This window comes from Gymnoscopelus braueri (genome assembly GCF_963280865.1).
Source record: "Gymnoscopelus braueri genome assembly, chromosome: 24".
NCBI classification, from domain to species: domain Eukaryota; kingdom Metazoa; phylum Chordata; class Actinopteri; order Myctophiformes; family Myctophidae; genus Gymnoscopelus; species Gymnoscopelus braueri.
In genome coordinates this window covers 17402785-17474873 of record NC_137626.1, presented here as the reverse complement: position 1 = coordinate 17474873, position 72089 = coordinate 17402785, and the positions used below count along the sequence as shown (strand labels likewise).

Genomic DNA, 72089 nt, shown 5'->3' with positions numbered 1-72089 from the left:
TGTTTCTGAGAAGACAAAAAAAAAACACCTCAAACATCTCGACAGCCTATGGTCACCAATGTATGGAAATGCTTAGTTCTTTTTTTCTCCCTTCTTCCCTGAGACAACATCAAAGAATATCAAAGGATTGCGCCTCCTGCACTTGCACTACAAAGTATGCTAGTCTCTTGATAAGGCCTGCACTGGTTCAGGGTAGCCATCATGGCTACCATTAGCTTCCTGGTTCTATCAAAGTGTCCTTGAGGATAGACGGTAGCCTTCGGGTACCAACGGTTCCCTAGCCGTGTGGCCCATCGGTCAGGAGCCGATCTCCTGTTTCCCTTATTCACCTGTTTCCTAGGCTGTGTGTTTTCCACTTCCTGTCGATTTGATCCAATGAAATCCAATGAAACTGGTCAGATGACCAATGATATCCAATGAAATCGACAGGAAGTGGAAAACACACAGCCTAGGAAACGGGTGAATAGCAGTGGTTCTCAACCAGCCCTTGAGGGGGTTCCAGGTCATCCCCAGCTAAATGATGGAGAGTTGGTGACCAAATGGATCCTTATAGGTCTTTAACTCTTGAGAGCGTAAAATGAAACCAAATGGACCCTTACGGGTCCATTTGGTTTCATTTTACGCTCTCAAGAGTTAAATTATTGTTAAACATTACTTAATTAAAGAATTGTTATTTTGCCGGTTATCTCTCCTATGGTACCAACATCAATACAGCATGGAATTGTGGGCAAAATCTTATCCAACGATAACAAAATATTGTAATTCTGGGGTCTGAGAGGCTAAATCTCATCAAACGGTGGTCCGTGGCTCAAATGCTGAATAAATAATGGACCTTGATATGAAAAGGGTTGAAACCCACTGCTTGATGTACAAGTACACCCCCCTGGACATGAGGCTAGCGTGTCACAGGGACTTAACCTAAAACCCCCAATCCAACCTTTGATGCTGAGAGCCAAGAGGCATTGCTGGGTATACCATTTTTTATATGTCTTTGGCTTGACTGGGCTGGGGATTGAACTTCAAAGTGTGCTAGTGGCTCAGGGTAGCTGTATGGCAAGCCGTCGAGTCCCTGGTTCGATCCCCAGTCGCGTCAAAGTGTCCTTGAGCAAAGACGTTTGACCCCCTAAATACTCCCGACATGCAGGTTGGTGCCTTGCAATGGGCGCCTTCGCCGGCGATGTGTGTGAATGCATGCAAGTGAGCAGAGGTGGAAAAAGTACTCAAATGTTTTACTTAAGTATCAATACTGCAATGTAGAAGTACTCTGTTACAAGTAAAAGTCCGGAATTCAAAATTTACTTGAGTAAAAGTACAAAGGTATTGGTATCCAAATGCACTTAAAGTACCAAAAGTAAAAGTACTATAATGTTTGAAAATAGCAGATCTACAAGCTCACAACGCGTCGCGATAAGACGCGTTGTGAGCTTGTTGATCGGCTATTTTCAAATCGGCTATTTTCAAATAGCCTATGTATAAGATAGGGCTAAATTGGTTAAGGTATGTTTTATAATGTAATGATTTATATCTGCAAAGTAACTAGTTACTAAAGTTTTCAAATAATTGTAGTGGAGTAAAAGTACAATATTTGCCTCTGAGATGTAGTGGAGTAGAAGTAAAAGTACTGAAAATTGGAAATACTCAAGTAAAGTAAAAAATCACACCCTGTGTGAAGTGGGCGGTGTCTTGCTAGCTAATCACAATACTGAATGGAGTCAACCAATCATGTACAAAAGATAAATACATTTATTGAAACACTCTTTATGATGGACGAAACCATAACTTGAAAAAAACAAATATTTTTTTTTTTTCAAGTTATGGTTACTTATATAGGGCTATGCACATGTGTCATGTGACACTGGCCAATCACAGTCCTGAATAGACTGTGATTGGCCAATCACAGCGCAGGATAATTCTACAAAGTTCCTGGGCCCAGATCACAGCGCAGGAAAATGTACATTTTTCCAAATCTCACTTATAGGGGCGGTTTCACCGCCCAAAAATACCTCAGAATTGTACTTGAGTACAGTACTTGAGTAAATGTACTTAGTTACTTTACACCACTGCAAGTGAGTCATACATTGTAAAGCACTTGACGTGGTTGAAAGACCAGAAAAGTGCTGTACTGTATATTGTAAACGCAAGACCATTCACCGCCGCTTATTCACCCTTTAATCCATGGATGACTTCACGGGCCATAGGTCCCCAGCAGAAAAGGAAGTGTTATAACTGTCGAATGCAGTCAGTCTGCACAAAATTCTGCAAGAACCAATGGAGAAGAGAATTTCCTAGACATGAGCATAAAAGCACTTTTGATAAACATTCAGTGGAATTATTACCATTCAGCAAAAATAGCCGCTCTACAAGCTCGCAACACGTGAGCTTGTAGGTCTACTATTTTCCGCGATATTCCCTTTTTTGCTAAATATTTGCCTAACACGACATGCCCAGAATAGGAATGCTATATACGTTCAAGTGGTTCATTTGAGCGGTTACCTTCAGTGATTTCCCTTTTGAAATAACTTCTTTTACAGGTTTTAAGACTTTTTTAATAAGCACTTTCTTTTATCTTTTTGTTTTTGAAGTGTGGAAGAAGGATTTACAGTGGTTCATCCAAGTCCTCTATAATATTTGGGAGAGAAAAAAAATAAGTGTTTTTCAGCATAAAGTTGAATAAACTTTTAAGAAGGCTTCCGGGCTTTTTATAGCTTAACATGTTTTTCGAGTAAATTGCTATTATTTCCGGACCCCCACACAGGCGTGGGTACGTGCATGCTGAGTTGGTAACTGGAAGCCAGTGGAAGGTGCATGAAGTAATCAGCACCCAACCTACAGTAGAGGTAGAATGATTAAGGACATGCCACATTTGGTTGGTAGAAAACCACTCCTCTTAATGAACAAAGGCAGTTTAAATTGGTTTTTGGCATCCAAAGCCGTCTGTGGTTCCAGCTGAAACATGGTTGCTTTTTGTCCAAGGGCCCAGCTGTTACTTGAGAAGTGGGAACATGGAACCGCTGCTAATTGCTGGGAAATGAACATGTGGAGTCTCAGGAACGGCAATCCACGTTCTGTGTGGTCTTTCATTAGTTTTCTTTCCCTGCGTTAAAGCTGCATTACGGAACTTATTTGAATGAAAAAAATAAAGAATTTTTTTTTTACAGATATTCCAGAAACAAATGCAAATTGCTATGACCCACCCATACCCAAAGTCATACTAAAAAGACCCATCAACTTACAGCAAGTGTGTGTGTGTGTGTGTGTGTGTGTGTGTGTGTGTGTGTGTGTGTGTGTGTGTGTGTGTGTGTGTGTGTGTGTGTGTGTGTGTGTGTGTGTGTGTGTGTGTGTGTGTGTGTGTGTGTGTGCGTGCGTGCGTGCGTGCGTGCGTGCGTGTGTGCGTGCGTGCAAAATTTAGACCCAGGTGTCGGGTAGCGGACACACTAGTCGACAACTAGTACCGCCACAAGCTCATAAGCGCAATATCTCCCCAGGCAGGGATTCCGGCAGAGTTGAATAAGTTTGGTCTCTCACGCTGAAAACCCAGGTTCAACCCTGGTAGGACATGATTTAAAGCCGTATTGCGTATTTAAATAAGTTATTTAGAAATAAGGACCCCCCAGATACTGGGTGAGATAAAACATTGACATGCCTCCATCATTAAGCAGAATTGCGAGGAAGAAAAGGCGAATCTGGCTCTCTGAATTGATTCATACACGCTGATATTCTCATTCTGAGTTTTTGAATATACTGTAATTATCTTGACTACTTAAATAGAGGGCAAACGGTTCCTCTAGTGACTTGGAAATCCATTATTGCTCTGCTAATTGGCTTGACAGGCCTTGCCCCTCCCTCCCTCCCCTCCTTCGCCGAGAGATTAAAATCCAGTGGTGATCTTAATTTGAAATGGAACAACGCGCAGTGAAAAAATGGCGTTCAGAGCCCAAATACAGGCAAAACGTCTTCTGTTTAATATGTGCAGCGTAATGCAAGTTGCTTAACTGAATTTGGAAATCCCCGACACAGCGGTGGTATTTGACATAGTTTATTTATGTGGCTCAGAAAACAAACATTATGGACTCAGCAGTTCTAAAATATTGATGGCGGGCCGTTGTGTGCGTTTGCGTGTGTGTTTTTACCACGTAATCCTCTCTCGTGTCTCTTTCAGTCATCATCATGAGCAAAGCGCCCCTTCCGTTTATAAAGGATTCATTTCATGTGTGTGCTGTGCTAGGGTCGTGCGAGTAAGCATCTTCAATGAAACACAGTTCTAATGTTAAATGTAGCCCACAGAGGCACTTTTTAAAATGAATACTAAAATAATAATAGAAAAATGATGTCCACACAAAGAGCATCATTTGTGCCACGAGTTCAATTTGCAAAGAAAAGTCCATAGGAGATTTAATTTGCTCGTATATAAAATATATTTACTTTTTCTGTCTATCAATTGATACACATGAATGGGCATTGTTCTTTTTTTCCCGAAGGCCTGTAGTGTAATGACTTCCATGAAGGGAAGGTTTGCATTGGAAGCCTTTCCACATGTGAGTGCTAAACATGCATGCGCACACACGCACGCACACTCACACACACACACACACAGTCACACACGTGCGGACGCAAATAAAATAAAAATAAATTGTCCCCACTTAGTGATGCGGCTTCACCCGTTAATAGCTTACTCATGTTACTCAAATGTCCCTCGCTCCCTCGTCTCTTGTTTTCCACGCCAGTGCCAAGGACAGAGTTTAACCTCTTCCACGCTGCATGCCGCCAATGCTCAAGACTGCCATCAGATTCTCTCTTAATCCCCTACATTTGGCATCAGGACAGACCCATGCAATTGCTGGATTATCGTCAAAATAAACGTATACCTGCCTGTGTTCCTGATGGAAATGGGTGTATTGCCCAGTTTAACTTCTGACAGTAATACCCCAATGCATCTGGACAGGTTTGTAATATCCCAATGCAGATTAACGATGCGTCTGGAATCTGGATAGGGTTTAGATGGGGTGGCACATATTGTTCAATTATTTATGGTTAACCTGTAGAAAGAAAAACAGGGATATACTGTAGACAAATCAGATTCCTGCTCGTCTGGGGGGTATTTACAGCAAGGATGAAAGGTGACGTGTAGCCTTATCCAGACCGCTATCTGAATGTAATATATATGGGGGTTTAATGCAGGGTCGACCATCCAATGCTTCGGGAGTGTGTTTGCAATGCATAACGGGGTGCATGTTCGCCTTGTTGCTGCACTTCAAACCATATCAGAGATTTGGTTTGTTTTGTTTTGTTTTCCTGCCACGGCTCATCACTAATGGTCAATTAGGTATTGTTGTTTGCCCTTGTTTATTGTCTATCATTCAAAGGCCTTACCAGTGGAATACATAACTAGCACATTTTCAGACAACAAACTGCAGTGGAGTTGGTGCTATAGCTGTGTTTATACGATCAGAGTGGAGGCTTAGATAATGCCGTTTTTTTTGTTGCTTTTTTTTATAATTCAGCATATGTTCCAGACAGGCCACTTTACAGCTATTGTAATGCAATGCACAGTTGGGATAATTAACATAACATATTTAAACCCTGATTGATTCACATGGTAAACAGAGCAATTTAAAAACAGGAACATTTGAGACGATCAGGTGTGCATATGACTTGGTTTCCTGTAACAACAGGAACATAAAGGGATCATTGAGGGCCCGATCACACACAATCCTGTAATAGATCAGTGACTGATTGATTAACTGATTGATCAATTGATCTATTGACTGCTTGAATGTGTTTAAATTGAAACCAAGTTAAACTAGTAGGCATGCTGCACTGGCCTATATTCATAACCTTGACCTTCATTCACACACACGCACGCACGCACGCACACGCACACACACACACACACACACACACACACACACACACACACACACACACACACACACACACACACACACACCCCTACACACACCTACACACACCTACACACACCTACACACACACACACACACACACACACACACACACACACAGAGAGACTACGGCCTATATGGTTGAACTTGGTTGCGGTTCACTGGTTCGGCCCCTCTGCACCGGGACCAGATAAGTCAATCCCATTTGCTCCTCCTACATATTGCACTTATCGCCTCGTCAGCAGCTCTGTTCATTTAAGCCCCTCAGTACGTTTGCATGTTACCGATTCGACGTTTTCAAATTACCTCGCTTGCCGGGGCTGGGGGCCAAGAGCACTGAGAGCGGAAAACAAAAGCAGAGGCCTCCCCGCGCAAACCCCCTCGTCTTGCCTGGGCCATCAATCACGGCTGTCAGAACAGCCGTGCGCCCATTGGTTGGCGGGTGAGATCACAACGGTGCCGTACATCAGCGTAGCTGTGATGAATGCGCAGGCTTTATGCTTGCATGTGTTTGATCAAAGCTCAAACACGAGTGAAGCAAAGCAAAGGATCGACCACAGTATGAACTTCCATGAATACCTACAGTCAGTGGTGTAAAGTAGCTAAGTACATTTACTCAAGTACTGTACTTATGTACAATTTTGAGGTACTCTTACTTTACTGGAGTATTTCCAATTGTCTATACTTTTACTTCTACTCCACTACATCTCAGAGGCAAATATTGTACTTTTACTCCACTGCAATTATTTGACAACTTTAGTTACTAGTTACTTTGCAGATATAAATTATTACTATTATAAAACATACATTAACCACTTTAGCCTTATTTTATACGTAGGCTATTTGAAAATAGCCGATCTACAAGCTCACAACGCTTGTAGATGTGCTATTTTCAAACATTTTAGTATGTCTACTTTTGGTACTTTAAGTACATTTTGATACCAATACTTTTGTACTTTTTACTCAAGTACATTTTGAATTCCGGACTTTTACTTGTAACAGAGTACTACAGTACATTGCAGTATTGATACATTTACTTAAGTAAAACATTTGAGTACTTTTTCCACCACTGGTATTTTTTTTTGCTCAACCATTTACAGAAATGGTGCAATTTCAAGACATTTATGCTAAACAGTTTTGATGATGTTAAATTCAAATGATTAAAGATGCTATCCGTTTGTTTTATGTCCGTTGTCTTTCCTCTGATGCGAGGCGAGAAGGAATCGCATCGATGTCTGAACTGCCATAAAGGTGGCGTCACATTTACTGTCCGATCACCGTGCACTATACCTGCTCCAAATAACTTTAATGACATCATCAACCATAGGTGTCCTATACCCGACACCAGAGTCTACATTTCTCAGTGGACACACTCTACCATAACGGATTGGGTCAAATAAAGTTTTAGTCGTTAAAATAAGGACCCGGAGTGTAGCTTCAAATGTTTAATTAGCTCATATTTGCAAAGCTTGTTAGTTCCCGGCTCGCAAGGGCGCATGGGGAAGTCTGAATGTGTGGAGATATTATCGGTTTAGTGGCATGACTGCTGGTTGAGTGTCACTATCGCTGACAGCAGAAGGCTTGGGTAGTCCTGGGTGGTCTCATTAGCTTGGATTCCACTGGTGGCACCAGAATGGGCTAGCCACGGGTTGAGTCATTCAGAGCGTCCCGTTCTCCCCAAAAGCAACATTTTCTGTATTTCTTTTTCCCAACGTCAACAGAGAATATTATGACAGTCCGGGTTGTCACGTCAAAACCCGGCACTTTGGCACTCTTGCGCTGTAAACATTTTGAATTAGTCCTGGGCCCAAAAAACAAAAATAATTGTTAACCCTCCTGTGGAAAGCTGGGCCAAAGCAAGGTAGGGCAGCAGCAGATGGCCTCCGGCCTTCGCGTGCCAAAAAACGAGATGATGAGGTTTGTGCAATATGCGCTTGTAATATAAACACATCGATGGCACGGCTTCGTTGTGTGTGTGCTTGGTAATCTAGATTATCTCCTCCGTTGTTCTTTGTTTACAATTTAACTGCAGGACTGCAGAGCATTTTGTTTGTGTCACCGGCAGATATCTGCCCAGCAAAGCTGGTCTCGGGTCTACCTTATTACAGCACTGTAGCTACATACTGTATCCTGTATTGGGGAGTCTGGCCAACATCTCTCTCTCTCTCTCTCTCTCTCTCTCTCTCTCTCTCTCTCTCTCTCTCTCTCTCTCTCTCTCTCTCTCTCTCTCTCTTTCTCTCTTTCTCTCTCTCTCTCTCTCTCTGTTTCTGTCCCTGTCTGTATGTGTCTCTCTCTCTCTCTCTCTCTCTCTCTCTCTCTCTCTCTCTCTCTGTCTCTCTGTCTCTCTGTCTCTCTCTTCTCTCTCTCTCTCTCTCTCTCTCTCTCTCTCTCTCTCTCTCTCTCTCTCATCTCTCTCTCTCTCTCTCTCTCTCTCTCTCTCTCTCTCTCTCTCTCTCTCCCCCCCCCCCAAATAAGGGCATTTCTCTTTAAACCTCCTATCGTTTGTACCTACTGTATACCATCTACATTTACCTACAATATTTAGGTTAGCCTGTCACAATGTTTTGCTGTATTGATTCGTACCTTTTGGTCTGTGTCGTCGCTGTCAGCATGATAGTAAAGTGGTAAGGACTGATACATTTTTGCAATGCCGACATATCCATGAACAGAGACCGGTAGCATTTGCTACAGTATAGCCAGCTAGTTTAGTTTGTACGACGCAAGGACCCACAGACAGCCTGGCTGGCGTTCATGTGCATATATACGCTCTGACTCCACAGCTTAAATTCCACAGTACATCACATCTCCCGTGAGACTTGGGAGTAATGCCAGCACAGGATACCCTGTCAAGCAAGGTAGAATCGTCTCCTGGTTGAGGGACATATTTATGCTTTACAGGTCACAGGATGTGTTAACCCTTTAAGACCGGGAAACGCATCTCTGTGTCATTCTTAAGATTTCTTTGGGCTATTCAAAAATAGTAGATCTACAAGCTCATAGCGTGGCACTTATGAGCTTGTAGATCTGCTATTTTAAAGAAATCGTGAAAATGTGTGCAAATCATTGAATATACATATATATATATATTATTTTTTTTAAAGCAATTTTTTTTAACTCAAATCTTTTGCTTCTAGGGGGTCCCTGGAACAACATATTTTGAGATGGGGGTCCGCGGCCAAATACATATCATTTTGGTGGTCCTTGACATAAAAAAAGTTTGAGAACCACTGCAACCTCATACATTATTTCTTTCCAAAAACTGTTAGGATTCAGAAGATATTTGTAGAATCCCCAGAAGCAAAGATTTGATGTTCGCTTTAAAAATATATATATTTAGTTTTGGACACATTTTCATGATTAAAAAATAATATAATAGCAGATAATAATAATATAATAGCAGATCTACAAGCTCATAGCACTCGGTGCCGCGCTATGAGCTTGTATAATCTGCTATTTTTGAATAGCCAAAGCAATCCAAAAATGACACAGATGCGTTCCCAGATTGAATGGGTTAAACCTGATTCTTACTTCGCTTCACGATGGTGCCTCGCGCCGGAAACAGGCCGATCTCCAAGCTCACAACGCACCGTGTTGTGACACAGTTGTGAGCTTGTAGATTGACTGTTTTTCCGGCGCAAGACACCCGTCATGAAGAAACCAGGCTTTCCCCCTCCCGTTGCACAGTGTGTGAACAGTCACCATTACCATATGATGGGGGAATATACAGTGGCATGTACATTATCATAAGCCCCCTCATAGACACATATTCATCAGCCGTCTCTTGGGAGAAGTACAGAGGCAGCGTATCTTTAGATTTGATTTAAAACGTCCTTTTCAAATGAATGAATAACAACATTGCGTGTCCCTTGTGAGATGCAGATTCCTTATTTCCTGCAGTTTTTTTTTTTATCACAGAGGCCAGTGGTTAACCAGAATGGGTATCTATCTATCTATCTATCTATCTATCTATCTATCTATATCTGTTGGAGATTCTATCTATGCATTTCATGAAAGGTGCTATACATATCTATCTATCTACTGTATCTATCTATCTATCTATCTATCTATCTATCTATCTATCTATCTATCTATCTATCTATCTACAGTATCTAATTTATGTATGTTGTGAGTTATTGAGTTGAGAGCTCCCAACAAGTGACGTTTAAGGGGTCTCATTCACGGGTTTGATTTATAACTTTACTTTATCAAACCAAATGTGCCAAAACATGGCAAACCAGGCAAACGGTGTCCCAGATTAAACACTAAACGTAACCACATGGATTCGATGTATCTGACCCTCAGCCTGATACAGTACATGCTGCTTTTGTTTACTTGTATTATGGTAATGATGATGAGGTCATCGGGAACAAGGAAAAAAAATCAAATCATGCAATACATGTTAAGCTCACTCTTGCATGCAGAGTTTCTTATTTAGCTAAATTGTTTGGCCTGGCACTATGTGTTCTTTGCATGTGGCCTATCATTGCAACATTCACGTTGTGATGACCTTATTAACCTTTGTAAATGGTTCTCTCTCTCTCACACACACGCGCACACACCCCCACACACACACACACCCACACACACACACACACACACACACACACACACACACACACACACACACACACACACACACACACACACACACACACACACACACACCCAAAGGCATCCAGAAACGGTAGGAGTCATGTGTGCTATTGATTTTCGTCATGAAAATGATTCCCTTTTTGTTATCTTGTGTTGGATTGTAGCATCATTTCCACCATTGAACAATTTGTTCATTTTGTATCTGCTCCCTGTCTTGTTCTTCTGTATAGTTTCCCTGTATTTGCTGTGCATTTACTGGTCAAAAGACACATAATAACCATGTGTGTATGTATACACACACACACACACACACACACACACACACACACACACACACACACACACACACACACACACACACACCACACACACACACACACACACACACACGCACACACACGCACACACGCATACACACCAATTTCTGCAGACACACACTACAAAACATGCAGACAAAACACATACGGAACACCTCTTCACCCCAAAAGCACCATATCAACACAGCCTCTTATCAAGGGTATATATATTCCTCTAACATCAGCAGATGTAAGAGTAACAGAGAGAGAGAGAGAGAGAGAGAGAGAGGGAGATGAAGAGAGAAGTGATTCAGAATACTCTCCTCTGCTCTCTCCAGTGCTGCGATGCCTCTCAAGGGAGCCAAAGTTCCTTTCAGAAGGGACAGAGACAAACATCCCAGTTTCTCCACATAACCCCGCTGATACGGGTGCCTTCATCCCCAACAGGATGCAGGCACTGTTAATGCGATTTGCAGAGCCAGAGAGACTTAAAGATAATTTAATGCATCTCCACGGCTAATTTGGGGGTTGCCACATCCTCTTATTGTTGTTCCCGTACGCTAGAGAGAGCATAAGAGTTGACTTATTACCACCACAATACGACTGACTAAGTGGGAAATCTCTTTGGACATGCCGGCCCCACCATACGCCAGATTTAATTCGATTTTCTGTTAGGGCTTTACTTAAGTGCTTCTAAAGTTTACTGTCCTCCTACGACGGGGGGGTTCAATAGGGCAGCCGTAGCTTTGGCTTGATTCGCTCTTATAACGAGGGGCAAATAAGCCACTATTTTTGGTCAAATGCTGAGTTTCTTATAGTGCTGGAATAAAGCAGCATTAGTAAGCTATACACTGTTTAGTAGGGAAGAAATGGATTAAGTCAAATCCCAACATTTTCTTTCAATAGAGATTCCATTTGTAAACCCATGCCATTGACAGTAGGGATGTGCTTAATAGCTTTCTTTTTTTAGACTATAGTCCCAAAAGATAGCACGAGTTGGGGGACAATAATACATATTTTTGCTCAGCCTCAGTGCTGTGAATTGCATGCACACTGGTGTTGCATGCATTGAGCAACCGGTCACCAGTGTATACAGTGGTGGAAAGTAACTAAGTACATTTACTTAAGTACTGTACTTAAGTCGAATTTTGAGGTATTTGTAGCCTACTTTACTTGAATATTTCCAATTTCCAATACTTTTACTTCTACTCCACTACATCTCAGAGGCAAATATTATACTTTTACTCCACTACAATTTTTGGAAAACTTTAGTTACTAGTTACTTTTCAGATATAAATTATGATATTATAAAACATACATTAACCACTTCAGCCCTATTTGATAGGCTATTTGAAAATAGCCGATCTACAAGCTCACAACGCGTTGCGAGCTTGTAGCTTTGTAGATCTGCTATTTTTAAATATTTCAGTACTTTTCCTTTTGGTTCTTTAAGTACATTTTGATGCCAATACTCTTATACTCTTACTCAAGTACATTTTGAATTCCGGACTTTTACTTGTAACAGAGTACTTCTACATTGCATATAGGCCTATAAGTAAAACATTTGAGTACTTTTTACACCACTGGTGTATATACCTACAGCTTCATAACTTTTGTTTTCAGGGGGTTTCACTATACCTTCTCAAGGGATTGGCTCCATAATGAAATCCTGCCCTGGCCAATCACCATGTTTTCAGAAACAATAGGGCTGATGGGGGAATAAGGCATGTTTAGCAGCTATAAGCCTGCCTGGCAGGTTTGGTGGGGGAAAAGAATAATTCCTCTCAGGTGAAATCAGTTTGAATTAGCTTTTGTGGACCGAGCAATGAAAAGCAGGCTGATGTATTCAGTGTGAATGTCAGCCTATAAATGTCCCTTAACGCCTTACCACTTTTCGCCTGGAAACAAGAAAAATCTGACTGGAATTGTATTATGGCAGAGTAGCCTACTGAGGAAATTATAGATGGATGGAGATTTATTCCCGAATCCGGTTCTGCATGTCAAACGCACGGGACTAACAGAATAATAACGACAGACTGACAAAATCAAGCACTTGTTATTCTTCAGTAAAGAATGCACTTGCACAGCAACCCCCATGCAATGCAAGCATGGATGGGGAGCTGGACAGAGACGAGGTGTTTTCTTCATCATTGTGCTGCCCTCTATGGGTCTCCTTCCAGCTTCCCTCGCCCCCCACCCACCCCCAACCCCCACCACCACAACGCACAACCCACTCCCCCCATCCCACCCCCTCCCTCAAATTATCACATCTCCTATTGCCCGCATTAAATTGCTTTTCGTTTTGTCGGGGCTGTGACAGCCTTGAGATGGGGGGGGATTTATGCATTTTTACGAGTTATTTTCGCGTGTAGTTACTGTGTGGTAATTGTTTCATAATGCCTGCGTTGCTGGAGGGGGGAATGCGCTGGTTTTTGCAGCACCAACCAACCCAAGATCAAGTTCCACTAGTTGAAACGTTTGGTGGGGAGCAGCAATATAGCCTATAACGATTATAACATGGACTGGGAAGAGGACGTCGCTGGCATCGGATTCATTCGAAACGTGAAATAAAATACTCCCGAGGTATTCGTTCGATTTTGATCGGGCGGCGATTGAAAGGACCTTGGAGGTTGTTATAGATCTATGCATAAACTGATGGTACAAGCCGTACCTACTGGCAGAAAAGGCTGTGTGCAAGAAGGGGACCGAGGTGCTTCTCTCTGAGCTCATCGGATCTTAATATGGATGAAAGTCACACTTGAAACAAATAATAATGCCTGTGTCGAGACTGCTATGATGTGGGATAATCACGTTTTCATCCTGTCCCCGTTTCTTTTTCCTCGCGTGTGAACTTTTTGGAGGGCTTTAACGTTTTCCACATTCCGAGATGAGACTGCTAATGTCCGTTGGAAGAAGAATACAACAGGAGCCGCTTATGATGCCGCGCTGGTCGTCACGTTATTGGCGTGAATGAGACGGTATATTCTCATATATCATATGCTCCTTCAGTGCTTGGGTATATGGAGCTAAATACCGGAGAGACTGATCGACTTTAAAAAAAGGATCCTCTTTTTTTTATTTATTTATTTGTATTGCAGCCGACGAGGAGGAGAGGTGGGGGGGGGGGAGACGGCAAAAAATCAGACCAAATCCCTATGTTTTCAAGGAGGATTCCGGGGGTCTAGGAGAAGAGGCATCATAGCCCCCTGATTTTTTCGGGATGATTTGGCGGTTACCGGACCAGACTCACGGTAAGATCGAGCACAACGAATGTTTTTTTTTTTTCTCACAGAGAAATATAGACATGTATTAGGGGCTATAGGCGGAATGGGTTCTTTGCGATGCAGGGCGCTATCCGTGGTGCTGATATGCCCGTCGCTCTCTCCACTTGTATGTATCGCAGCATTGAAGTTGAATCCGGATTTCAAATGCTGTTCAGCAAAGGTGTCCACAGCTGTTCTGGCAATTTCTCGATCATAGTCATATTATTATGTTATTATTATTGTGTTATTCCTACCATCGTTTCCTTCGTTCCAAATAATGCTTCAGCACAACGAATATCGCACCACCAGCCACTGGCGTTCAAGTTATAACGGTGTATTGGTGGTGATGGATTTTTCCTCAAGCTTTTATGGTATACAGAGATTAGCTGAGAAATGCAAGGAGAGAAGGAAAGTAGCTCTGTCATGATGCAACTGAAAGCGTCAACATCACGAAACATGCCACCATATTTTCGATATCTATGGATATTTTCTGGATGATAGATGTATCTCTCTCTCTCTCTTTTTTTTCTCTCTCCCGTTTTCGCAGCACACATACGGTGTGTGTGTGTGTGTGTGTGTGTGTGTGTGTGTGTGTGTGTGTGTGTGTGTGTGTGTGTGTGTGTGTGTGTGTGTGTGTGTGTGCGTGTGCGCGCGAGAGAGAGAGAGACAGAGAGAGAGGGAGACAGAGAGAGGGAGACAGAGAGAGACAGAGAGAGGAGGGGGTGCGTGCGTGTGTCCGCGCGTGTTTGTTCTTAAGTGTGAATGCGGAGAGAGAGAGAGAGAGAGAGAGACAGAGAGAGAGAGAGAGAGAGAGAGAGAGAGAGAGAGAGAGAGACACCGAGAGACCTATAGCCGGCTCTATAGCCTACCGGATCATGCGATAAAGTCTAGGCCTACTTGATGATTATAGAATGATTTATTCCCCCTCATCAAAATGCAATTTCAAACAGGGATCTGATAGGAGATCATTTTGCCTTTTGATGATCAACTCGATCCCTTCATTTGTGTTTTTCGGCCAGAAGGGCAGGAGAAGAAGGGCTGTGACTGTGACTGTGGGATGATACTACACATTGCTTATAGCATAGGCCGGATTTAGGATGGATTTTACTTATTTATTTCTATTCCCAACACTGTCGTTTTGTTTATGACAGCCTGGAATATTTTCCAAGAATATGTCAGTCTAGGCGATTGATTCTCTTGCTCTTATGCCGCTGGACGGTGGCGTGAAGAGAGAGCGAGAGAGAGAGAGAGGGGGATCCGACAGTTTCTCCACTGTGTTCAAGTCGTCGGGTATGTGTGCGGGGTGAGTTGAGAAAATCATCTGGTTGGTTGTGGGCAGATAGTTGTGCTGATCGAGGTTCGGGATTTGATGTTACTTTGATAAGGGGGCAAAAACGGGAGCTTTAAATTGGATTGCCATCACAGGGTGGTGATTTGTCCTCCTACGTTGTGTTGCTGTGGCATGCGATCCGTTTGACAGTGCGCTTTTTTTGAAATCCTGCTGCTAGGATCGAATTAGAAAATGATGATTATATAGCCTCCTATGTCCTATGCATGTCTTTCACCGTGGGGAAATGATTGGCTTTTTGCGAGACGGTTCTGGAATCCAGGCGAGCTGTCAGAAATGCGCAGTGGCTGCCTGTCCACCGCGGATATTTTCCACAATCAACATGATCGTTACATCGAAGTGCATATTTATGGAAGAGTGCTGCTATCAACTATAATGGCCAAACTGATGCTGAGATACCATATCTGCATGATTATCTGTTAGCCTGTGTATTTTTGCACCTCTGCTGTCTTCTTTGTCACTTAAAAAAAAAACTCAACAGCTGACTATGTTATGATGAGGTGATTATCAACTATCCCTATAAGATTGTCAGTAGGCTACAGTATCAAACATATATTTCTAATCCATCTACTGTATGGCTGTGTTTTTAAATAGAACCCATCCTTTTTTTTCTCTCTCCCTCCCTAGATGACACCTCATACTGGCACCACACTTGAGTGAGCTGGGGCACCCTCTCCCACGAAAAATGCATATCTGGGTCCTGAAAATAATCCTTCTGATTGCATCATCTCTGAGGCTGGTCGAGATGTATGACAATTATGGGGAGATCTGTCGGAGCCTGTGTACGTGCGAGGAGAAGGAAGGCATCCTGACAGTGAGCTGCGAGAATCGGGGCATCGTCAGGCTGACGGAGATCAGCCCCGTGCACTTTTCCATGTATCATCTCCTGCTGACAGGAAACCTCCTGAAGAAACTGTCAGTCAATGATTTCATCAACTACACAGGGGTGACTATCCTGCACTTGGGGAACAACGACGTCTCCGAGATCGAGTCGGGTGCCTTCAACGGACTCCAGGGATTAAAAAGGCTGCACCTGAATAACAACAAGATTGACATTCTGAGGGACGACACATTCGCGGGGCTGGAGAGCTTGGAATACCTTCAGATCGATTATAATTACATCACAGCCATCGAGCCCAATGCCTTGAGCAAGCTCCACCAACTGACGGTGATGATTTTGAATGACAACATTCTCGCTGCCCTGCCTCCGAACATTTTCCGGAATGTGCCCCTCACACACTTGGATGTGAGGGGCAACCGGCTAAAAATGTTCCCGTACATTGGCCTCCTGGAGCACATGGACAAGGTGGTGGAATTACAACTGGAGGAGAACCCGTGGAATTGTTCCTGCGAGCTTATCTCGCTCAAGGCCTGGTTGGAGAGTATATCCTACACCGCTCTGGTGGGGGAGGTGGTGTGCGAGACACCGTTCCGGCTCCACGGCAGAGATCTGGACGAGGTGTCAAAGCAAGAGCTCTGCCCGCGAAGGCCCCTGGAGGACACGGCGAGGCCCGCGCCCCCTCTCAGCACCAATGGATATTATCAGACCACACCTGTGGCTGTCACGGCCTCTGCCACCTCATCAGCTGTACTGAGGTCCTCGTCTAGGCCCACCAAGGGCACACGGCAGTTTAACAAAACAAGGTCAAAGCCCACCTCACGAATACCGGGTGGCAATCCGTACAACTATGGCCCCATCATTGCTTTTCAGACCAAATCTCCTGTGCCTTTGGACTGCCCCACTGCCTGTACATGTAACCTGCAGATATCTGACCTTGGGCTAAATGTCAACTGCCAAGAGAGAAAGATTGAGAGTATTTCTGACCTTAAACCCAAGCCATACAACCCTAAAAAAATGTATCTGACTGGGAATTACATCCCCGTGGTGCGGAGATCAGATTTTGTCGACGCCACCGGGTTGGATTTGCTTCACCTGGGGAACAACAGGATAACCCTCATCCACGACCGAGCCTTTGGGGATTTAACCAATCTACGTCGGCTGTATTTGAATGGTAATCTCATGGACAGGCTCACGGGAGAGATGTTTTTTGGTCTGCAGAACCTGCAGTATCTTTATTTAGAGTACAACAAAATCAGAGAGGTCGACACCGGCGCTTTCCGTTACCTCCCCAACCTGCAGCTGCTTTTCCTCAACAATAACCTTCTGAAAACCTTACCAGGGGGCGTCTTCGCCAGCCTTCCCTTGTCTCGCCTCAATCTGCGCAGCAACCACTTTCAAAATCTGCCGGTGAGCGGCGTCTTGGACCAGCTGAAGCTGCTGGTGCAGATAGATCTGTTCGAGAACCCGTGGGACTGCTCCTGCGACATGGTGGGCATGAAGATATGGCTCGAGCAGCTCAGCGCCGGCACCGTGGTCAACGAGGTCATGTGCGAGTCCCCCAAGCGCCACGCCGGGATGGACCTGCGCTCCGTCCAGTCGGAGCTGCTGTGCCCGGATTACTCCGACGTCCCCGTGTCGACGGTGGCCCCGACGGACGAGACCACGGACGAGCGGGCCACGACGACGGACGCCCCGCAGCGCTTCAACACCCCCAATAGCACCGTCCCCCTCTCTGTCCTCATCCTGAGCCTGCTGCTCGTCTTCATCATGTCCGTCTTCGTGGCCGCGGGCCTGTTCGTGGTGGTCATGAAAAAGCGCAAAAGGTCGCAGAGCGACCGCGCCAGCACCAACAACTCGGACGTCAGCTCGTTTAACTTGCAGTACAGCCTGTACAGCAACCGCTCCGGCCCGAAAGCCAAGGCCCCCGTCGGCCACGTCTACGAGTACATCCCGCACCCCATGGGCCACATGTGTAAGAACCCCATTTACAGGTCAAGGGAGGGCAACGCGGTGGAGGATTACCGGGATCTCCACGAGCTCAAGGTTACGTATAGGAGTAACCCGGACGAGGAGATGGATGGCGGGACCCTGAGGAGCCCCACGTACAGTGTTAGCACCATTGAGCCACGCGAGAACCCCTCCCCAGTCGGGGACGCGGACCATTTCTTCAGGGGCATCCACGACCCCGATAAGCAGTCCCACTCCCCACACCAGCCCCTTCCGACCATCCCGGTGGGGGCCAATCTAGAGTACAAGTACACGGGGCCCGTGTCGTACACTTACAACCCCAACTTTGATGTCAGACGTCAGTTCTTGCACCCGGAGCGGATAAGGGAAACGGTGCTCTACGGCACGGCGCCCAGTACTGTTTATGTGGAGCCCAACAGGAACGAATATTTGGAGCTAAAAGCGAAACTGCAGTCTGAGCCCGATTACCTCGAAGTTCTTGAGAAACAGACCACCTTTAGCCAATTCTGAGCAACTAGGATCGTCAATGTTAACGAAGTGTTTCCCCCCGAATCCCCCCCCCCCCCACCCCGCCCCCACCACCCCCTTGTCCTCGTTAAAACACTGGCTCAGTTTCTAGTGTGCCTTGGCACATAACAACACACAAAAAAAAGAAAAGCAGTTAAAACGGGGTGTGCCGAACAATCTTATTCTTATTTCTGAAATATGACATTAGAGGAATGGATACAGCTTTCTTGAAACAAAACAACAACTACAACAACAATGACGACACAAAAAAACACACGGATGAACAAAGTTGCTCTACTTAACTGATGATGATGCAAAATCTATTTTTCTATGGTGAAGATCCGATTACACACAAAATGTAAGTGTACAGGTAAAAAATCTTACCCAGCTACATTTTCAGGAATATAACCATACATAAGGTATATTGTGAATCAGAAAAAGGAACAACAAAAAAAATGTTTATAAAATCCCTCTTGGACAGAATCACTGTACAGCAGAGCATCAAAACTGTGTGGGACTATTTTCTGCTGTAGTCTGTAAGTAAGTATTTATTGATATAATCTGCCATGTCTTTTCAAAACTTTTGATTCCACATCAGTATTACCTGTGTCATCATACTCCACCATCCTCCGATGAAAAAGGCTTATGTTTGTACTATCATTTACTGTAGCTCGGCATTGTAAAAGTGGCTTTTTATTTGAAGTGGCACACCCCCTATCCCCACCCCACCACCCCCCCCAGTGTTCAAAAGAGACTGCGTCATTTGAAGAAGTTGAGACGAGAAAAAAAAGAAAAAGAGAAAAAAAAGAAAGAAAAGAAAATGTCTTTGTATTGCTTTCTGCACTTTTCGAAATTGGGAGGCGAGATGGCCTTTGTGAGCTCTCATAAAGGAGACTATTATATTAAAAATGAATATGGGTATTCATTCTTAATATGTAGAGTTGATATGTTATCAAAAATGAAAATTCATAAATGATATTTGAAGTAATAATTATGTTGTGTACTACTGCTATTTTAATCAATGTAACACCTATTTTTATACTACGAGCATTCGCAAATTCTCTATCCCTTATCAATTTTATTTGTTTTGATTGCTTTGCACTTATTGCACTATATTGACCAAACTATGTTAATGTCATCAAATAAATATGATGTCAGGTTCATATCATGTGCTTGTGGGGGACCTCAGGCTGTTGCTGGTGATATGAATGGAGGCCATTTTGCATTTTCAGCCAGTTGTGGTTAAAAGTCAGATGATTAATTGAAACTGCATCTTCAAAAAACCCAAATTCATGACGTCATCCAGTCTGAATCTTCAGGTATTTCGTTTCATACATGTTTCATGGTCTAAAAAGTTACTTTCGGTTTTGTTTTGTTTGTGAACATCTAAATTGTTTTTTGAAAAAGAAATGTAATTGAATCCCAGCTTTGCTTGTGGGCTCCATCCATGCAGATAAAGATGCGGTACATGCATTGCTCAAAAGGGGCGGTTAGTGTTTCAACAGAGATTCTGATCAATATGTTTCAATCAATGTACATTATCTGAGGCTGTCCCCTTGCAATTAAACCATGACAACAACATCAGCATTACTGCCTGGCACGTGTTGATTGGTTAATTTGTAATAACGCCATTTGGTGTCGACTTAAAAAATGTGCGGTCAATTTTTGGTATTTGGATAATGGCAACGGATGCAACACTTTTGACATCAATAAGAGAATAAAGCAGCATTAACGGTTGTGTATCTGTGAACCATTAGCTTCATCCTTGGTCGATTGGTTCATAATCTTCCCTGATCTTTTACAGCTAGTTATACAAAAGGAGGAATGAGTGTACACTTTGGTTGTACTGCAAGTCACTGTTCACACAAACTCACTTCATTTCTGGTATGCAAAACAGGCCTATAAAAAATGCAGAGGATAAGACTGTGACACCATTCTCGCTGTGCAGAGAGCCTTGCAATTTAGCAATCCAATGTTACCTCACTAAGATAGATAGTGGCATTCATTACTCTACTATTGCGTTGAATTGCTAGTTGTTTTTTTGTTTTGTGTCCGTGGTCGTGTTGTATCTTCATATTACCCTACTATTCATAACCACACGCCCTCATAATATGCAGAAATCATAGAGCTGCTGTTCCAGAATATAATAAGAAAAACATATCTATCTATCTAGATATTATACAGGGTCTAATCAGGGTCCTTTGGTGTGATGGAGCTTTTCATAGCATCCCAGAAAGGGAACAGAAGGCACCGTTTGGGAGATGAGATGAGTCCTGGAACAGAGTGTACAGGAGATGTGCCTGCTGTGTTCATGTGTGTAGCAACGGGACGTGCGTCATGGCCAACAAGTGTTCCAACAACATCAACGCTAACCATTTAAACACCCTATACTTAGTTAGTTGACCAGATTCCCAAGGGCTCCATACTATAGGGTCCCTCCTGTTTTAGCTCTACCCTAAATATACTTGCAGAAAATAGCCAGACTACAAGCTCGCAATGCATCGTGACGTGTAGATCTGCTATTTTTCACAGAATGTTTGTTCCAAAATAGGTACGCTAAGATTCATGTGGCTAACTGATAGTCTACTCCAGTGGTTCTCACCCAGTGGTCCGGGGACCACCAGTGGTCCTTGGGGGGATACCAGGGGGTCCCCAGCGAAATTAGTTAACATAGCGGCACAATAATTTTAACCACTTAGCTTTGGCTATTCAAAAATAGCACATATACAAGCTCATAGCGCGGCACCGAGTGCCGCGCTATGAGCTTGTAGATCTGCTATTTTTGAAAAATCTTTAAAATATGTGCATATCTTTGAAGGTATATTTTGTAAAGCGAACATTTTTAACTCATAAATTTGCTTCTGGGGGTCCCTGCCTGGCACAAAATATTTTCAGATGGTGGTCCGTGGCCAAATGTATATCAATTTAGGGGTCCTTGGCATGAAAAAGGTTGAAAACCACTTGTCTACTCCATCATATGACCATGATGTTTGACCATGATGTTTGACCATGATTTTCAAACGACGCGTCGTGTTTTTCGCTGTTGAAAATCGGTTTGGGGTATTTCGTGGTGGCATCGTGATCGCACCGTGATCAACGTGGCTTTTATAAGAGATGCTCAGTGTGATAGTTCATTATGTTTACAGTGGTTGACATGAGGCTATTTTGTCGGGCTTTTGTGTAGCTTTTCATACAGCCACGCTGCAAACCATGCATTCATTTGTCGTGGGTGTGTGACAACTAAGGAGAGGTGACATCTGTAACAGCTTACACAGGGTGGCTACAGTAGGTTGTGTGGGAGGTGACAGTATAGCAAAAGGGTTTAGAATGTCAGTCGGACAACAATCAATTCCTCGGTTTTATTCGATTTTTCTTTTTCAGACTGTTCCCACAATGACAAAAAAAATCATCACAATTACACAATCAATCATGTACTCCAAATGGCTCTTCATGTGCATGCACACTTGTGTATTCGTACTGTATACTGTGTGTGTGTGTGTGTGTGTGTGTGTGTGTGTGTGTGTGTGTGTGTGTGCGTGTGCGTATTTCTGTGACCCTCTTCACTTTGCATGGAACTGCCATTGTTGCTCTGACCCTGAAACGAGCTCTCCTATTCTCGACTAAATGGAAGAATGAGTTTGCAAATCCAGCCAGCCGTTGCATGTGCCTGTGTGTACGCGTGGGCGTGCGTATGCATGCGTGTGTAAAAAGTCTCTCGCTGTTCAAATAATGCTTTAAATCGTCAGATGAATTCTTGCCGTTTTAAACCGGGGGAGGCTTTGAAGGAAGTACACAGCGTTTTAATACCCGTACCTGGATTTGCAGTGTTTTCAGAGCTTCGATGTGACTCACTACACTATGTTCCCTGTGGGATGGTGGATCAATTAAGGCAAAAATGTGTCATCTCTGTCTGTGTTGGATTAGTGCTGTGTGTGTGTGGTCTTCTGAACCCACTGGTCTGGCCAGGGTGTGACTATGCAATCACCCTACTGTCAGGTGATTAGGGCTGTGGTTCTCAAACTATCTTAAGTTCTTTTTTTTTTCATGGGTTCTTCGGCTTTGTCCTTGATTAAACTCATTAAGACCTGAGGCCGATTCTACAAATGTCTTTTAAATCCAGTTTTCCAAATCCAGTTTTCTGAAACACTTGTGTTGCTATAATATCAGTGGTTCTCTAACTTTTTCATGTTAAGGACCCCCAAAATGATATGTATTTGGCAGCAGACCCCCATCTCAAAATATTTAGTTCCAGGACAACCCCCCCCCCCCCCAGAAGCAAATATTTGAGTCACAAATGTTCGCTTAAGAAAGAAAATATATATATTCAAAGATTTGCACAAATTGTCATGAATTTTCCAAAATAGCAGATCTACAAGCGCAATGCGAGGCACTCGGTGCCGTGCTATGAGCTTGTATATCTGCTAATTTTTGAATAGCCAAAGTACAAAACAATGGTAAAAATCTAAATCAGTGGTCAGTGGTTCCCAAATTATTGTAATGATTAGCTTAATGTGCAACCTTGTTTTCTCACTCAACAGTAAGAAAGAGGCAAACATTGTGAACTGCGAGGCGTTGTGAGCTTGTAGATCGGCTATTTCCACCATATTTATCTGTAGAACTGGGTGAAACTAAATGTAATGCCCACAATTCCAAGTGCTTCTTAGGGTGGGGGGTCCCCAGTTCAAATACGATTATTTTTAGGGGCTCGCTGCCAGAAAAGTTTGGGAACCCTTGGGTTAAGTCGTAGGTTTCAACCACTTATCTGTTATTGTTTGTTAGATTTTTCTTCCTTTTGCTCTCATCATCGAAACTCCCTCAGGTCAAGTCAAAAAGTTTTGCAGCAAGCTAGCTGGCAACTTTTTTTTATTTTGTATTGATTGTTGTTGGCTGTGTGTATGATAGTTTTGTAACTTATTTTAAGAGAGAGGAATAAATAGCCAATAGCAGATAGTTTTTAGAAGCCCTATGTACTATAACACCCATTTGAGAAACACTGGTTTAGAGAAGCACTTATTGTGTTCACAGAACGACCTTTGTTTTGGTGAGATGTTTTATTTTAAAGTGTGTTGCCTCTCTACCGAGTGAATCAAACGTGATACAATGCAGATTGTGATGTAGGCATAAGGCAGTGGTTCTCAAACATGTTCAAGGACCCCCAAAACGATATGTATTTTGAAAATACTTTCAAGATTTGTGAATGTTTAGAAAATAGCAGATCTACAAGCTCACAACACATCGCATCGTGGCGCGTTGTGAGGTTGTAGAATGACTATTTTCAAATAGCCAATGTATTTAGGGGTTAAAGTGGTTCTGATTCTATATTAAATGGATAGTTTACCCCAAAATGACTTTTTTTCTATCGATTACTCACCCCATGTAGCCTTTAATTCATGAAGATTGTTTTGTTTTTGTCGCATTCTCAAGCCAATAATTTGATGACCCGCGGAGACTCAAAGAATCTGAGTCTCCTACCAGAAACTCCACAGGTCATCAAATTATTGGCTTAGGAATGCGACAAATACTAAGAAAATCTCCATGAATTCAAGGCTTCATGGGGTGTGTAATTGATAGAAAATACGATTTTTTTGGGGTGAACTACTCCTTTAACAAATTTTGCTGGGGACCCCCTGGAACCCCCTCATAGTACCCCCTGGGGGACCTGGACCCCACTTTGAGAACCACTGGCATAGAGATCCATTAGACATCCATTAGATGAATTGGAGAGGGATCGCTGTTCCAGTATTAGATGGGAATGTCTAGACTACTCTACAAAGCCACAATGCATTAAGTACGTTTTCGGACACATTGAATTATTTGTCTCAAAAGCCAAATCAGCCTTCATGATTTTGGGGGATAAATAATTAACCTCATGAACAGATAGATAGACAATTGCAAGTGCAATATCACTTATAATACCAATAACCCATTTGGCTGGCCAATTGAACCACCTTAACCCATTAAAACCCGGGAAAGCGTCAGTGTCATTTTAGATTTTAGCGTTGGCTATTCAAAAATAGCAGATGTACAAGCTCACAGCGCGTCACTTCGTGCCGCGCTGCGAGCTTGTACATCTGCTATTTTTGAAGATTTTAGACATAATTGAAAGTGTTTGAAAAATGTTGAATAACACTGAATTATAAAAAAGTTTGACAACTACTGATTTAGAAAGCATTTTGTAGAATCGGCCTCAGATCATAATGGGTTAAAGCCTTTTTTTTTTATCAGTTTAATTCTTTGCTGCAATTTGGCTTTGTAGGGCAGTATAGGACTGGTGCAGGTGCACGCTGGGAGAACTGTGCACTGTAATGTGTGTCAGATAATACCTGTGGTACATCAGCTGATCAAGGCTGTTGGTTCAGAACACTGAGATGGAAATGGTCCAGCAAGAGGTGCAAATGGTTCAGCAGATGATGCTTGCTCCAGTATACCAGTACACAGATAACCGTTGTTGTCGGGCAGAAATCTCCTATCTCCGTACTTTAACTTTGTGTGTGTTTTTTGGTAAATTAACGACCTACTTGATCATACTGCAGCGTCACACAAAAGCACCAAAAGTAGCAGATCTACAAGCTCGAAAAGCGACACATTTTGAGCTTGCAGATCTGCTACTTTTGCTATTTTTGTTTTGGACAGTTTTGGACATATGAGGTTTCTACCCGACAGAGACGATACAGTACACAACCTGGCATGTTTTGGGCTTGTCATTATAGGTGAAAAATGTAGATTTTTTTTCACAAAATTGCTGACCAAACCAAAATAGCAGATCTACAAGCTCACAACGTGTTGCATGACAACAACACGTTGTGAGTTGTAGATCGACTATTTTCACTATTTGTCGTACAATGAAGTATACAGTAAGCGGTTAAATACTAACTGTAATTTAGTATTAAACTACCTTCAGTGCTTTGCAGAACAAAATTGGCAACGCTACACAATCGTGCAACATAGCGACGGGGAAGCGCGTGTCAGCATTTGGGATTCAGGTCGCTTTGAATCTGGCTGTTATTGGCTCGTAGGATCGTTGGTTGGTTGGTACACAGACAAGATCGTCTCCATAAACATAAACAGGGTGTGGAGGTACAAAATCGGCGCGGAGCTGCTTCCCCCATGTGAGCATAGTTCCGCCGTTCGAGCCAACAAGATGGGTATACCACACCTGGGCCAACTAATAATTCTCAAATCCCATCTCATCCTTTAATGATTTGTTTACTTAGCTACCAGATGGCTGGACGTTGCCAAGACGAGCGCCAGAAAGTTTAGACGGGGGAAAACTTTCCGAGAGCGGATCGGGGGGTGTTAAGGGCGTCGAGTTGAAAAAGAAGTACTTGCGTTCGGAGGGAAGAACACAAGTATTGTTGAAATGTCTGAGTGTGTTGCCTCACATTGCATAAGAACCGTTACATAATAATCTAACATGATACAATGCAGATTGTGTTGTGGGCTAAGAAATAGACATCACAGAGGCCAAGTTAGCATTTTATGTATTCATTTATTATTTTTCCTTCCTGCTCAGTTGTCAGAAATTGGAAGAAACATCAGTTACACATCCATTAGACGAATCGCATGATCGCTGTTCCGGATATTACCAGTAGCAAATGAGAAAACCAAGTGGTTTCCTGCTGTGATAACACGTATAACCGGTGCATTTTGGGAGAATTCCGTACTGTAATTTCTGTGTATCTGCTTCTGAGGGAGGTGTGTGTGTGTGTGTGTGTGTGTGTGTGTGTGTGTGTGTGACTGTGTGACGGGGGGGGGGTGGGTGCTAGTACCCGCAAATTCTACTTGACCTCGGCACGGACTGTACCCCCCACGTAGGCCCGCGCCTCTATGTGCCAGTGCTAATTAGGCTGATCGGCGGACATCTTGCATATCCCCTAGACAGAGGAGAGAGAGAGAGAAAGGGGGGGAGTGGGGTTTCATTGTAGGTGGTGTGGACAGATTCCATATGCTCCCGTGCTGCCTCGCTCGCCCCCTCTTGCACCCCCCCCACACACACACACACTGACACTGAGATGCCTCCCTCTCCCTCGCAGCCTCGATCCACGCCCCACGTGGCGCGGTGGTGTGCGTGCCCGCACGGCGCGCCCCCTCCCATCCACCTTCATGATGATGCGAGCAATTGAGTTCAAGGAGATTTGGGTAATTGAGAGGGCAGGGATGGCATCTGACAGGCACCGATGGCTCCAATGATTACTTTAATCAGAGTGGTTAATGGAATTCCTTCAGGCATGTAAAAAATGTTCAAATGCTCATCAGTAGTGCTGATTCCACCATGCAACCCCCCCCTACACACACACACACACACACACACACACACACACACACACACACACACACACACACACACACACACACACACACACACGCCAAACCCCCATCGCACCTGCCTGTAATTACCGAGCTGTTTATATTGATAATATATATTTATTTTGCCTTCTATATATTTGTCACTTTCATCCCAGCCTTCCTATGCATACGTTTATGGGAGAGATTGAGTTTAAAATGAGGTTGTTGCTGTTGTTTTCTTTGAACACAGTGTGTTTTGTTTTGAAATATACACCTAATGATCTTGAGATGCAATGGCAATCATGTTAACATGATGTTTGTGGACGATCGAGGGAAGTAAATGCAAAGCCATACGGTTATATAAGCACTGAGGACTTAATTGATCTCTTACTTTGGTACTGTAAGTCTGTATGAATGAATGAAGCCTGTGCCGGAAATTGGCGATCTACAAGCTCACAAAGCACTGTGACATGTTGTGAGGCGTGAGCTTGTAGATCTGCAAATTTTGACGATGGAGTATAGCCTACGTACAGTATTAGAATATAGATTCAAGAGATGTATTGTCACGTAGATATAGACAAGTACATGCACTTTGAAAAACCTTGGTTGTGGGGGTGTATATGGTATGTAAAGGATGTAGTATCCACCATTTCATGTTGTAGACCAAACAGGCTGCCCAAATTCAAGAGTTGTGGGTTCAATTCCTTGCTTGAAGGCACTTAAAAGGAAGGACAGAGCCCTTTGGCCGCTCAATACCCCCCACCCAGTTTTACATTCTGGGAATTTGCGCAGGCAACCTTCCATTAACAGTAAAACCAGCTTTCTTCTAGTAACTGGCAGCAGTTTGTCAATCCATTAGGCTACACTATAGCTGCCCAGCACTGTGCTTTGTAGAATTGAAAGAACAAAAGTTTGATCTTGGAAAATATAAAAATGTCATTCAGAGGTCCAGTCTGGAACCAGAATACAATGTCATGTCGGACTGTTATTCTTTCTGGAATGTAATGTTTTTCATTTCAATGGTTAGAGAGAAAATATATAGCACATTTTGGTAGAAAGTTACATTCCTAAAATGCTTGGCTTGTAAACACCGACAGAATGCACCGTTAGGCTGAGTTGCTGTTGGATCGGAATGTTGCATGAAATTATGTTCTTGAAGAATGTAGGTTCATACCCAAAATGTTCTGGGATACAGATTTAGACCAATTGAAATATCTCACATAAAAATGGATTACCCCTTTTTGTATTTAATTTAGGTGCAATTAGCGTTATTGCCTTGTGTTTCCCAAGTCTCCTATATTTTTTTTAATATACATTTTGGTTTTCTTATTTCCTCTCCATGTGACGGCAATGGGAATGCTTAGATGTGATAGAGAGCAAACCATCAATAAGCATTTTCGTTTTTATATAGGCCTATATATTTTCTACCTTTCCTTTGAGCCACCATAATTGTGTCTTAAGGGCAATTGCATCTGTCCTCTTGGCCAAGCAACATCTCCACTTAAACTGTATAGCTGACCAGAGTCCCCCAGGGGGCTATACTAGAACCCCTCCTGTTTTACCCTCTACAACAAATCTCTTCGCCAAAAATGGCCAATCTAAAAGCTCACAACATGACACAATGTGATGCGTTGTGAGCTTGTAGATCAGCTATTTGGGCAGAAAGTCCACATCGGGTTCATGTTGTTAAATCGATGTGCACTCGTCCTTAGGTATTTAGATTGAGTTCAAATACTATACAGTATTATACATACTAGTTTAGAGTGAGAAAACTCCAGTCTTCTGTGGCAGAACATGCAGTAAATCTCTGTACCCTATATATACCGTTCTTGTGTGTCTTATTACCCAGTCTGGACTGATTTTAAATGTCGCTGTCACCAGGCAGGGTTTGCCTGTAGATTTAGTCCGAAATATATATATATAGCATACATAGTGTATCATTTAGAGTGAGCGAATTGCAGGGTCTTTCTGTGTGTGTGTGTGTGTGTGTGTGTGTGTGTGTGTGTGTGTGTGTGTGTGTGTGTGTGTGTGTGGCAGAACGCCAGGTCTTTCGAATACTGTCAGGCATGGAAAATGCTGTAAATGTATGTACCTTACACTTCTAGTGCGTCTTATTACCCAGTCTGCACTGGTTTTAAGTGTTGTTGTCACCAGACAGAGTATATATGCCTGGGGCCTGGGGACACTCCATTCCATGTTCTTTGTAACAAAATGGCTGCCGAGAGTGTTTGACAACTGTGGATGACAACCATGTATCACATTTCAGTGTAATGTAAAGCGCCTAAGTGATTGTGTGTGTGCTTGTGTGTGTCTTGTGTGTGTCGTGTGTGTGTGTGTGTGTGGTTGTGTGTAAAATATATTTTAAAAGATAGATGGTGTTTTTGTCCTTGCCTGAGCCAAGGGGAGAGAGAGACACACACACACACAGAGGGAGAGAGAGAGATGTTGGGGGTGTTTTTTTTAGCTCCTGTTGTGCTTTGCGTGTGCATTTCTCTGCGAGCACGTCTGTGTTTTCTTCCCCCCTGTCTGTGTTCTTTCCTCACCCCTCCGTGTGCTAACCTCCCCTCCCACTGGGCAGCCCGCGTCGTATTCATCAGGTTCCACCGGTTTTTGTTTGTTTGTTTGTTTAATGGCGGCTGCACCCGTTGATCCGGAGCCGCAGTAGCCCTGTCGTTTGATAAATGGCGACCGTAGCGTTACTGACTCCACAGTGGAGCCTTGGTGATGCCTGGACACAGCAGCATGCCCCACTCCCCCCCACCCCCACACACACACACACACACACACACACACACACACACACACACACACACACACACACACACACACACACACAACTACAGCTTGATGTATGGCTTCCTTCAGAGTGTCGAGTCATTTAACTACTGCCCGTCCATGCAGTGTGTGTGTGTGTGTGTGTGTGTGTGTGTGTGTGTGTGTGTGTGTGTGTGTGTGTGTGTGTGTGTGTGTGTGTGTGTGTGTGTGTGTGTGTGTGTGTGTGTGTTCCAGTGTGTGTTTTTTTCATGTGAAGCCCATGTCCCTGCATGCGTCCGCAGTAATGACTGGGTGGGAATTAGTGGATCAATAGATGATGATTCATGCACAGTACAGGACACTACATAATGCAGGTTATTGTCTCTGGGAATCGATGTCATCTGTGAATGGGGGAGTGATTGGCGGGGTGCGTGTGTGTGTGCGTGTGTGTGTGCGTGCGTGCACGCAAGTATTTGCCAAGGCCAGGTAGAAATAGTATTACACTGCAATGTACTTACTGTATGAGTATAGCGTATATATCGGTCATGGCTCGGTCATGCAATTTGTTTGCTAACCAACCCTCAAAGATCCTTACCCTGACCTTCACCACAACAAACCCATCTAACATAATGCCCAAAGACAACCGTTTACCTAATCTATACCCTCACTAACTTAATGCCCAAGGACAACCATTTACCTAATCTTAACCGTCACTATCCTAATGACAACCATTCTGACCTTATGCTCAAACGCAACCATCTGCAACCTAATGACTAAACACAAAAAATGTCTCCACTCGTCTGTGTTGTGCGCGCGCGTGCGTGTGCATGTGTGAGTGATTCAATAGAGTGAAGTTGTTTATGAAGATGCACACAGGCTATAGACTCGTTATTGACTGTTTGCACAAAACAATCGCACTTTGCTGAACCACTCTCGTAGAATGAGCTCTCAGAGTCTCCGTGAAAAGGTAGTCTTTTGTTATCCGTGCAGTTTAGCGTTATCTATTCCATATTATTTGCCCTAGATACATTTCAAGGAGAGTCGCATAATAGTTTGCATTTGGTAAAGATGTAATCGTGGGCATAATTCCTTGGCAGAATGGTTGTTTTCTTTCTGTCTCTCTCTCTCTCTGCAGGCATTACTGTTTGTTTGTGTGGTTCTATGACAGTCTGAAGGAGACATATGTGAAGGAGAGTAAAAGAGACCAGAAAAAGGATAGAAAAGCTATGTGTGTGGGCTGGTGGTGGGCACTTATGGTGGGTATTTTTTTGCAGGCCCTTCTCTATGCCCGTACGCCTGTGTATATTCATGAATTGGCTTGCAAATTATTTTACTTGTGAAGTGTTTCTCTCTCTCTCTCTCTCTCTCTCTCTCTCTCTCTCTCTCTCTCTCTCTCTCTCTCTCTCTCCCTCTCCCCCTCTCTCTCTCTCTCTCTCTCTCTCTCTCTCTCTCTCACTCTCTCTCACTCTCTCTCTTTCTCTCTCTGTCTCTCTCTCTCGTTCTCTCTCTCACTCTCTGACTCTCTTTCTCTCCCTCCGCTCTCTCCATCTCCCTCTCTCTGGCTTAATGCAGAAACAGGGGCCTTACTAAAGGAATTAGACTTTGCGCTGGGAGATTGCTCTGATAATGAAATGGTGGGAGGTAGGAAAAACTCATTTTCTCACTCATGAGACACTAATGTGGCTATTGAAAATAGCACTGAGGGTGGGGGGGGGGGAGGGGGAGAAATATCCCAAAATGACTTGGCTTATTTGATTTTCGGGCTCATGAGATATGACTTGCTTAATGGATAAGCTTCCATGCCCGGATTTAACAACAGAAAATGGACCCTTAATAATGTGGAACCTATTGTTTTCCCTGCTCGGCCCGAGCTCCTCCTCTGCACAATGCAGTGACTGACAGTCTTGCAACGCTCGGACAATAGGGAGAGAGTGAAGTGGGACGAGCGTGGGCGTGCCGTCGTACGCGTTAAGAATGTCTGTTGTGAAGGGTTTCTGAGAGCTGATAATGCAGCAGCAGCTGACGTCACCTATACTTGCACTTTTGGGTGTGCTTGCGTGCGAGTGTGTGTGTGTGTGTGTGTGTGTGTGTGTGTGTGTGTGTGTGTGTGTGTGTGTCGGGGGGGGGGGGGGATTCATATTATGATAATTATAGTAGTAACCAGTGGTGGAAAGTAACTAAGTACATTTACTTAAGTATTGTACTTAAGCACACATTTTAGGTATATGTACTTTACTTGAGTAATGTCCATTTACAATACTTTTACTTTTACTCCACTACATCTCAGAGGCAAATATTGCACTTTTACTCCACTACAGTTATTTGAAAACTTTAGTAGCTAGTTACTTTTCAGATATACATTATAATATTATGAAACATACATTAACCACTTCAGCTCTATTTTATACCAAGGCTATTTGAAAATAGCCGATCTACAAGCTCACAACGCGACGTGTTGTGAGCTTGTAGATCTGCTATTTTCAAACATTTTTGTACTTTTACTTTTGGTACTTTAAGTACATTTTGATGCCAATACTTTTGTACTTTTACTTGTAACCGAGTATTTTTATATTGCAACATTGGTACTTTTACTTAAATAAATAATTTGAGTACTTTTTCCACCACTGGTAGTAACAATAACAACAATAATAATAATAATACTGAATTGTACTTATAGTGCACTTTACATTTGAACAAATCTCAAAGTGCTAGTGCACTTTACATAAAGGTTGGGTCTATAATGCATCCTAATCACGTTTTATAATGCATTATAGTGCGCTTATTAGAGTACAGAGCCAACACAGGTCAAATGTGTTCTAAGTCTAGAGACATTTTCATGCTAAATGGATCGTGTGACTACAGTAAGCGCCTTATAAAATGTTACAATCTAACTAAGCAATAGTATATCGCCTCGAGATTGTTGATAATGTGTACGTCAAAAAATCATAATGCATTTTGAAGGCTTATAGCTACCCTTAGCAATAACTCATTATGGCTGCTTTGTAATGCTTTATGAAGTTATCTATAATGCATTAAAGATATATGGGAAATACAATACTTTAGGTGTATGCAGACAAAATCAGGCCTTTGTCCTGAGCCCAACGCACTAGGCATTAAGTCAATACGCTGGCTATTTAAAAAGGAAAGGGTATTAATCGAGCAATAACTTTACAAATGGCTCTTTTCCATACGAAGGGCCAAATGAAGTGCTTTCAGAGCCCATGGTGGGGGGAGGCGGAGCAGCTTGTGCAGGCTTGCATTGCACGAGCGTGACATTGCAGGATACACTGTTGACTGACTCGATAGCATATGTCTTTCGTATATCGATGGCCAAAACGCAAAACCTCCTATCTGAAAATTTTACATTGTTGGGAAAATGAAAAAGAAAACTACAAAATGTTGTATCTTTTTTGCACAATGCAATTTTTTTATGACACCATCACATAATTCACCGTTTCTGGATTTCTGGATTATATTACAATATTATATGTTAATTACACTGATCTCATATTGCAAATGCAGATAGGAGGTTTTTCCCCACTTTTCCTGGATAATTCTGCAGATAGGAGCTTTTGCACTGTGATGTTAATTGATTGCATAACTAAATAATGATAAATAGTACAGGCTGTAAATACATACATTTACAGCTGCAAACAGTTGCATCAGTGGTGTGGTCTAGGTTTGTTTTCTGAGGTATACAATAATCATTTCCTGCACGAGATGTGCGTGGTCGTGGGTATACGCTAGCGCATTTTCAATGGATGAAATGGTTAGTAGACTTTTTTCCAAAAACAACAACAATTAGGTGGACTACAAAACAACTGGCCCAGGCACCCCTCGACATAATCCCCCCTATACCCTCAACTCCACCACCTGAAATACCCCCCCACTCCCACAACCCCCATTCCCCCCAACCAGCACAACACCCCCCCAAACCCCACCCACCCAAACCCTCCATGCCCTCCAACTCCCCTAACTCATACAACTGGATCACCAACCTTGTGTCCGGTGTGGATAGTGGAATAGTATGTAAGATCATTGAATGTCTTAAAGATCCTATAAGCAAGGAGGAAGGACGGATGCCTTGACCCTAGAATCACCACAGCCAGGGAGGAGATGAGAGCAGCACACAGGGACTTTGTCGCTGACCAAAAAGGAGAGGGTCTGAGGGAGGAATATAAGCGGAGGAAGGAGGAGCTATAGCAAGTGTATGCAACTGGAACAACGGGAGCTGACCCAAAAGATCAGGGACAATAAAGAGTGCATGTTAACCAGAAACATGGCAAGAGCTGGAAGCTCATCAATGACATTTCTGGCAGAAGCTCTTCTCAGACTTCCAAGATCTGGGGAGAAAGCGCAGAGGAACGAGTTGAAACATGGTACCAGCACTTCAAAACACTCCTAGGAAATCCTCCTTCAACCGAAGAAGAGGATGATCCGATGCTCCTGTCTTCCATGACCTTCCCAAACCAGACGGTTCACCATGGATGAGTACCAGAGGGCCAAGGCTACTATCAAGTGAGGCAAGAGCTGCGGGGAAGATGGAGTGACAGCAGAGGTTCTGATGTATGTGCCCATAGACGAGGTGGTGTTGGATTTTATCAAGCACACACGTCTAGCAAGCTGCCGAAGCTGTGGAGCAAAATGATCATCGATCCAGTACCAAAGTCAGGCGAACTCACCAAGGCATTAGCCTGAGCTCACAAGTTGCCAAGACGGCTAACAGGAAGATCCTCAACCGTCTTAGACCCATCTTAGACCCTGTAATGAGAAACTTGGGCAAATACTGGTGCTGAGGAGGATACTGGAAGGAGTAAGGAGCGGAATCTTTCAGTGGTGATCACCTTCATGACTTCCAAAAGGCTTTTGGCACCATCCACCGGGGAATCTGATGAACATTCTCCGGGCCTATGGAGTTCCTGAGAAGATGGTTCAGATGATGGAGACAAGCTACTCGAGGCAGTCCAGGACTTCTAATAACCTGGGCCTGGACTGCTTCAACGGAACAGGACCTGAAGGTCCGGGGGGCACTTGACTGGAATGCCTTGCATGGGATGAGGAGAGTGTGGAAATCAGACATGGGAGAAGACCTCAAGAGGCGGCTGTTCGTATAGCTACAATGGAGTCAGTACTGCTGTATGGGGCTGAGACATGGACCGTCACAGCACAACAGGAAAGGGCCTTGGATGGAGTCTACACAAGAATGCTATGAATGGCACTAGGAGTCACATGGACGGACCACATCAGAAATGTGGTCCTCTACAGGAACCTACCATGGGTCACAGACAAAGTCAGAGAGAGAAGGATGAGGCAGGGCACTGCGTCAGGGACCCATAACTAGTGGCAAGCAAACTAACACTATGAGAGCCAACCCAGGGCAAAGCCAGGAGAGACAAGAAGTGCACCACCTACGTAGATGCACTTCGGCGTAACAGCTTAGCCAACAATACTGTAGACCTCAAGACCCTGATGCTAGATAGGAGAGTGTGGAGGGCAGCGATTCAGGAGTCCCAAGTTGGTGTTGGCTAGAGTAGACCACACTCACACATCGCATCGCAAAGACCCTATTCTATATGATCCGGCCTAACTGACCCATGCCCCCCTCAACATAATCCCCCCCATACCCTCTACCCCCAACTCCACCACCTGCAATACTCCCCCACTCCCACAACCTCCCCCCCCCAACTGCCAGCCCACACCTCTCCACCTCCATAACTCAAAACCCCATCCCACTTCAGGGGTCCCGAGTTGGTGTTGGCTAGACCACACTCTCGCATCGCAAAGACCCTATCCTGTGTGATCCGGCCTAACTGGCCTATGCCCCCCTCAACATAATCCCCCCCATACCCTATACCCCCCAACTCCACCTACTGCAATACTCCCCCCCTCCCACAACCCCCCCAACTGCCAGCCCACACCTCTCCACCTCCCTAACTCAAAACCCCATCCCACTTCAGGAGTCCTGAGTTGGTGTTGGCTAGACCACACTTTTGCATCACAAAGACCTTATCCTGTATGATCCGGCCTAACTGGCCTATGCCCCCCTCAACATAATCCCCCCCCGTACCCTCTACCCCCAACTCCACCACCTGCAATACTCCCCCGCTCCCACAACCCCCCCCCCCCCCCAACTGCCAGCCCACACCTCTCCACCTCCATAACTCAAAACCCCATCCCACTTCAGGGGTCCCGAGTTGGTGTTGGCTAGACCACACTCTCGCATCGCAAAGACCCTATCCTGTGTGATCCGGCCTAACTGGCCTATGCCCCCCTCAACATAATCCCCCCCATACCCTATACCCCCCAACTCCACCTACTGCAATACTCCCCCACTCCCACAACCCCCCCCCCCCCCCCAACTGCCAGCCCACACCTCTCCACCTCCCTAACTCAAAACCCCATCCCACTTCAGGAGTCCTGAGTTGGTGTTGGCTAGACCACACTTTTGCATCACAAAGACCCTATCCTGTATGATCCGGCCTAACTGGCCTATGCCCCCCTCAACATAATCCCCCCCGTACCCTCTACCCCCAACTCCACCACCTGCAATACTCCCGCACTCCCACAAACCCCATACCCTCATACCCCCAAACCCCCCCAACCCATTACCCCCACTCCCAGAACCCCCGGTCCCCATGCCCCCAACCAGCACACCACAACCCCCAAACTCCACCCACCCAAACCCTCATGCACCCCCCAACCACCACCCACACCTCCCACACCCTATAACTCCAAACCCCATCCCACCCCCATACCCTCATACCCCCCAACCGACACAACACAATATTTTCACAGGGTTGTTGGCTGCCACGGTGTTCACGTGTGATTTTGATCTGCAATTAATAAAAAATCACGACATGGACGTTCACATTTAAGCAGCAATGACAACCTCTAACCACAAGTACAAAAATGTTCAATGCCAAAACCTCCTATCTATACCTAAAAATGACCTCCTATCTACATAGATGCACATAGGAGGTTTTTACCTAGAAATAGTTAGGCTTACAAACAAACATTATTTTTGTTAAATAATGCTTTTTTTATGCTCATTTTGAGATCAAGACATTCTACAGTACTGTATCAAGTATTACCATTAATCTTTTTTTTATCAACTCACACTCTTGGTGTGATAAAAGTGTCACCACCTGACACTAATCATTAGCAATCAGCAAGGCAATGCAATTAACTTGACAGAGTTACTAACAAATACTTAACTAGTAAGGGGGGAAGACACTTTTTTATTTTGAAAATAATAGATGACTACAAACTGAAAGACATTTAGACTGTCTACATAACATAGAATTCCCAAGTTTCAACTCTGTCTGCTGCTCAACTAGTTCTGGTGCAGATAAGAGGTTTTGCGCTTCAACATTTTAGCACTAATTGGCACTGAACAAGATAGGAGGTTTTAGTCAAATGACTTTTTCTGACAAAATGAGGGGTGGGACTATCTTGCAGACAGACTGAGCATGTGCAGCATAGCCTATAGTCCTCATCCACAGTGAAATCCAAAAATCATGACATTTGCACATAGGAGGTTTTGCATTTTGGCCATCGATATACTGTACACTGCACGCATGGCATTGATCCATAGTGAAGAACATTCTACAGTAATATGATGGTATACTGTACAAGCCTCGCATGAAGGTTGTGTGTACAAGACTCAGGAGATGCCAAGATATTAAATGACTTTATATTTCTCAATTCACCAGATGGCAAAGGATCTTAAAAGGGCAGATTGCCAAACAGATATTTATTTTTAAAAATTGCAATCCTCCTGGCGCCATGGCTGTATTCATGCACTGTGAATCTGGTTATACCGCCAGCAGTGTTTTGATTTGATTTGCTTGTTTACATGTCCCTTCACTCCGTGTAAGCCAGACGTTTGAATTTTGCATTATATTAAACGACGGGGCCCCATTTGCATTGCAAAAGAAGAACACGGCCGGCAGAGTCTTCCCTCCCGCAAGAACTCGGTGCATACAGATGGCATTTTTTGGATTGACCTGTCCCCCCCCCCCCCCCCCTCTGCGCAATACAACCACAGGTCGATGTCTGCTCCTTCTTCTTTCCAGGTCGGAACCTCTGGGCAACAACACCATGAGACAGCTGGTCAGGCCTGTGGCGATGCCTTGTTTTCAGTGGTGGTACGTTCTTAACCCATGAAGACCTGAGGCATGATTCTACAAAATGTCTTCAAAATCTTAATTTTTTTTTTTTAAATAACTTATGTTGCTTTGTCAGTGGTCCTCAAACTTTTTCATGTCTAGGACCTCAAAATGTATATGTATTATTTGGCCACGGACCCCCATCTCAAAATGTTTAATTCCAGGGACCCCCCAGAAGCAAAGATTTGAGTCACAAATGTTCACTTTAAAAGATATATATTTAAAGATGTGCACACGTTTTCTTGATTTTTCGAAAATAGCAGATCTACAAGCTCATAGTGCGGCACTCGGTGCCGCGCTATGAGCTTGTAGATCTGCTATTTTTGAATAGCCAAAGTGTAAAATAATGCTTTTTAGCTCAAATCAAAAAAATTACACAGATGCGTTCCAGGTCTTAATGTAGCAATAGGCTACTACAATGTAGAAATACTCTGTTAAAAGTAAAAGTACAGCATACAATATATAAATAATAATATATAAAATATATTAAATGTATGTTTTGTTATAATAATCTAAATCCACATTTTTTTTAGTAACTGAAGCTGTCAAATAATTGAGGTGCAGTAAAAAAAATTGTCTCTGAGCTGTGGTGCAGTAGAAGTATATTGAAAAATGTACATGCTCAAAAATGTAGGTACTGTTGTAGGGTACTTGAGTAAATGCACGTAGTTACTTTCCACCACTGCTTGTTTTAACCATTATTCCTCCGGGGAAAACGTTTTTCGCTGAGCATGCACCCTCCTCCTCCTCTTCATCAGCGCTGGTCTGCTTCACATTCATGCACGTGATTACACACATTCACACCCAGGAGAAGAAGTCCGGAACAGACAGTCCAGTAGCTGTTGGACACCCAGTTAGTTCTGCAGGAACAGCTAGAGCTCTGCTGAGGAGGGCAACTTTTTACATCGCAGGGAATCCTGTATCTCGTGTATTTCATTTTAAACTTTTTTTATTTTCTCTTTTGACCTGAATTAATGTCTTATTTCATCGTGCAACGGTTGTCACTCAAAAATATAGCCACACTGCGAGCTCGCAACATGTCACATCATGAAGCTTGTACGTCTGATATTTTCGCTGCTTTTTGACAAAAATAATGAAAGTGCAAGTGGTTAGTCACCCCAGACTTGAATTCTTGGATTATAATTTTTTTGTTGCATATTCCTAAACCAATAATTGCAGCAGCGGTTCTGGTTTGTGTCTCCTACCGGAACCGCTGCATGCCTACTGGGCCGCTGGTCATCAAATTATTGGCTTAGGAATGAGACAAAAAAAAATCCATGAATTCAAGTCTCCATGGGGTGACTATAAACAATAGAAAAAAAGCAATTGTTTGGGTGAACTATCCCTATCCCTAGATGTGCAGTCTGTCAATCCCTATCCCTTTAAGTCTGTCAATGGGTTTTACAAATCTTTAACCAATGAAAAGTAATAACAAGAGCTTGTATATATAACTACACTGACTCTTTTTTCCATTTCCTGAAAAGTCAAGGTTTTGGACGTACAAGACTCTACGAGATGATTGGTGGATGGGAGGGAGGTGCTCCTTTTTCACTGTTCCCCAGTGGTGTAAAGTAACTAAGTACATTTACTCAAGTACTGTACTGTACTTTTTACTTTACTCGAGTATTTCCCATTTTCAGTACTTTTACTTCTACTCCTATACATCTCAGAGGCAAATATTGTACTTTTACTCCGCGACAATTGTTTGAAAACTTTAGTTACTAGTTACTTTTCAGATATAAATTATTATATCATAAAACATACATTAACCACTTTAGCCCTTTTTTATACCTAGTCGATCTACAAGCTCACAACGCGTCGCAACGTGACGCGTTGTGAGCTTGTAGATCTGCTATTTTCAAACATTTTAGTACTTTTGCTTTTGTTACTTTAAGTACATTTTGATACCAATACTTTTGTACTTTTAATCATGTATATTTTTTATTCAGGACTTTTACTTGTAACAGAGTACTTCTACATTGCACTATTGATACTTTTACTTAAGTAAAACATTTGAGTACTTTTTTCCACGACTGCCTCCCACCATAGATATCCCTGCACGTCTAGGGATTTGTATCAAGCCATTTTCAGCCCACAGGCTGGTTTCTTGGCTCTCGCCGCCCCCCCAAAATTAACGCCGTTCCAGGTGACCGCCAGGTTTGTGCACCTGGCTCGGCGCGGCGAGGACTGCGCACAGTGGGAGGATGTCAGCACTGTGTATTAGATCTCATTTGGCATGTTAAGTGTGTTAAGCATGAGGAATTAGCAGGCAAATTAAACCACCAGAGATTCTTGGCTCATCTAGCTGTCAAGACGTTATTATAAACTCAATATAAAATGTGTAAAGTACCCGGGGAGAATGTTGCGATTGAATTATGCCGAAATTGAACCATTAGTACGAAGGAATCAATCTAACCTCGTGAAAACTGCAGCATGATTGCACTGGGATGGAGAAAACCCGCAGCGAGTGCATGGAGCCCTGCCCCATTTGAAGGACATGGCATCCCTCCTGCAACCATACAGTGCACGTCAGTCACCTTTGGCAACACTATTATATAGGAATCGACTCCCATCAAAGAAACAATATTGCGTCGGGTAGATGCTGTGACCTGTAAATGGGGCAAGGTAAAAATAAATAAAAAAAATGACCGCACAGGTGGAAAAAGTATTTCTTTCTCTGAGGCGTTGGTGGTGATATTCTTTCCACTGTAAATATAAATAAATAAAAAAAGATTGTCCCAGAGGGGCATCCTGGTAGCTCGATCAGTTAGTGCTCTGACCGCGTAATTGCAAAGCCCCGAGTTCAAATCCATCCTGGGACCTGAGTTGCATGTCGTGGCCTCTTGTCCACCTGTCACCTCCAACTATAGAGCCCGACCGATGACAGAATGTCGGGTCGGATGCCGATCCTGATTTTTTAAGTGTCTTAGACCACCGATTGCCGATGTTTTTTTTACAGATATTTTGTCAAAAAGGTGCAAAAATGTTTTCGAAACAATTTGAAAAAACTTAGATTTTATGAACATTTGAAACCGTTTAAGACCCGAGACCGATTCTAGAAAATGCATTTTTAGTGGTTCTCACTTTCAAGATTTTTCTAAAATGTTCCAAAATAGCAGATGTCTTAAGCTTGAGCTTGTAGATCTGCTATTTTTGAATAGCCAACGCAAAAATGACACAGATGCTTTCCCGCTTGTAAATGGTTTAATTTACCTACCAAACGGACACATAGAAATAAACACATAATAACCCTGCAATGCCTCGACAGCCGCCCAGCTTTACGTAGAGCAGCATTAGTTTGCCACTGGGGGAAAATGTATTATAATGACTGAAAACGAACCTAAAACTGATGACCAGCCTGCACCTATAATATGCCAGCTGGACTGAATCAACGGTTTATCCCACTTACTGGGTGCACTAGAAAGGGAAAAGAATGAAGGAACTACCACTATACATTTAATAAGCATGTGTAATCCTTGTCTTGACATCCAATCATAAATATTGATCATGGAACTGCGGTATAATCTCAATAACACCCCTGGAGGTCACGCTATGCTGTGTTATAGGCATGCTGGTCTATATGGCTCTGACTTTTCTCGTTTTTGCCATCTCCTCCAAATGTGCTGTCCAATAAAGCTCAAGTGCCTTTAAAAAACTAACTGGGAAAGGGTGGGGTAAAAAAAAATCCCCTTGGAAGAAAATAAAGGAGGATTTAATTGGCTGGTGTTAAAGATCCGTCCAGGATTATGCTGAAGGCTGACATTTTCATTTTTTATGCTGCTTCTTAGCCGCGAGCTAGTGTTAAAGGCTCAGCGTTTGACCTTGTCTGTCAGTGCGAGTGCAACAGAGACCACTTCTCTGAGTCCAGCATATGCAGAGACTGCACACAGTGACAGAGGGTATATCTAAGTTAGGTTGCAAGTAGGAACCAAATCTAAATTGCTGGGTATACCAGCTATACCGATACAAATGAAGGAATCAAATCGGAAGTCGATAAAAATCCCTATTATTTAAGGCAAGGGTCTTCAAAAAAATTTCAGGCCAAGGACCCCTTAGCTGAGAGAGAGAGAGAGAGAGATGAAGCAGTGACCCCCCCACCCACTACATATTGGATTCATGTTAAATGTGTGTTTTCGGACATTAACAACTTTAACCCTCAATACCATACCAACTTGGTACTTGGTCTGCTCTTTTGGCCCTGTACACCAAACCTCTTCGCCCGGAAATAGCAGATCTACAAGCTCACAGCGCGTCGCAGATGCGCTGTGAACTTGTAGATCTGCTATTTTCGGCTAATGTTCCCCCCAGAATAGGGATCCGAGGGTTCAAGTGGTTGATGTAAAAATACAAAAGAATTAAATCCCTATCACACAAAGATTTTGCAGTATCTTCGAGGACCTGGTAGTATTTATCCTATAAATAACATGTACCACAAGCATTAACTGCTACTGCTTTCCATTGTGTTGTCATGGAATACACGTATGAGAGGTTACTATTCACGACATACCCGTTTACTGCAATTCATCGCAGGGAATCATTATCAAAATGTTTTGGTAGATTTTTCAATTTGTATGCTTTTTATTGAATAACGTCCACCAGCGGTCATTAGAAGAATCAATACGATTTTATTTGTCACTACTACTCAGTACAGGAAGAAAAATGCAATTTTGTATAGTAGTCGTTAAAAGAAAGATAATTTGAAAAATAATTATTCATTATTTTTCTGACTGATTGTTATTATGGCTGCCTGAACCAAAGCCTGAACCGTGAGCGTATACAAATTCATATTTTAGTTTTGTTGGGTGACTGTAATCATGAAAAATTAAAGTGACATTTGGATCACAGAAGTAATTAAAAAACACCAAACTATCGCTAACGCTGATAAGTCGATCTCCTCTCTGTCACCATCAAGGGTGCCGAGTTGAAGATATTACATCTGTTCAATCACAATGCAATAAAGAATTAGCAAATTAATATGAAGATAATTAGATTAGCACGTTAGGCTACCTGAAAAACATCTACCCGTGCGTTTTGAAATCCATTAATAGCACTCAAATTAAAATCTTGATTTCAAAAGAGGATAATGTTCAAATACTTCTGAAATATGGGTCCCCGGAGGTTCCGACTTAATGGAAAAATGCAAATATTCAATTTGTGCCTCTGAGATTACTTATGTTCTAATAATTAAACCTGGGGAGGCGATTAGAAAGAAAAGAAAATGAAAACTACAGCCAGTAGTGTGTGTGCTTATTTAAGTGTTTCATCTGTGAAGCCTAGTTTTAAGGACACAATACAACACATTTCTTTCTGCTTGTTTTAACCCATTAAGATCTGAAGCCGATTCTACAAAAGTCTTCTAAATCCCAACAGTTTTCTGAAAAACTTCGGTTTCTATATCAGTGGTGCTCAAACCTTTTCATGTCAAGGACCCCCACAATGATATGTACTTGGCCATGGACCCCCATATCAAAATACTTTGTTCCAGGGACCCCCCAGAAGCAAAGATTTGAGTTAAAAGTGTTCGCTTTAAAATAATATATATTCAAAAATGTTCACACATTTTCATGATTTTTCAAAAATAGCAGATCTACAAGCTCGTAGCGCGGCACGTGACTAGCCAAAGTGTGAAATAATGCTTTGTAGCTCAAATGAAAAAGTGACACAGATGCGTTCCAGGTCTCAATAATAAACGCTCAGTGCCCGCATAGTGCATAACAGTAGCAAAGGCCAAAAGCAAAACATAATGGTATAGGCAATACATCCTCAATTATTTTATATTGTCATTTTGTGAAGAACAGCTGGTTGCAACTTGACATTTATTGGGTGCTTTGCGAGAGAGGACACGACAATATTTTAGGTCCAAATGAAAAAAAGGGACATTCTTGCCTTTAGCTAATGCTATGAGTCTGATATTGACGGAATGTGGCTTATTTGCAATGGCTTTATTGCTATCCATGTGTTTTTGTTTTCCTTCAAGCCAAGCCTGGAGAAGTGAAGCATACTCTTCCAGCCACAAGCATTGCCTTGTACACTAGTTGCAGATATAGTATGGGTGCAACAGTTATAATCAAACAAATCAATTTAATATATTATAGAAACAAATAATTATAATTAAAAAAAAAGTAATCATGGACGCTACACTCCCTCTGCCAGCCTAGGGAGAGCCCAGAGCCGAGCTAATGCCTCCTTCAATGCATGAGAGCTTCTTATCACCCGACAGGGGGGAGTTTCCCCGGTTGGACGTATAGCGCGTGGAAGGAACACTTTATTCCAACCAGCTCCTTTCCCCTCCATCAGGCACCCCGGCTGACCAGGGGGAGGCAGTATAGAGACCAGGATTACTAAAATAAAAGTCAAAATGAAATAGTCCATTTTCAAAACATAATGTGTATCTAAGCTCACATTGAAACATGTTGTGAGCTTGTAGATTGACTATTTTGCCTATTCTTGCATGACGAAGTATGAAATAGTGCTTGAGTGATTAATCAGACACTTTAGTTGTTAATGAAAAAAAATCTATTAAAACGTTTTAACGTTGATTAATGTATAAAAAGCACTTTCTCAATAGTTGCAGCCCTAATATACAATAAAAAATGGCATTTTGTCCAGAATGTGTAGTAGATAGTATAGAGTACCATCTGACCCCTGTTGCATATGAGAAAATTGCTAATAGCAGAGTGGATCCGTCTGATTCACCGCAGGAGTGATTCGAGTGAAGAGGCTCACTTTCAAGTCCCCATCATTATGCCACCCCCATAGTCATTCACAAGAAGCTGGAGTGTTGCATTGCTCATGAACAAACTGCTGCCAAAGGGGAGAGTTGTTGGATCCTATTTTCAGGACTAATTATCAAGAGTCTTCAACGTCTCGATTTGATGGCCAAAAGAGGCTTGTTGGAGTTCTTTTTTGTAATTATCACTAGAAACATTACTTTGCCACGGTGTGTAATATGTTTTGTTGAATTACGAATTGGAAGAGTAGTCTTTATTAAGCTGAAGTGCAAATTAAAAATGGATGCTCGCACAGTAAGAGTCACTTTCAGTCGCTACCACAACAACATTGCAGGTGCTGAAAGTTAATGTAAGTCGTGCCTGTATCTGATCAGGCAGATTACAGGATGCATCTTAAGTGATAGATTCTATATAATGAGATTGCAGCAATCAGATTACAGTTAACGGGATTCCTGCAATCTAATCACAGACGTGCACTTGAAATCTGTTACTGAAATCAAGACTAGTAATCTTTGAAATCTCTCTCTCTCTCTCTTGTGCTCTCTTTCTCTCTCTCTCTCTCTCTCTCTCTCTCTCTCTCTCTCTCTCTCTCTCTCTCTTGCTCTCTCGCTCTGTCTTTCTTACTTTCTCTCTTTCTTTTCTTTTATTCTTTTTATAATTATTGTATTTATTTTTCTAAGCAGCTACTGTACTCTGTTCGAGGATGACTGTACTCTGTTCGAGGATGCACTTTAAAGCCAAGCCTCTCAATGCTGATAATCACAAGGTTATTGTTCTATTGTAGAGCTTTCAGCTGCATAAGAAAATCAGCACGAAGACATTGTGTATTAATCTATAATATATGGCCGAGATGGGGGGGGGTAGTTTACCGCATCAGGCCGATTCAAATCATGCAAGGTAAGTCATCAGTCACGTGAAAGCGTCCCAAACTGATTTACAGTACAAGTACAGTTATTTTCTGGTCGATTGGTTAATTGCTCAATAATTCCCATCCTTGAGTAACCTTTCATTGTCTGGAATTTGCACGGTCTGGTTTTCACCCAATGCAATCATCAGTATTTCCCTGGATGCTTAAACCCTGTCTGACTCCCAACAGCACTCAGGGCAAAGGGGGAGAGGGAGGGAGGGAGGGTGGAAGGGAAGGGGTGGGGGGGGGGGGGGGGGTATTGATCCCTACTTCCTTTTTTTAAGGCTAATTATCCACTCCTACCATTAGTTCCTGTTATCGATATCCTGCTATTCACCCCTGCCCATCACGGCTACAAAGACCCGACCTGCAAACTGTAAAAAAACGGTTTGACTTCCTGGTCCTCTCGCTCAGACGGGCCGGTGGGCGTCTGACAGGAAAGGAGCCCTTTGACCGTCTGGTCTGAGCCATTACACACACACACGCACACACACACACACACACACGCACCGGCCGGCCTGACTCAGCAGTTGTGAGTGCTTGGAAACTGCGGAGTCCATAGTTAGATTCAATTCCATTGTAGTATGTTAATGTCGTAATACGGTATCTATTTATTTATTTTTTACCATCCCAGAAGAGCTCTCTCACATTTCAATGCTTCATATGGTACGGCCGACCGACAGACAGACAGACAGACAGACAGACAGACCGATAGATGGACATAATCGTATCTGATCTGAATCACACAATTAAGTGTCAATGAACAGGCATAATTGACAGGTATAAAGCGCAAAGGTCATTCGGTCAAACAACCTCACCTATGTATAGTCATCATATAATATTATACAGTATGGAAAAACACATTACGGTCAAAACGTCCTTCACGTGACCTTTTAGCAATAAATTGGCCCGGGCCCTTTTGTAATGAACAGCTGCATTATTCTCACAAAAGGTGTGCAGTGAATTCCAATGCCGTGCACCCTGGCACAGGGAAAGGTACGGACGCTGTTTATTGAAACAGTCCAGCCGTGTTAATGAAGGAACATTCATCTATTCCAATGGTTTGATAAAGCAAACGCCGGGGCTCGCCAGCCGCGCTAATGGATTAGAATTTAATATGGAGCCCGTTTTTATTAAAACAAGTGTCCCTCAGGAAAATCCTTGGCAGAGGGGTTTTGTGGTAAACAACGCTCACACAGGCCGATGAGCCTCTCTCTCTCTTTCTCTCTCTCTCTCTCTCTCTTAATGTATCTCTCTTTCTTCCTCTCTCTCATTCCTTCTCTCTCTCTCCCTCTCTCATAGGCGATTTATAATTTGTCACATGACGGTGGGTGTCATGCACTGAAAATAGCTGACCTACAAGCACACAATGCATTGCGATGTGACGCATACTGTGAGCTTGTAGGTCTGCTATTTTCGGCATGCAACACTGTCTCTCTCTCTCTCTCTCTCTCTCTCTCTCTCTCTCTCTCTCTCTCTCTCTCTCTCTCTCTCTCTCTCTCTCTCTGTCCCTCCCACTCTCTCAATATCTCTCTCCCCTGTCCACTTTTCAAATTCTCTGTCCCCTCTCTCTCTCTCACTCACTCTCTCTCTCTCTCTCTCTCTCTCTCTCTCTCTCTCTCTCTCTCTCTCTCTCTCTCTCTCTCTCTCTCTCTCTCTCTCTCTCTCTCTCTCTCCCCATCTCTCTCCCACTCTCCCCACCCATCACTACGCGAGAGACATGATTGATTTGCGTTCCGTTGTGAATGATGATAAGCCGCAAACTCATTAAGATGGCTGCCGGCACATCCTGAGAGCATGTTATGCAATGTCCAAATCGTATATTCTGCATCCTCTCTTTTTTTTTCTTCAAACTTTCAAACTTATTGAGGCAATTTATTTAAATGAACTGTTGGCCTATCAACCTTATGAGGGACGTCGTTAGAGTGGCAGATTAAAACTTTCATTTAAAGAAGGATGAGACTACTTTTTCTACTCCGGGGGACTGACTGGGAGATGGATTAAATAGCAGGGCTAAATGAATGCTAGTATCTGGGGCCTGGGAAGAAATAGATGGAAACGGACAGCAAGACACAAACATTTGCTTTTGTTCCTTTCTTTTTCATTTATTTGTCTATTTTCATTGTCTCCATAGTCATTAGAATATTATTGAATTCAACTGAATAATTGAGTCAATGTTGGCTAAACAGCATTGCATCATTGTTAATCGTCGTTAAAGTCGTGGGCGTTTTTGGATTCTGTTCATAAATCATTCTATAATTAAGGGACTATATTCAGCTACACTTTTTAATTCAATCCATTCTTTAAATGCGTTAACCCTATACTTGGTATAGACCCCCAGGGGTCTACTTGGTTCCCTCCTTTTATCCCTCTACACCAAATCTATTAATCTACACCAATCTACAAGCTCACAACGCATTGTGAGCTTGTAGACCTGAATTTTTTTTGCAGGATGTTCACCTATTGCCTATAATGACGTACCTGAAGATGGATGCCAGATGGATGCTAGGGTGAATTAAATCCACTAAAACCGGGATAGCATCCGTGTCATTTTAGATGTTAGCGTTGGCTATTCAAAATAGCAGATCTAGTTTAGGCTACAGTGCGTCACTTCGCATTTTTTGTATTTTATCTTCTCACATTTTCAGAATGGGGGGTTCGAGGCACCAATCTGGGGGTCCTTGACACGAAAAGGTAAAAAAAAAAAAAGAAGTTCTAAAACTACTGCTTTAGAAGGCATTTGTAGAATCGGCCTCAGGTCTTAATGGGTTAAAACACAATATAACTTTGACAACAAAACTAAAAGGTGGATTAAAGCCCTCTGTGGTGGAGATTATCTACTGTAGAAGTGTTCAAGTCCCCGTGAGATAACTTTTATACCATATACTGAAATGAATGAAATCCAGTGTCTTCCTTTGTGAATCAAACAAACTACAGTATGTTACTTGAATGGTCAGCAGTAATGCCACGTACAGTGAGTCTCAGTCAACGGGCTACACATGGTGAAAAGTAACTACATGCATTTACTCAAGTACTGCACTTAAAGGACGACTTCACACATTTTTGTCTACTCACTCTGTGTCTCAGAGGAGGGCTGTGGACAGTTCAGAAACCCGCCTACCAGTGACATCATCGATAGGGGAATCCAAGCTATAATAGAAACGGCAGGATTTGTATTCCTGGAAAGTTAGCATGCTATAATTGAAGCCACTGTTGTCGCGTTAATAACTAATACAAATAATAATAATGTTTGGGAAAAGAAACCTGCCTAACGATGACATCACTGGTAGGTGGGTTTCTGAAGTGTCCGCAGCCCTCCCATGAGACAGACAGAGCAGCATTTATTTTTTCAGGAGCATTAGTTAGCGAGGACCAAATATATGAACATAGATTGAAAATGGGTGAGGTCGTCCATTCTGAGGTACTTTTACGTTACTTGAGTAGCCTATATTTCCATTTTCTGATCATATAAAAAGCCAATACTCTATTCTGATAGTAATCGTTGCCACAGTGTTTGTGCAGTAACTGGAGTCTCCCCATCTCTCTCATTGCTCCTTAGTAAACAGAAAATAAATGGGTTGCCAGTATCAACCATTTAGGAGAGTTCTATGCCCATTCATCAGCTTTATTGTGTTCCAGTTCAAATGTTGTCTGCTCACTTTATAGTGTCATCACTTCCAATGTGTGTTGTTTATCCTGTGTTCTGCACGAGTTCTCTCTCCTGATTGGATAAAATTGGTATCCTGTCCTGAAAATCTATTTTGTTATACAGTGCTAATAAGCTGGAGAGACCCCAGTTACTGAACAAACACTCTATAGCAATTATTACTATCAGACTATACCGCTTTTTAACAAATTTTTTAACACAACAATATCACTTTCTCCACTTTTAACTGTTGAAGAGTTGAACAGTCACCCAGGGCAGAATGCATGCTAATAGATAACCCCCAGACCGCCTTAAAGAGCAACCCTGAAACCCCAAATAATAAACCCACTTCCCAGTCATTATTCATTTTAGCATTAGGCCTATGATTCAAGAACCTGGGATTGGGAGGTGAAAAAGCACCTCGCTGCAGGCCATAGGCACTGGAATAGACTCTATTCCTGTAGTATTATGATGAAAGGCCTCCACCTGCTCCCAGAAGACCCCTGAGATCACAGAACAGTGAAAGGAGGATGGGGGAGGGGAGAGTGGGGGTAGCTTATGGTTGCCTATTAGTGCAGTGGTGGAAAGTATATTTACTCAAGTACTGTACTTATTCTTACTACTTATACGTACAATTTTGACCATTTCTGAGGTACTATCACGTGAGTACTTCCATTTTTCAATACTTTATAATTCTACTTCACTACATCTCAGAGGCAGATGTTGTACATTTTTACTCCACTGCATTTAGACCATACATGGGCAACTGGCGGCCCGGGGGCCACATGCGGCCCCCACCTTTACTTAATGCAGACTACAGGTTAATATCGGAATACTGATATATTATTGATTTCAGCTGTTCCAATTCCAAACATGCAAACATGAGCCGCTTTAATTACTTCAGTCTATATTAGTAGCTTAATGACTAGTATTACAATTCTATTGTCTTTTTTTATGTCCAATGTATTTGTATTTAAGTTTATAATGTTAACATAAGTATAACTAAATGCATTTGAAATTAAATACAAATTTTACTTTTCAGGATTCCAATTCAAAAATAGCAAACAGCAGATCTACAAGCTCAAAGCGCGTCGCAGTGTGACGCGTTTTGAGCTTGTAGATCGGCTATTTTTGCTACTTTTGTGTGACATAGAATGGCCCGACAGTATATGCAATGTGGCTCTCTGAAGTGAGTGTGGAAATATAGTGGCCCTCTCCATCATCAAAGTTGCCCCCTCCTGATGTAGACTATTAATACAAAACATACACTTAAAGGGGAAATCCACCCATTTTCAATATTTAACTATGTCATTAATATAGCATAAAGGAGTTGTGTGGAAATAAGAAAAAATTAAAAAAAAAATTAACATTGCAAAAAAAATTAACATTGCAAAAAAATTAACATTGCAAATTACACCATGATGAGTCATCACAGTGTAATTTGCAATGTTAATTTTTTTGCAATGTTAATTTTTTTTGCAATGTTATTTTTTTTTAAAATTTTTTCTTATTTCCACACAACTCCTTTATGCTATATTAATGACATAGTTAAATATTGAAAATGGGTGGATTTCCCCTTTAAGCCCTATTTTATACTCCAGCTATTGAAAAATAGCTGTTGAATTGCAGGCCTTTCCCTTCTAACAGAGTGTGTTTACGTAGTATTGCTACTTTTGCTTAAGTAAAAATAAAATAAAAATCTTCCACCACTGATATAGTGTGGGAAACTAATTGTTTTTTGATGTGGGTTAAAATCCCTGAGGCAACGTGCCATTTCCACAGGGAAGCTACATAGTGTAGCATGTAACAGGCGAGGGGTAATTATTTTTCTTGGATCAATAAGTTGTTCTCAGAATTAGAAAACCCTCTCAATCTCTCTCACTCTCACTCTCTCCCCCTCCCCCTCTCTCTCTCTTGACGTTTGATGAAGTCTATAGGTTCAGTCTGAAAATGAATACGAAAATACAGAGGCTTTTATATTATTCTGAAAGGAGAAGAAATGCCTGACAGAATGCACCGAGATCAAGTGAGACACTTGGCATTTGTAAGACAAAAAAGATCGTTCCAAAGGTCTATATGTAAATGAGCGGCAGTTGGTGGAGAAGTAATTGTCTCACCAACTGTTACGGTAACATTTTATTCATCCATTTTGTAACTCTGAGAGTATACAGATGAAACCAAATGGACCGTACGGGTCCATTTGGTTTCATCTGTATACTCTCAGAGTTAAAAGAATGCTCGGTCCGGCTTTGTCGAGCATCTATACGAACACAATTGGCTCGTGTTCCGGGGAGGGATGTAGGGTACGAGGAATTAATTGGCGTAATGACTAAATTGTGGGTGAAAAGGGGGTAACAAACCCCCAAAAAGTACAAAAGCAACAATAAATCAAGAAAAGAGTGCTCAGGTTTTCACTGTGTGTTGGGCAGAGAGAGAGAGAGACCCAAGACGGAGAGTCGGAGGAACGTTGGCAGGGGATGAAATTGGCTGGTTGGCACTACCCCTCCTAGACTCCTCAACAAGACCACTATCAACAAAACAATTTCACCCCTGGCCGAACACACTCCGGGTACCACGTCAGTATTTTGTCTTTTGGTAATATGTTGACCGCTCCCACGCATACACACACACACACACACACACACACACACACACACACACACACACACACACACACACACACACACTATCCCAGCACCTACAATCTCACTGGACAGAATAATAGCCCTCTACACGACTGCCCGTCATAATGGATATGCATATCCGATGGGTGACAATTAATCGCGCCGTGCATCACTCAACTCAACGGATATTATTCCGGTCGTGCGTGACGTCCGTGGTGTGGCTTGTCATCGCAAGAGGCGATGGCAGCCGGGCACATTTCAGCACAAATTCTCATCTTGTAGCGAGAGTCACGGGTCGAAGGTCACCATCTATATTATCTGGAGGGTGAACAGAAAATCCCTGCCCACTCGTTTCAATGAAAGTTGCTCAACCAGCGCATAATCTCCCCGGACGTACACCGTCCTTTTTTTGTATGGTCATTAACTTGATGACAATAGAGCAATGCACTCGGATGTGAGAAGCGTGCAGTACCATCGTTGGCCACTTGTCAACCTTTGCTTCAAAAGTCCCCTCCCGGCCCATAGACATATAAAGGTAGACGCCTCCTCTGGCTCTGAAGCGTCGGCATCTCGGACGCACTTCCGCTTCCTCTATGCTTCCGGTGGGAAGATGGAAACTTCCGTGTGCGTCACAGAAGGGGGCGTTCGGTAGGCCAATCAGAGGCAGGTGGGGTGGGTCTTTTCTTAAGAGGCAGCCGCGCAGCAACTAGTCAGTTAGACGCGCTGTGATTGGCCAGTAGTTAACGTGATGTGATTGGTCTGCCCCCCGGAAGAGCCTTGTCTTGAGAGACCAGTCGTTACAATGAACTGCAGAGGCCAATGAGGTATCTAGGTTTCTATATCTATGTCCCGGCCCCCTGGTTGGTCATCATGGATCTGGCTTCCTGTTTCCTCGTCAACATCCCCAACCCTGCACCCCCAGCCCAAGCCCCCAGAGCCGCGGTAGAACAGTGAAGCGGCCGTCGCCCTGGTGGTCAATCTGAGAATGCAAGACTTCCGCATTTAAAATGCTACTGCGCGTGCATCTACCGTTTGTGAGCCTGCTCAGGACCCAGTATTGGTACTTCCGGCAGACTCTATTGCATAGACCCAATGGACCCAATGTTATACTTCCGGCAGACCTCCGGGTGCTTCAAACGCCATTGAGCAACTTTCATAGAAATTAATCGCTGGGGGCGGGGCAATCCGCCCTCTAGATGTATTAGAACTCTATGCCCCAGCCCTAATAAACAAATACAAAGAAATGCATACATGCACATTGGAGAACTAATTTACGACACGTACAATTCTATTATTCTATTCTATTACATTGCAGTATGTGATAATAGATTTTCATACCAATAAGTGGTGTAAAGTACCTAAGTACTTTTACTCAAGAACTGTACTTAAGTACAATTTTGAGATACTTTTAATTTACTGGAGTATTACCAATTGTCTATACTTTTACTTCTACTCCACTACATCTCAGAGGCAAATATGGTACTTTTACTCCACTACAATTATTTGAAAACTTTAGTTACTAGTTACTTTGCAGATATAAATTATTACATTATAAAACACACATTAACCACTTTAGCCCTATTTTATACCTAGGCTATTTGAAAATAGCCGATCTACAAGCTCACAACGCGTCGCATCGCGACGTGTTGTGAGCTTGTAGATCTGCTATTTTCAAACATTTTTTGAAACATTTTTTGAAACTTTTACTTTTTTACTTTTTAAATACATTTTGATACCAATACTTTTGTACTTTTACTCAGGTAAATTTTGAATTCCGGACTTTTACTTGTAACAGAGTATTTCTACATTGCAGTATTGATACTTTTACTTAAGTATAACATTTGAGTACTTTTTCCACCACTGCAATACATTTCATTATGTAAAGCCAACATAAACAATACTAATACCAGGAGGGAAAATGCCTTCCCCTGTTTAGCAAAGAAAATATCAGATTCTTGCAATGCAATCCATTTCCTGCGTGTATAAAGCCTGTGTGTAACCTTTTGTCTGGCTGTATTGTAAGTAAACTCCCATGGCTTTAAGTGTGAACAATAACATGTTCCACGGGGGAGCCCTCCTGGTTCAATAACGGTTAACCACTTAAAACCCTATATTTACTGTAGCTGGTTGCCTGGGGTCCCCCAGGGCTCTATGATAGGTCCGCTATAGAATTTCCCTCTGTCTACACCAAGCCTCCTCTCTGGAAATAGCAGATCTACAAGCTCACAATGTGTCACAAGCTCACAACACAACGCGTTGTGAGCTTGTAAATAGGACCCCCTTGTAAATGGGACCCCCCCCCCCCTATGGGGGTCCCTTGTTAAAAATATTTCCAGACATTATTTTGGGGGCCCTTGATATGAAAAAAAGGTTTGAGAACCACTGTGTTAATTCTCCTCAACATGTGTCTGAGACTCATCTGCACCGCTGACAAGATCATGCAGAGACTCTGACCTCAGCTCAGTTCAAAGACAATGCAGACGTTCATCAAACCTCATCCGTTCTCTGCACTCGCTCATAACGTCTCCATGGCGATGTACAGTATTCCAGCAAAGCCCCGTCTGTGGCAGATTATCAAATATCTTCTTAAACGGCATCAGTCAAATACCCTCTATTGTCAGAGACGATCCCATATCCGTCGCTTCTGGTAATTTCATGCAAATCCTTTGAGTTGAGAACACTTTGAACCGTGACACCGGGGTAATTCATTGGGCAACACTCGACAATGGCACTGTGTCAGAGATCCTCCTCGTCCTGAGCTGGCTGAATGCCGAGCCAAACAAGTGGGGTCCATGGTGCGCCGAGGTGACAAAATGGCAATTGTTCGGTAATTGCGCACTTTAGGAAAAAAAAAAAAAACGTCAAGAAATGACGTGGAATTGTGTTAATTTGGATATCTTCGCTGTCATATATTTAAAAAAAAAAGTGTTTTCCAATGGATTCAGTGTAGTTAATATTTTTAGCTTTTGTTAATGCTTTTCATGGTTAAATATTAATAAAACCCACAGACTTAACCACTTTTAACTTGCTATTTTGGGCATGTCATTAATAGGCGACCTTTTCAAAAGGATAAAGTGTGTGTGTGTGTGTGTGTGGGGGGGGGGGGGGGGTTCAACCATTCTTACCATGAGCACGAAGTATGTCTCCAAAACTAAGCCATTGGTCCCATAATGTTCCTACTACAGTAGGCCTGCATGTGAACTGTAAAGGAATACAAAATAAAAGAATCCCCCAAAAATATTTGTAGTAATATTATAGTATGCAATCAATATCGATTGATTTCTTAGAAATCCTTCAAAGTGATCCTGCGAACTCACACTCTGTCACAGAAATACCTTTTTCCAAGCATCCATTTCGTCTTGCACCAGCATGTTCACATCTCCACTCTTATGAGCCTATAGGAGCGTGTGAGCGGGAGAGCGAGTGAGCGAGATTGAGAGAGGTGGCGCGCCACCACGGCACTAACAGTGTGAACGCACGAACGCACACCGTTGGCGTCAACCTGCCGGATAACAAATTGACAACGGCTGACCCTTAGCCTTTACATATTCCTCCTCATTCTCCCCCCATATTGTCTCCAGATCAGTGGGTATATGGGCTACAGTTGCAGATCATCCAACCTCTTAAGTGCTGAGCAAGTGGCTTCATAAAAGTGACAGGGCCCGGGTACTGTATAATCTCACCCTGGTGGCCAGTGAACACTTGGCTAGGTTAACGCGGTCATAGGTGTGCATACAATATGGCTCGGTGCCCATATAATACCGCACTCCACTGAAGCAAGGCTCTGCTGGGAAATCAGCAATCCCGCGCCCCAATAGAACCTTTTGGCGGAGCAGGCCCATTGTCGTTGCTAATTGATTTTTCGGTCTCTTAGGGGCGGCGGGTGGGCGAAAAGTAGATCTGCGAGAGATATAATTTGCTTAATTAACGTTCCCGGCCTCTTATGTCGTACATTGGAAAACGAAGGCTTTAGCGATGACAAGAGGACTAATATCCGGCTCTACATGCGATGTGACATAGTGTGCTTTTGATGTTACAGTATGTGACATGTTTGTCCAATGGCCCTGGTGTCCTAACATCGATTAATACAAGAAGAAACAAGAAACCCATGCATGGACAAAGCTGCTCTCACTAATTTGAAAATATGGCAAATTTTTCAAGCACAGACTCGTTTTCCAAATATGTGATGTCGGGCAGAAACCTTGTATCTCCATATTTACATTTTTATGTTTTTCCTTCCGTAAATTGAAAGTACAAAAGTAGTCAAAAGCTGTCGCGCAATGACGCGTTGTAGATCTTGTAGATCTGCTATTTCCGCAGATGTTTTTGTTTTGCTTTGTTTTGAAATTGAAACTGAAAGCGGTTAATTCGGTCTGTGCTGTTTTGGACATACGAGCTTTCCAACCGACAGCGACAATATCAACTGTCATGAATTTATCGTCCACGTTGCTCCTAGAAATACAACATTAAATCAGTGTCGTTGTTCCACTTCACGAGTTCCATTTTCAACATGTTGAGGCATTATTATTCTGTTACTTACTGATGCTACAGTAAACCACATACCTGACAGGATAGGTAAAAAAAAAAATTGAGGAAGACAGATGGATTGAAATGACAGTCATGACGCTCACGTCCGTAACCTCCAAACGCATGTCTATTTCCAACATGTTTGCCGTCGCATGGCATCAGCGATTTTGCCTTCAATCGACAACAAGTGACAAGTGACACATGTAAGGGGGGGGGATGACGGATGCTCGCAAACGTTTGACAAACCTTGTCATCATGACACGAGTTTGAGAAAGACCTTGACCTACCTCTACCCCTGCTTCTGAATGCACGAATGCATGCACACACATGCACGCATGTCTGCGCTCACACGCACACACACACACACACACACACACACACACTCACACTCACACTCACACTCACACTCACACACACACACACACACACACACACACACACACACACACACACACACACACACACACACACACACACACAGTGGTGGAAAAAGTACTCAATTGTTTTACTCAAGTAAAAGTATCAATACTGCAATGGAGAAGTACTCTGTTACAAGTACAAGTCTGGAAGTTTACTTGAGTAAAAGTAAAAAAGTATTGGCATCAAAATATACTTGAAGTACCAAAAGTAACAGTACTAAAATGTTCGAAAATAGCAGATCTACAAGCTCACAACGCGAGCTTGTAGATTGTATTAAAAAATAGGGATGAAGTGGTTAATGTACGTTTTATATAATAATTTATATCGGCAAAGTAACTAGCAACTGAAGTCTTCAAATAATTGTAGTGGAGTAAAAAGTACAATATTTGCCTTTTGAGATGTATTGGAGAATAGAAGTAAAAGTACTGAAAAGTAAAAAACCTCACCAAACACACACACACACACACACACACACACACACACACACACACACACACACACACACACACACACACACACACACACACACACACGCACACACCACCGTCGCAGCCAGCTTTGTAGTGCAGAGTGTATTCCCCGGGGACCGTCTCCCTGGTCTCCCAGGTGAGTCGGGTCTCAGACACTGTCTATATCTCTGAGCTGATCAAAGTCAGAGGGAATACACTTTGCTGAGGCTCTCTAGACCTCAGATGTGTTTGAATCACAGCTTCCCCCCAAATGTTGTTTATATCTTGCCATCTCACCTCCTCTCTTTGTACCTTGTCATTTGCTATCAGTGTAGCAAGTGATGGAACCAGACGCAACCCAGCGTGAGTCAATGAAGGTATAAAGTGTCTGTGTTATTATACTCGGGAGGGCCAAATGTCCCCACAAGTATAAGTATACTGCATGCCCTATACCCAAAGCCAAAAGTGCAGTACACTACACCAGTGGTTTTCTACCTTTTTCATGCCAAGGACCCCTAAATTGATATACATTTGGCCGCGGACCCCCATTTGAAAATGTTTTGTCCCACGGACCCCCAGAAGCAAAGATATCAGTTAATTTTCGCTTTAAAAAATATAAATATTCAAAGATATGCACACTTTGTCAAGGTTTTTCAAAAATAGCAGATCTACAAGCTCAAAGCGCGGCACTCGGTGCCGCGCTATGAGCTTGTAGATCTGCTATTTTTGAATAGCCAAAGCTAAGTGGTTAAAAATGATTGTGACGCTATGTTAACTCATTTAGTTGGGGACCCCCTGGTACTCCCTCAAGGACCACTGGTGGTCCCCGGGACCACTGGTTGAGACAGTGGTCTTTAATGGGGGTTTTCAGGTGGTCCCTAGCTAAAAGATGGCGCAAACCCGATCTCACATAACTTAGTATACATTGCACGGACGACATTCCGTGCATAGACACCTAGAAAAGCAGAAAATCCGTGCATAGCCGCCTCGCATCAAGCGAACTGGAGTCACGTGAGGGACCACCGAGTGAGCTACAGCGAACTAGTTGCCGTCCCGAACGTTGCGACTACGTTCGCTTGAGCCTACTCAGCGCCGTTTGAGTTATGTGCCGATATATAGGCACAGAATCGTAAATCGTGTTGTGGGGACTGCTCTGCTATGGGGGTTGCAACCGGCTACGCCCACCATGGGACTCGCCGTACATATGCACGGATTTTCGGAATGACGTGCACTGGGTCTACTGTATACCAAATTGTGTGAGATCAGGCTGGATGGAGAGTTGGTAACCAAATGGACCCTTATTAGGTAGATCTTTAACTCTTGAGAGCATAAAATGCATAACATTTTACGCTCTCAAGAGTTAAATCATTGTTAAACATCTGCATTACTTAATTTACAAGAAGTCTACGCAATTTGAGAATGTAGAATAATTGTTATTTTGATGAATGTTGGCCTGTCATCTCATATGGTACCAACATCAATACAGCATGGAATTGTGGACAAAATCTTATGAAACGACAACAACATATTGTATACGTTTTGGGTCTGAGAGTCTAAATCTCATCATAATGGTGGTCAGTGGCTCAAATGCCAAATAAATAATGAACCTTGATATGAAATAGGTTGAAAACCACTGGTATAAGTGATATTTCACTAATTGTACACCGTTGACACATATGTGTTACTGCACTTTGAGAGTGTTCCGCATTTGTACACTCACAGAGTTATAGACTCGTAAGGGTCCATTTGGTTCCTATATTAATCATTTAGCTGGGCTACCCCCATAGAACCCCCTCAAGGACCCCTGGGGGGTCTCCGGACCACACTTTGAGAACCACCAATTTTAATTTACCTTCAGTTCTGCCTTTTTTGATCGCGCCGCTTGTTTGTGCCCCCGTCGTGACTGTTTGGCATCCCTACTACAAAGAAGAAAAAAATAAAATAAATAACAAAACAAAAACAAAGGGGTCCCAGCATGCCCTGCCCGAGGACGATCAGTCTTCCCACAGCTTGTGTTGTTTAACGATTCCCCCTCAACCCCCCCCCCCCCCCTCCCTCCCTTCTCCCATGTTCGCAGTGGTGGAAGAAATACTGTTAAAAGGTGTTTTTATTGTGTTTGTTTTGTCAAGCGACTTTGGGTACATAAGTGTTATACATTATTATACTGTGATTTATTTTTAAACTTAAGTAAACATTGCAATACCACAATATAGAGATACTCTGTTGCAAGTAAAAGTCCTGTATACAAATTATTATTTGACTAAAAGTACAACAGTTTTGGCATGAAAATATGCGTACAGTACCAAATATAAAAGTACTGTTTATAAATGTGTGAGACATTTTTCAAAAATAGACCTAAATCTAAAATAAGGCTTTAATGGTTAACACATGTTTTATGATAATAATCTAAATCAGCAAAATAACTCAAGTTTTCGAATAATTCTAGTGGAGTAAGTACATTATTTGCCTCTGAGATGTACTGTAGTGCGGTTGAAGTCTAAATTATTTAAATAAAGAAAATTAAAGTAAAATAAGTACCTCAAAATGGTCCTCTAGTAGTACAGTACTTGAGTAAATGCACTTAATTACTTTCCCACCACTGACTTGTATAGTGTCTTCTAGGCTGACGTCCTCCAGAGCGGTCCCCGTGCATCAGACAGCTGCTGATGGATGGCTTAATTAAGGTGAAAGACAATGAGTGAGCGCCTTTCATTGTGTTTGGTCCCGGCGGTTTGTGACGCGGAGAAGAAGCGGAGAGAGAAAAAAAATGGATCACTGCTTTAAAGCACTTCTCCTCTGAGACTCGTCACATATATCATTTAAACACATCTATCTGGTCTGGGTGGAATCTCTTATGATAACTCACTCTCTCTCTCTCTCTCTCTCTCTCTCTCTCTCTCTCTCTCGCACACGCACACGCACACGCACACGCACATGCACACGCGCACACACACACGCACACACACACGTGTGATGTCCATCAATGTTGTATGCAGATTGTTATCTAATGTCTGGAGCACAACTATTGAAAATGGCTCAAAAGGGCAAGGACACTTTGGTAGAGGTTTGGGTTATGTTCCTATACCTTGTCGTGATGTAACTATAGTCCAATTAGCGACACGTATCGCTCCGTAGCGCCGTTGATTGGAAAAATAATGATCCAAAAATAGCGTATCATTGACTCTCATTGTGTGAAACGGCTCTCAAAGTTAAACAAACACAAACAAAGCTGATTCTGGCAATACATAACATCACAAAACCCAGTAGGAAGTGTATTTGAAAGAAAAGTATGTTAAACTTCCTGTTGATTTGACTATTTGGAGATCCGGATCAGGATCCGCGGATCCAGTCCGGTACTTCTTCTTTCCTTTTTCCAGAGAAACTGCCTAAATAATGGTCGTTTTTGGTTTCTAACTATCAAAGATGTATGAAGGAACCCCTTCAAGGACCCCCGGGGGTCCCCGGACCCCCACTCTGAGAACCCTGATTTAGATCCTGGCCTGGGTTCATCCGGAAAGTGAAACCTAATTATGTCCTAAATCCTTTCCCAATCACTTAGAACTCCTTGACCTCAATGGGAAATACTAATTATAATGCATTGATTCTGCATCCTAGGTGAAGCCGGTTTTACTAATAAACATTGCTATTTTCATTTGGCAAAGGACAGAGACAACTCTAGCCGTCCTAGCTCAAGTGAACGGTTCATTCGTTCTCGTTCAGCGAGCCTGCCTGCAAGTCTGTCGTTCAAAGTCCGATTTAATGAATCGGTCCTCCACCGTAGCCTGCCTATCAGTCTGATTCAATCGGTCCTCGCTCATTCATTGGTTGTCCCGCTTGTCTATCATACTTTGAGAAAACGCACCTATCATGGTAGGAGGCCGTGTGAGCAGAGTGATGCAGAGAAGCATGCGTATCCAACACTAAAAAAAATCATTAATTTTTGCCCATCACTAATCGGACCACGTGAGACTAGTCTCTGCATAGTAGAACAGCCTTTTTTCACGGCGTAGCTCTGCAGGAGTCTAGCTGTCTTTAATACAATTGTTCTGTACTGTATGTCTGTGTGTGAGCCTGTCTGTGTGTGTCCAGAGATAATCTCTGGACTGATGAGCAACACATTAAACACTGTCAGTAGGTCACAGAAGTACCCCCACTATTTATGTATTGTTCAAATTATGTTTTGATGTACTGTATAATGGCAGTCAAAGGAGCTCTGATCAGGATGAAACCGTGTGAAACCGTGGCCAAATTAGCTCAAATTTTGAGTCATAAGTGCTTCATTTGTAAATTATTAGGTGCCGTAGCTCATGAATCCGACTAAAAGTCTGAGACGACGCCCTGGTGACTTCGGTTCCAACAGCCAAGAACCTTTAGTGCTGTCCTGGACAGTCAGCTCTCATTCAAGAGCCACATCACAGCGGTCACTCGATCCTGTAGGTTTACACTCTCTATATCATTCGAAGGATCAGACCCTTTCTCACCCAGGAGGTCAGCCCAGCTCCTTATCCAGACATCAGTCATCCTATCAAAACTTGACTACTGTAACTCTCTCCTTACTGGCCTCCCGGCATGTGCACTGAAGCCTCTCCAAATGATCCAGAATGCAGCAGCACGCTTAGTCTTCAACCAGCCAAAATGTTCACATGTCTTCCGATCCCCCTTCCCCGCTCCCTCCATTGGCTCCCAGTTACTGCCCGGCACAGAGTACAAAACACTGACGTTGGCCTACAAAGCAACCAAAGGTATGGCACCCAGGGTTGCCAGATCTGCTTATTATAATTTCCCCGCAAGATTTTATTTGAAAATAGCCGATCTACAAGCTCACAACGTGTCGCATCGCGACGCGTTGTGAGCTTGTAGATCTGCTATTTTCAAATAGCTGATGTATATGTTAAAGTGCTCACGTGGCCCATAGTCACTTCTTTTGGGCTGGTTTTCCTAGACCTGGTTGCTTGTTTCTCTCACAGAATCTGGCAACACTGCTTCCAGCACAAATTAAGCCCTGCCGTGATGTCTGTGATGTCATCATAGATGACTGACGTGAGTCCGAGATCCACATTGGAGTCACGCCGTTCCCACGTAGATCCCGAGATCCGCATGATTCCAAATTTACGGTTTGATTATTCATCATTTCATTTATTTAATTTCTCTGTGGTTAGTGTTTTGGGGGGGGTTTTCTTGAGAGATGAACTTTATTTATAGAAGGGCTGTTAATTCCCTCAAAGGATGTGAGGAAATTATGGTCATGGTAGGAGATTAGCTTTTTTTCTATTGCTGTTACTTAGCTGATAACAGCCGAACATCAGAAATATGCTTACACACACACACACGCACACGCACACGCACACACACGCACATACATACAATACACCTCTATGTTCATACTGTACACGTACATGTAGCCTCGCTTGGCGAGACAATATAGGGCAATTTATTTTTGCACTGGCAGATTCGTCTGGTTTCCAGGCAAAAACAGAAACACACATCACACCCACAAACAACATGCAACGTGGGTTGCTTTAGGTCCCCTTTCTCCACTTTCCACCCCAATCTCATATATCTCTGACTCATTATGTTTAAAAAACATCAAAGATTTGCACAAATGTTCAAGATTGTTTATTAACTTTTTTTTTGTTTTCAACGAGCTTGTACATCTGCTAAAAAAAAGAACTAAAATGACACCGTATATGCTCCCGGATTGAATGGGAATTATTCTTCCTGTATCAAGCGAGACAAATTCCCATGTTGGCCCCCATCTAAAGGCACCAGCCTGGAATCTGTATCTGTTGGCTACACCCGTTTCACGCCAACGCTCAGCCGCCCGTACCCACACACAAACACACGTTTGTAATACTGATATACTTGTGAGGACATCAAGAGTTTAGGACTGCATCGAACAGAGCTGAACATAGCCTGTTTTCCGGAGTGTGACATCGCCGCACAACTACGTAGGCTATAGAATAGAGACAAACTCCATCCCACCACCTTTAAACATAATCTCTGAATGTCTAATCCTAACCATAGCTCCAAACTTGAATAATTCCCTAAATGTAATCCTAATTCTACAAGTCATATTTAACCTTCAAACGACTTATCTTGTCACAATGTCTATTTCTCTAGTTCTTGTGAGCAGCGTTGCCAGGTTATGTGAGAGAAACAAGCAATCAGGTCTAGGAAAACCAGCCCAAAAGAAGTGACTATGGGCCACATGAGCACTTTAACATATACATCAGCTATTTGAAAATAGCAGATCTACAAGCTCACAACGCGTCGCGATGCGACGCGTTGTGAGCTTGTAGATCGGCTATTTTCAAATAAAATCTTGCGGGGTAATTATAATAAGCAGATCTGGCAACCCTGCTTGTGAGGATATTTGGCCCTCGCAAGTATAGCAAAGTACACACACACACACACACACACACACACACACACGCACACCAACCGTCCCCACATGTCAGGGGACTCCCGTTAACTTCGCTGTTTTCCACGAGGCACGCTACCGTGGTCTTTCTCTTCTCGCTCTTTGTTGAGCTGCCATGGGAGACGCCTCTTGCCGCGGTGGCGTGGCGTGTGACAGTGACAGCGCTTATCCGCCCGCACGTCTCCCTTCATCTCGACAGATCCCCAGTTGCACACGTCCCTCCCTCCACTGACTGGATCCGATGTGTCACGTGTGCGTTATAGCTCTGTGCATTATCTATTACGGTGTTGTAAAGTAACTAAGTACATTTAAGTACTGCACTTAAGTACACTTTTGAGGATATGTTTTACTTTACTGGAGTATTTCCCACTTGCAATACTTTTACTTCTACTCCACTACATCTCAGAGGCAAATGTTGTACTTTTACTCCACTACAATTATTTGAAAACTTTAGTTACTAGTTACTTTGCAGATATAAATCATAATGAAACACACATGAACCACTTTAGCTCTATTTTATGCAAAGGCTATTTGAAAATAGCAGATCTACAAGCTCACAACGCGTCGCATCGCGACGCGTTGTGAGCTTGTAGATCTGCTTTTTTCTAACATTTAAAGGGGAAATCCACCCATTTTCAATATTTAACTATGTCATTAATATAGCATAAAGGAGTTGTGTGGAAATAAGAAAAAATTTAAAAAAAAATTAACATTGCAAAAAAATTTAACATTGCAAAAAAATTAACATTGCAAATTACACTGTGATGACTCATCATGGTGTAATTTGCAATGTTAAACCCACAATCAATCCTCCAGTTCAAGACAACACAGAAAGGGGGGAACTTTTTTCTTATTTCCACACAACTCCTTTATGCTATATTAATGACATAGTTAAATATTGAAAAGGGGTGGATTTCCCCTTTAAGTACTTTTACGTTTGGTACTTTAAGTACCTTTTGGTGCCAATACTTTTGTACTTTTACTCGAGTAACATTTTAAACACAGGCCTTTTACTTGTATCAGAGTATTTCTGTGGTATTGCTATTTTTACTTAAGTAAAATATCTGAGTACTTTTTCCACCACTGTCTATTGGTGCCTATGACAGCACTGTGGCAATAGCACCCCATATACAGTACATGTGATCAGCCCAGTGGGCAGAGAAACCTATCCTAGCTACGTGGAATTGCAAGTAACTGTACACAGTCAAATCCGGAGTTTTAATTTGAACCCTGAGAGTGACTATACATTGACACTCATACAGTACAGGTCACTCCCGCATTAACACTCTGCATTTTACAAGTGGTTAAGGTTTACTTGTGATTCCAAAGGAAGACTGACAGAATGATGTATTCCGTGCGTGTCTCTGGGTGGATGTTTGTGAATGTGCATTAATTTGGCTCCTTATTCGGTCACATCCAAATAGAACACACTGCTCACAACGTATCGCATCGCGAAACATTGTGAGTTAACTCTCAGTCTCCTTGTTTTCATTAAGGAGTTCAGAAACCCGCCTACTACCAGTGATGTCATCGTTAGGCAGTTTCCTTTTTTTTTTTTCAACCAAGATTTCAAATTATTATATATATATATTCAATTATATGATGTTGAAAATGGGTGAAGTTGTCCTTTAACCCTTTAAGACCGGGGAGGGAACGCCTATGTGTCATTTTAAGATTTCTTTGGCTATTCAAAAATACCGAGTGCCGCGCTATGAGCTTGTAGATCTGCTATTTTTAGAAAAATCGTGAACATTTGTGCAAATCTTTTATATACATTTTAAACTCAAATCTTTGCTTCTGGGGGTCCCTGAAACATTTTTTTTTTAGATGGGAGGCGGTCCGCGGACAAATACATAATATTTTGGGGGTCCTTGACATGAAAAAAGTTTGAAAACCATTGATAACATAGCAACATAAAAACAACAAAACAACAAAAATAAAAAAAACTTTTAGGATTTAGAAGACATTTGTAAAATCCCCAGAAGCAAAGATTTGAGTTAAAAACTCTCGCTTTAAAAAAGTATAAACTAAGGATTTGCACACATTTTCACGATTTTTCAAAAAATAGCAGATCTAAGCTCGTAGCGGACACGGATGCGTTCTCGGTCTGAAAGGGTTAAATACAGTACTTGAGTAAATGTACTTAGTTATTTATCACCACTGCTCCTGCCGTGAGCACTCCCGGGAGAAAAGCCTGCAGTCGCTCCCACGTTCGTTGCCGCCCACCAACTGATATGTGTCCGCTCTCTGTGATTGCCTTGCACCATAAGGCTCTCTTGTGTTACTTCAAATGCAAACCCCGCCCCATGGTTCCATTCAGTGTCTCATGTGTGTATAACGCCTACAATATGGCAGCAGTGCTCGTTTCGTATACATTCCCCCTGCTGTTTGTTACTAAAGGCCTGGTAGAGAATGAAACGTGATAAACTGTACTTGCAGAGCGATGTGTGCCAACCTTTGAAAGAGAGAAATGACATGTGCCTCGATTTTTGGGGGGGTGCGTTTTTTGATCGCAAGACAAGAACAGGTGGGAGAATGTTGGGTCTCTGCTCCGGAAAGTGTCTTGAGACAACGTGTTGTCATTTGGCACTGTAATAAGAATGAATTGAAACTAGTCCATATCCGGTCGACGCATCCATGCGGGGGGATATGCGCACATGATCTGGCAACCCGGGAGGCATTTCGTCCCATAGCTCGCGGGGCCATCCCACAGTTGGGCACTAGCCCTGTAACCATGGCGACATTCTTTTGACACAAAAACGCTAATAAACAGCTGAGATTTTGTGAAATCGAAAAAACAGGCTTTGCTGTTAGGTGCACATGGTAATGGTCAATGGCTGTGTCCAAATTCAGATCGATTGCTCTAGCCACTGAGGAGAACCGGGAAGAACAATTTTGGCCTCACCATGACACCATGACACCATGACACCACTACAGAGCATTGTCAAATTATTAATTGAAATTGAATCGAGCGGCAAGCCCTACAGTATTTAGCGGACTTGGGGAAGTAAGCATTGATCTGCTTCAGTGTTCAGTCACAATCAAATTTTCGTGGGTTTTTGACAGTTTTATATGTCGTCGTGCGATTGTGTCTCACGGGGAAAATAGCCGATCTACAAGCTCACAATATCATTGTGATGTTGAGAGCTTGTAGATCGGCTATTTTTGCAAATCTATGGGAATTTCCACCTATGATAACATGGCCAAACTAGGGACACCGGGTTGAAAAAGGCCCCTTTCTTGTAAAGCAGGTAAGTTAACCAACATCATTAAAAGATGCAAGCCCAAGCCCGGCTGGCAGCGTGACAGCGTGCCAGCACTCGATCATAGTCCCACCCTCTGCCCCCAATCCTTTACTGTCTGGGGGGGGATATACCGCATGGTGTTGCTAAAAATCCTGACAAACAAATCCTGCAAAAAAAAATCCTTACGGGGTCAATTCTTACAGAGATTAATTGCCACTCAATATCGTATACAGTGCAACATGATGTTTTGTTGTTGTCGTTGTTCTTGTTTTTTTACATCGCACTGTAAGATCATCCTCGCAGCTGTTAGGGAAACCAGTCACTGTGTTTCTGCTTGTTACACTCTCTCTCACATGCGCCCGTGCCCCCCTTCTCTCTCTCTCTCTCTCTCTCTCTCTCTCTCTCTCTCTCTCTCTCTCTCACACATGCAGTACATTCAGTGGCACACTTGCCAGCGTTACATAATATGTGCCAGGCAGATTCTGACAGATGTGCGACGTCTACACATTGCTGTGCCGTTTCTCACTCCCCTCTTCTCTTCTTCACATGATGTCAGCAAAGCATCTCTAGCATCATCACTGTCATATATATATATATATATATATATATGAATGACAGATAGTAGTATGCAAACTGTGAGAGGCGGCTCCTGCTGCATTGTAACCTCTTGTCAGACAAAGCCTGGGGTGACATGTGACATTTTGGACGCCGCCACCAGCAGCTCTTGTTTGTGGACATGCCGCTGCTCGCTTAAGTGAAAAAGGCCTCGACACCTGTACTTGATGAGTCGCAACGCTCCGCGTGTTGCTTTCAACATGCTGTTCTGGTGTAGCAGAAACGCATTTGCGGCGTAAATGCCCTGTGTTCACAACAGAAGGCACTGTAGCTGTTAACCAACCCTATTCGGGGGGGCTTTTGCCAGAAATAGACGATTTACAAGTCCACAACGCCACACAAACGCAGCTCTTTGTGGGTTTATAGAGTGGTTATTTCTAGCAAAGAGATTTGGTGTAAAAGGAAACGAGAGTAGACCAGTTCTCAGGTCTGTTTTACACACACAAATAGAGGGTTGAAAAGATTCGCTTTGAGTCTGAAGTTTTGTGTTTGTTTGTTTGTGGAACATTGAAACATTTCAATGTAGTAATGAATTGGCATTAAAAATAAATACTTTGTAATTTACAGTATACTTTTGAACACTTAAGTATTTTCTAAACCAAGTAATCCAGTACTTTAACCCCAAGTACAAATGTGGCTAAAGCTAGTACTTTCACTCGTCGTTGAGCAGTATTTGACCAGGAGCGTCATATAATTTGACTCCGGTACTGGAGTTGAGTACTTTATCCACCGCTGTGCGTAACCGCAGGACTGGCACACCTCTCTACGGAGGGGGAACAGTGTGGGCTGATCGACTTTTTAGCGAGCTAATCCCTCTCCTCGTGGCCCGGCGAGGTTCGAGTCCGCAGGATAACGGGCTTTTAATCTGTCTCCCTCTGCGAGTGCGGGGGAAGGACCACTCGGTTTTCTTTCGGAGCCTGCCGGGTGTTAGTGTCTGCCTCGCACGCTGTGAGCAAGGTTGCGCTGATTGCTTGCTGCACCGTTTAGCAGACGGAAGGAGCCAGATGGCCGCATACCTTGCTCTACAGCTATTCCAACAGTTGCTCTCCCTCTGTGTGGCGACCGCGAGGGCGGCGCGCGCCGTCGAGGTTCGCGTGGTCGGGACGCGCAACACGCCTCGCCTCGCGGCTGCCTGCAACCGTACTGCGTGTCAATCTGCCGCGGCGGGCACGGGGCACAGACTGCTGAACGACTTGTGGAGAGATGTATTAATAGCCGATGGCCTTCGTCCACGTTGGCATTTCACGCTATGATAATGTTGTCATCGTGACGTGGGACGGCGTTGATGAGGCGGTGCACCAAGATGGCGTTCCTGTACACTTATTTATCTTATTGCTATAGCTGAATAGAGTGTTTTCTTTTTTCTTCTCTCCATTGTGATTTCAGGTTGGTTTTGCTCTCCTCGTAGCTCTGTGTGACATGCACCTCTGGGGGAAACTGTAGTAGACATCGAGCTCTGGATATGAGACGGAACCAGGTGTGCTTGCCTTTTCACTTCAGTGGCTCTCTCTCTGTCACTGTCTGAGAGAGAGAGAGAGAGAGAGAGAGAGAGAGAGAGAGAGAGAGAGAGAGAGAGAGAGAGAGAGAGAGAGAGAGAGAGAGAGAGAGAGAGAGAGAGAGAGAGAGAGAGAGAGAACAATTGTTGGACCTTGACAATAGGCCACAGTGGTGAACTCACTCTGGAAGTGCATCCCTCTCACTCTTTCATGTCGTTGAAGTTTGCTGGATGTCTGACTTTAAACGGTTTGAGTGCTGATAGAGAGTGTGTACCATATCAAGGCTAAGTCCATGCTGACCCGAGGCCCTTTTGCTGCATGCCACCCCCCCCCCTCCCTCCTCTCTCCCTCCTGCCTTTTCTCTCTCTCTCTACTCACTGTCACTAAAACAGAAAGTACAGGAGAAGAAAAAAATAAGCTCTTTAAATTGTGTGCTAGGACTTTTAATCTCTCTTTCTTTCTCTCTCTCTCTTTGAGGTAAAAACCAGGCAGGCTATTGAGGTTGCAGTTTGTCTTCCCTTACATGCTGTGACAAAGACAAACAGTGGCATTTTCAGCAGACCTTGGCAGAAACGAAAGTTGTGACAAGTCAGCTCACTCTTTGCTACCGCTTCCTTTAGTCTTTATAAGACAAAGCAGGTGTTCGGCTGTGATGTCTTTCTCTCGACGGCCCGTGGTGTCAATGCTGTATTTCAAGCAGATGGAGACAGTTCTCAAGGTCCAGCTATGCCCTGACTTAGATGGTATGACTCGATGATTGTTTACCTGGGGTCACTGGAGTGCTGCAAACTTCACTAGAGCATCCAACATCCAACATTCAAGAGATGTAGTACATGCACTGTGGACAACCTAACTTGGTCAGTAGGGGAGACACGGAACAAAAGTAACACTTTTTGTATTTGCCTTCATAATTCACAGACTACTTGAAATATCCTATTCATTTTTTGCTATAAGAAACATATATATATATGCCCTAATTAATAATACATTTTTTAAGCTTTCACTAATAAGGACAAGACTAAAATATTAATTTGAATGCAATGAGTCACAGTGTTACAATTGCCCCCTTGATGGGGGCAATTGTAACAGTGGTTGGGGGCAATTGTAACACTGCAAATAAGTCATATTAACACACTTTATCTCAAATAAAAGCACATCACTAAGTAATATGTATTTTTTATAATTTAACATTTTTACTTACACATGTTTTATTATACATAATTACAATTATTTTGATTTTTTTTATTCAATTCTTTTATTTTAAAATTTAGTTTTTTCAAATGTATGTATATTTTTTATTTAAATTTATTTTTACTTTGAAATGTAGTGACATTTAGTAAAATATGTTCATTTACTAACATAAAACTATGTAATCCCAGACAAAAAAAATCTGCTTGCATTGAAAACACATGTTACAATTGACCCCGGTCACTGTGTTACAATTGCCCCCGATGGGGCAACCATGATAAAATCCCATAATTCTATCTAGAAACACTATACTAGCATAGGCTGCTGACGTTAATTTGTGACCAATAACATAGAGATACAATTCATCCAAGTTTAAATTAGCTGACATCTTATCTTTAGACAGCAGAAGGAACATACCGTACACTCAAAAAATTACATTTACACCTCAAAATCAGTTTTTTGTTGAAAACTTCTGCTGAGATTAAATGATCATTCTATCCTTCCATAGGCAGAGAGAGGACCCTACTGAGCATGTGCACAAGAAGTCTCACCCCTCTAGCTTATTTCTAATTAGAATTATTGAGTGTGTTACTTTTGTCCCCTGTTACTTTTGTCCCCATTCTCCCCCTATGTCATAATTTGTTTATGGATTTCAGCTTTGCCTTCAATGTGCATTGTTCTGCAATTGCTCCACAAAGTTTTGCCAAACACCCGCCAATGGATCACACATTTCCTGATAGGAAAGAAGCATGCATGTACTTATATGAGGCTGGACCCCAACCACATCTCAACCAACACAGGTTCGCCCCAGAGCTGTAATGTGTCTCCTCACCCCTCTTGTACTTGATTGCGGTTGACACGACTGTATCAGGTTAAATCTCAAACGACGATGAGACCTTCTATTGAAGCGAGGTTGACCGCCCTGTGGCGTATAGGGCGCTCATAACAATGCTCATAAATGCTGGTCGACCTCCAGAGGCGGTACATGCCTGACTCCTCCAATATGACACCCACACTCTTCACCTCTCCTCCCACCGCAGTCATGATGCTGTTGAACTCTTCTGCACTGAATGGTCAATGTTCTTTTGCACAAAAACACTACTTTATTGTTACTACACATTTGCATATATCCTGACAGCACACTGTGATTTTGTCCTATATGTTTCATACTCTCTTTGACCAAAACTGAAATTCCTGCATGTCCCACATGCTGGTCTTTCTGAGTTCTGACTGAGTATGGTCAACTCAACTGTGTGTCTATTGCTCCTTCACACGTGAAGCCGTGGTTCTTCTCACACCCTGAGCCAGTCTTGGTCTCCCATTTCTGTGCAGAGGCAACTAAAAAGTCAATGTCCACCCACTGCATAATCTTTGAACATTCACCCCGGATCTTAATTGGTTCATACACACATACTCCTTTCCACTATTTTATTCCCACTTGACACCGGCTTCAGCCAGGTCTTTTAGTTTGAGCTGCTACAACGCTAAAACGGTAAAACGATGTGAACAGATATGTCTGGCGGTGTGAAAGTAGACTTTTATAGGCTGCTGATAGCCTCACCCTCTACAAGGGGGGGGGGGGGGGGGGAGTACTCAAAAAGATGAGAAATCAAGTAAGTGAGAGAAGATGTCAGCACTCAGCAGCACTTTGGTAATAGTAAAAGAAAACCATGGCAGACACCTGACATCGCAGGGCGCCTTGATGCACGGGCTTACTGAGGACCACCCGAAATTATCAGCTGATTTGACTTGTGAGACACATAAATAAATGTAGTTACTGCATGGTTTTGTAGGGTGGTAATAGCCGAGTTTCCAGCATGTGAAAGATGAAGGCTTCACATCCAAGCAGTGCTCAGGACTGACAACAATTTAAACACACTAAAGAGAGTATAGTGA

At 42.9% G+C, this 72089-nt stretch overlaps 1 protein-coding gene across 1 annotated transcript; it reads left to right on the top strand.

Annotated features, from left to right (window-relative positions):
• Positions 1 to 16052: 16052 nt before the first annotated feature.
• Positions 16053 to 18719, top strand: slitrk5 (SLIT and NTRK like family member 5; the record flags this gene model as incomplete). Its single annotated transcript, XM_080422831.1, has 1 exon — positions 16053 to 18719. The coding sequence occupies exon 1, from the start codon at positions 16086 to 16088 to the stop codon at positions 18717 to 18719; it is 2634 nt and encodes an 877-aa protein (XP_080278957.1). The 5' UTR covers positions 16053 to 16085.
• Between the last annotated feature and the right edge of the window lie 53370 nt (positions 18720 to 72089).